This window comes from Symphalangus syndactylus, chromosome 14 (genome assembly GCF_028878055.3).
Source record: "Symphalangus syndactylus isolate Jambi chromosome 14, NHGRI_mSymSyn1-v2.1_pri, whole genome shotgun sequence".
Taxonomy (NCBI): Eukaryota; Metazoa; Chordata; class Mammalia; order Primates; family Hylobatidae; genus Symphalangus; species Symphalangus syndactylus.
In genome coordinates this window covers 4,195,126-4,267,214 of record NC_072436.2, presented here as the reverse complement: position 1 = coordinate 4,267,214, position 72,089 = coordinate 4,195,126, and positions in this window count along the sequence as shown.

The following is a 72,089-nucleotide window of genomic DNA, read 5'->3' as shown; positions in this document are numbered from 1 at the left end:
TACACAGAATCATTCGGTGAAACTTCTTTCTGATCTGAGCATTCAGCTAACAGAGTTAAACCATACTTTTGATTGAGCAGTTTTGAAACACTCTGTCTGTAGAAAATGCAACTAGACATTCGTAGCGCTAAGTGGGTAATAGATGAAAAAAGAATATGTTCAAATATAAACTACACAGAAGCATTGTATTAAACTTCTTTCTGTTCTGTGCATTCAACTAACAGAGTTGAAGCTTACATTTGATTGAGCCGTTCTGAAACACTCTTTCTGTAGAAACTGCAATTGGACATTCTGAGCGCTAAGAGGCCTATATTGGGAAAAATAATATCTTCAAATAAAAACTACACTGAAGCATTGTGTGAAACTTATTTCTGATATGTTCATTAAGCTAACAGAGTTAAACCATACTTTTGATTGCGCAGTTCTGAACACTCTTTCTGTAGAAAATGCAAGTGGACATTCGGAGCGCTAAGAGGGTAATAGTGGAAAAAGGAATATATTCAAATATAAACTACACAGTAGCATTCTGTGAAAATTCTTTCTGTTCTGTGCATTCAACTAACAGAGTTGAACCTTACTTTGGATTGAGCCGTTCTGAAACACTCTTTCTGTAGAAACTGCAATTGGACATGCTAAGCGCTAAGAGGCCTACATTGGGAAAAAGAATATCTTCAAATAAAAACTACACAGATGCATTCTGTGAAACTTATTTCTGATCTGTAAATTCAGTTAACAGAGATAAAACATATTTTTGATTGAGCAGTTATGAAACACTCTTTTTGTAGAAAATGCAAGTGGAGATTCGGAGCGCTAAGAGGGTAATAGTGGAAAAAGGAATGTCTTCAAATATAAACTACACAGAATCATTCGGTGAAACTTCTCTCTGATCTGTGCATTCAGCTAACAGAGTTAAACCATATTTTGATTGAGCAGATCTGAACACTCTTTCTGTATAAAATGCAACTGGACATTTGGAGCGCTAAGAGCGTAGTAGTGGAAAAAGGAATATATTCAAATATAAACTACACAGAAGCATTCTGTGAAACTTCTTTCTGATCTGAGCATTCAGCTAACAGAGTTAAACCATACTTTTGATTGAGCAGTTTTGAAACACTCTGTCTGTAGAAAATGCAACTGGACATTCGTAGCGCTAAGTGGGTAATAGTGGACAAAAGAATATATTCAAATAGAAACTACACAGAAGCATTGTATGAAACTTCTTTCTGTTCTGTGCATTCAACTAACAGAGTTGAACCTTACTTTTGATTGAGCCTTTCTGAAACACTCTTTCTGTAGAAACTGCAATTGGACATTCTGAGCGCTAAGAGGCCTATATTGGGAAAAATAATATCTTCAAATAAAAACTACACAGAAGCATTGTGTGAAACTTATTACTGATATGTTCATTAAGCTAACAGAGTTAAACCATACTTTTGATTGCGCAGTTCTGAACACTCTTTCTGTAGAAAATGCAAGTGGACATTCGGAGCGCTAAGAGGGTAATAGTGGAAAAAGGAATATATTCAAATATAAACTACACAGTAGCATTCTGTGAAAATTCTTTCTGTTCTGTGCGTTCAACTAACAGAGTTGAACCTTACTTTTGATTGAGCCGTTCTGAAACACTCTTTCTGTAGAAACTGCAATTGGACATGCTAAGCGCTAAGAGGCCTACATTGGGAAAAATAATATCTTCAAATAAAAACTACACAGATGCATTCTGTGAAACGTATTTCTGATCTGTAAATTCAGTTAACAGAGATAAAACATATTTTTGATTGAGCAATTATGAAACACTCTTTTTGTAGAAAATGCAAGTGGAGATTCGGAGCGCTAAGAGGGTAATAGTGGAAAAAGGAATGTCTTCAAATATAAACTACACAGAATCATTCGGTGAAGCTTCTTTCTGATCTGTGCATTCAGCTAACAGAGTTAAACCATACTTTTGATTGAGCAGATCTGTACACTCTTTGTGTAGAATATGCAACTGGACATTTGGAGCGCTAAGAGCGTAGTAGTTGAAAAAGGAATATATTCAAATATAAACTACACAGAAGCATTCTGTGAAACTTCTTTCTGATCTGAGCATTCAGCTAACAGAGTTAAACCATACTTTTGATTGAGCAGTTTTGAAACACTCTGTCTGTAGAAAATGCAACTGGACATTCGTAGCGCTAAGTGGGTAATAGTGGAAAAAGAATATGTTCAAATATAAACTACACAGAAGCATTGTATGAAACTTCTTTCTGTTCTGTGCATTCAACTAACAGAGTTGAATCTTACTTTTGATTGAGCCATTCTGAAACACTCTTTCTGTAGAAACTGCAATTGGACATTCTGAGCGCTAAGAGGCCTTTATTGGGAAAAAGAATGTCTACAAATAAAAACTACACAGAAGAATTGTGTGAAACTTCTTTCTGTTCTGTTTGTTCAACTGAAAGAGTTGAACCTTAGTTTTGATTGAGCCGTTCTGAAACACTCTTTCTGTAGAAAATGCAAGTGGAGATTCGGAGCGCTAAGAGGGTAATAGTGGAAAAAGGAATGTCTCCAAATATAAACTACACAGAATCATTCTGTGAAACTTCTTTCTGATCTGTGCATTCAGCTAACAGAGTTAAACCATACTTTTGATTGAGCAGATCTGAACACTCTTTCTGTAGAAAATGCAAGTGGACATTCGGAGCGCTAAGAGGGTAATAGTGGAAAAAGGAATATATTCAAATATAAACTACACAGTAGCATTCTGTGAAAATTCTTTCTGTTCTGTGCATTCAACTAAAAGAGTTGAACCTTACTTTTGATTGAGCCGTTCTGAAACACTCTTTCTGTAGAAACTGCAATTGGACATGCTAAGCGCTAAGAGGCCTACATTGGGAAAAAGAATATCTTCAAATAAAAACTACACAGATGCATTCTGTGAAACTTATTTCTGATCTGTAAATTCAGTTAACAGAGATAAAACATATTTTTGATTGAGCAGTTATGAAACACTCTTTTTGTAGAAAATGCAAGTGCAGATTCGGAGCGCTAAGAGGGTAATAGTGGAAAAAGGAATGTCTTCAAATATAAACTACACAGAATCATTCGGTCAAACTTCTTTCTGATCTGTGCATTCAGCTAACAGAGTTAAACCATACTTTTGATTGAGCAGATCTGAACACTCTTTCTGTAGAAAATGCAACTGGACATTTGGAGCGCTAAGAGCGTAGTAGTGGAAAAAGTAATATATTCAATTATAAACTACACAGAAGCATTCTGTGAAACTTCTTTCTGATCTGAGCATTCAGCTAACAGAGTTAAACCATACTTTTGATTGAGAAGTTTTGAAACACTCTGTCTGTAGAAAATGCAACTGGACATTCGTAGCGCTAAGTGGGTAATAGTGGAAAAATGTATATGTTCAAATATAAACTACACAGAAGCATTGTATGAAACTTCTTTCTCTTCTGTGCATTCAACTAACAGAGTTGAACCTTACTTTTGATTGAGCCTTTCTGAAACACTCTTTCTGTAGAAACTGCAATTGGACATTCTGAGCGCTAAGAGGCCTCTATTGGGAAAAATAATATCTTCAAATAAAAACTACACAGAAGCATTGTGTGAAACTTATTTCTGATATGTTCATTAAGTTAACAGAGTTAAACCATACTTTTGATTGCGCAGTTCTGAACACTCTTTCTGTAGAAAATGCAAGTGGACATTCTGAGCGCTAAGAGGGTAATAGTGGAAAAAGGAATATATTCAAATATAAACTACACAGTAGCATTCTGTGAAAATTCTTTCTGTTCTGTGCATTCAACTAACAGCGTTGAACCTTACTTTTGATTGAGCCGTTCTGAAACACTCTTTCTGTAGAAACTGCAATTGGACATTCTGAGCGCTAAGAGGCCTATATTGGGAAAAAGAATGTCTACAAATGAAAATTACACAGAAGAATTGTGTGAAACTTCTTTCTGTTCTGTTTGTTCAACTAAAAGAGTTGAACCTTAGTTTTGATTGAGCCGTTCTGAAACACTCTTTCTGTAGAAAATGCAAGTGGAGATTCGGAGCGCTAAGAGGGTAATAGTGGAAAAAGGAATGTCTCCAAATATAAACTACACAGAATCATTCCGTGAAACTTCTTTCTGATCTGTGCATTCAGCTAACAGAGTTAAACCATACTTTTGATTGAGCAGATCTGAACACTCTTTCTGTAGAAAATGCAACTGGACATTTGGAGCGCTAAGAGAGTAGTAGTGGAAAAAGGAATATATTCAAATATAAACTACACAGAAGCATTCTGTGAAACTTCTTTCTGATCTGAGCCTTCAGCTAACAGAGTTAAACCATACTTTTCATTGAGCAGTTTTGAAACACTCTGTCTGTAGAAAATGCAACTGGACATTCGTAGCGCTAAGTGGGTAATAGTGGAAAAAAGAATATGTTAAATATAAACTACACAGAAGCATTGTATGAAACTTCTTTCTGTTCTGTGCATTCAACTAACAGAGTTGAACCTTACTTTTGATTGAGCCTTTCTGAAACACTCTTTCTGTAGAAACTGCAATTGGACATTCTGAGCGCTAAGAGGCCTCTATTGGGAAAAATAATATCTTCAAATAAAAACTACACAGAAGCATTGTGTGAAACTTATTTCTGATATATTCATTAAGCTAACAGGGTTAAACCATACTTTTGATTGCGCAGTTCTGAACACTCTGTCTGTAGAAAATGCAAGTGGACATTCGGAGCGCTAAGAGGGTAATAGTGGAAAAAGGAATATATTCAAATAAAAACTACACAGAAGAATTGTGTGAAACTTCTTTCTGTTCTGTTTGTTCAACTGAAAGAGTTGTACCTTAGTTTTGATTGAGCCGTTCTGAAACACTCTTTCTGTAGAAACTGCAATTGGACATGCTAAGCGCTAAGAGGCCTACATTGGGAAAAATAATATCTTCAAATAAAAACTACACAGATGCATTCTGTGAAAATTATTTCTGATCTGTAAATTCAGTTAACAGAGATAAAACATATTTTTGATTGAGCAGTTATGAAACACTCTTTTTGTAGAAAATGCAAGTGGAGATTCGGAGCGCTAAGAGGGTAATAGTGGAAAAAGGAATGTCTTCAAATATAAACTACACAGAATCATTCGGTGAAACTTCTCTCTGATCTGTGCATTCAGCTAACAGAGTTAAACCATACTTTTGATTGAGCAGATCTGAACACTCTTTCTGTATAAAATGCAACTGGACATTTGGAGCGCTAAGAGCGTAGTAGTGGAAAAAGGAATATATTCAAATATAAACTACACAGAAGCATTCTGTGAAACTTCTTTCTGATCTGAGGATTCAGCTAACAGAGTTAAACCATACTTTTGATAGAGCAGTTTTGAAACACTCTGTCTGTAGAAAATGCAACTGGACATTCGTAGCGCTAAGTGGGTAATAGTGGAAAAAAGAATATGTTCAAATAGAAACTACACAGAAGCATTGTATGAAACTTCTTTCTGTTCTGTGCATTCAACTAACAGAGTTGAACCTTACTTTTGATTGAGCCGTTCTGAAACACTCTTTCTGTAGAAACTGCAATTGGACATTCTGAGCGCTAAGAGTCCTATATTGGGAAAAAGAATGTCTACAAATAAAAACTACACAGAAGAACTGTGTGAAACTTCTTTCTGTTCTGTTGGTTCAACTAAAAGAGTTGAACCTTAGTTTTGATTGAGCCGTTCTGAAACACTCTTTCTGTAGAAAATGCAAGTGGAGATTCGGAGCGCTAAGAGGGTAATAGTGGAAAAAGGAATGTCTCCAAATATAAACTACACAGAATCATTCTGTGAAACATCTTTCTGATCTGTGCATTCAGCTAACAGAGTTAAACAATACTTTTGATTGAGCATATCTGAACACTCTTTCTGTAGAAAATGCAACTGGACATTTGGAGCGCTAAGAGATTAGTAGTGGAAAAAGGAATATATTCAAATATAAACTACACAGAAGCATTTTGTGAAACTTCTTTCTGATCTGAGCATTCAGCTAACAGAGTTAAACCATACTTTTGATTGAGCAGTTTTGAAACACTCTGTCTGTAGAAAATGCAACTGGACATTCGTAGCGCTAAGTGGGTAATAGTGGAAAAAAGAATATGTTCAAATATAAACTACACAGAAGCATTTTATGAAACTTCTTTCTGTTCTGTGCATTCAACTAACAGAGTTGAACCTTACTTTTGATTGAGCCTTTCTGAAACACTCTTTCTGTAGAAACTGCAATTGGACATTCTGAGCGCTAAGAGGCCTATATTGGGAAAAATAATATCTTCAAATAAAAACTACACAGAAGCATTGTGTGAAACTTATTTCTGATATGTTCATTAAGCTAACAGAGTTAAACCATACTTTTGATTGCGCAGTTCTGAACACTCTTTCTGTAGAAAATGCAAGTGGACATTCGTAGCGCTAAGAGGGTAATAGTGGAAAAAGGAATATATTCAAATATAAACTACACAGTAGCATTCTGTGAAAATTCTTTCTGTTCTGTGCATTCAACTAACAGAGTTGAACCTTACTTTTGATTGAGCCGTTCTGAAACACTCTTTCTGTAGAAACTGCAATTGGACATGCTAAGCGCTAAGAGGCCTACATTGGGAAAAAGAATATCTTCAAATAAAAACTACACAGATGCATTCTGTGAAACTTATTTCTGATCTGTAAATTCAGTTGACAGAGATAAAACATATTTTTGATTGAGCAGTTATGAAACACTCTTTTTGTAGAAAATGCAAGTGGAGATTCGGAGCGCTAAGAGGGTAATAGTGGAAAAAGGAATGTCTTCAAATATAAACTACACAGAATCATTCGGTGAAACTTCTTTCTGATCTGAGCATTCAGCTAACAGAGTTAAACCATACTTTTGATTGAGCAGTTTTGAAACACTCTGTCTGTAGAAAATGCAACTAGACATTCGTAGCGCTAAGTGGGTAATAGATGAAAAAAGAATATGTTCAAATATAAACTACACAGAAGCATTGTATTAAACTTCTTTCTGTTCTGTGCATTCAACTAACAGAGTTGAAGCTTACATTTGATTGAGCCGTTCTGAAACACTCTTTCTGTAGAAACTGCAATTGGACATTCTGAGCGCTAAGAGGCCTATATTGGGAAAAATAATATCTTCAAATAAAAACTACACTGAAGCATTGTGTGAAACTTATTTCTGATATGTTCATTAAGCTAACAGAGTTAAACCATACTTTTGATTGCGCAGTTCTGAACACTCTTTCTGTAGAAAATGCAAGTGGACATTCGGAGCGCTAAGAGGGTAATAGTGGAAAAAGGAATATATTCAAATATAAACTACACAGTAGCATTCTGTGAAAATTCTTTCTGTTCTGTGCATTCAACTAACAGAGTTGAACCTTACTTTTGATTGAGCCGTTCTGAAACACTCTTTCTGTAGAAACTGCAATTGGACATGCTAAGCGCTAAGAGGCCTACATTGGGAAAAAGAATATCTTCAAATAAAAACTACACAGATGCATTCTGTGAAACTTATTTCTGATCTGTAAATTCAGTTAACAGAGATAAAACATATTTTTGATTGAGCAGTTATGAAACACTCTTTTTGTAGAAAATGCAAGTGGAGATTCGGAGCGCTAAGAGGGTAATAGTGGAAAAAGGAATGTCTTCAAATATAAACTACACAGAATCATTCGGTGAAACTTCTCTCTGATCTGTGCATTCAGCTAACAGAGTTAAACCATATTTTGATTGAGCAGATCTGAACACTCTTTCTGTATAAAATGCAACTGGACATTTGGAGCGCTAAGAGCGTAGTAGTGGAAAAAGGAATATATTCAAATATAAACTACACAGAAGCATTCTGTGAAACTTCTTTCTGATCTGAGCATTCAGCTAACAGAGTTAAACCATACTTTTGATTGAGCAGTTTTGAAACACTCTGTCTGTAGAAAATGCAACTGGACATTCGTAGCGCTAAGTGGGTAATAGTGGACAAAAGAATATATTCAAATAGAAACTACACAGAAGCATTGTATGAAACTTCTTTCTGTTCTGTGCATTCAACTAACAGAGTTGAACCTTACTTTTGATTGAGCCTTTCTGAAACACTCTTTCTGTAGAAACTGCAATTGGACATTCTGAGCGCTAAGAGGCCTATATTGGGAAAAATAATATCTTCAAATAAAAACTACACAGAAGCATTGTGTGAAACTTATTACTGATATGTTCATTAAGCTAACAGAGTTAAACCATACTTTTGATTGCGCAGTTCTGAACACTCTTTCTGTAGAAAATGCAAGTGGACATTCGGAGCGCTAAGAGGGTAATAGTGGAAAAAGGAATATATTCAAATATAAACTACACAGTAGCATTCTGTGAAAATTCTTTCTGTTCTGTGCGTTCAACTAACAGAGTTGAAACTTACTTTTGATTGAGCCGTTCTGAAACACTCTTTCTGTAGAAACTGCAATTGGACATGCTAAGCGCTAAGAGGCCTACATTGGGAAAAATAATATCTTCAAATAAAAACTACACAGATGCATTCTGTGAAACGTATTTCTGATCTGTAAATTCAGTTAACAGAGATAAAACATATTTTTGATTGAGCAATTATGAAACACTCTTTTTGTAGAAAATGCAAGTGGAGATTCGGAGCGCTAAGAGGGTAATAGTGGAAAAAGGAATGTCTTCAAATATAAACTACACAGAATCATTCGGTGAAGCTTCTTTCTGATCTGTGCATTCAGCTAACAGAGTTAAACCATACTTTTGATTGAGCAGATCTGTACACTCTTTGTGTAGAATATGCAACTGGACATTTGGAGCGCTAAGAGCGTAGTAGTTGAAAAAGGAATATATTCAAATATAAACTACACAGAAGCATTCTGTGAAACTTCTTTCTGATCTGAGCATTCAGCTAACAGAGTTAAACCATACTTTTGATTGAGCAGTTTTGAAACACTCTGTCTGTAGAAAATGCAACTGGACATTCGTAGCGCTAAGTGGGTAATAGTGGAAAAAGAATATGTTCAAATATAAACTACACAGAAGCATTGTATGAAACTTCTTTCTGTTCTGTGCATTCAACTAACAGAGTTGAATCTTACTTTTGATTGAGCCATTCTGAAACACTCTTTCTGTAGAAACTGCAATTGGACATTCTGAGCGCTAAGAGGCCTTTATTGGGAAAAAGAATGTCTACAAATAAAAACTACACAGAAGAATTGTGTGAAACTTCTTTCTGTTCTGTTTGTTCAACTGAAAGAGTTGAACCTTAGTTTTGATTGAGCCGTTCTGAAACACTCTTTCTGTAGAAAATGCAAGTGGAGATTCGGAGCGCTAAGAGGGTAATAGTGGAAAAAGGAATGTCTCCAAATATAAACTACACAGAATCATTCTGTGAAACTTCTTTCTGATCTGTGCATTCAGCTAACAGAGTTAAACCATACTTTTGATTGAGCAGATCTGAACACTCTTTCTGTAGAAAATGCAAGTGGACATTCGGAGCGCTAAGAGGGTAATAGTGGAAAAAGGAATATATTCAAATATAAACTACACAGTAGCATTCTGTGAAAATTCTTTCTGTTCTGTGCATTCAACTAACAGAGTTGAACCTTACTTTTGATTGAGCCGTTCTGAAACACTCTTTCTGTAGAAACTGCAATTGGACATGCTAAGCGCTAAGAGGCCTACATTGGGAAAAAGAATATCTTCAAATAAAAACTACACAGATGCATTCTGTGAAACTTATTTCTGATCTGTAAATTCAGTTAACAGAGATAAAACATATTTTTGATTGAGCAGTTATGAAACACTCTTTTTGTAGAAAATGCAAGTGCAGATTCGGAGCGCTAAGAGGGTAATAGTGGAAAAAGGAATGTCTTCAAATATAAACTACACAGAATCATTCGGTCAAACTTCTTTCTGATCTGTGCATTCAGCTAACAGAGTTAAACCATACTTTTGATTGAGCAGATCTGAACACTCTTTCTGTAGAAAATGCAACTGGACATTTGGAGCGCTAAGAGCGTAGTAGTGGAAAAAGTAATATATTCAATTATAAACTACACAGAAGCATTCTGTGAAACTTCTTTCTGATCTGAGCATTCAGCTAACAGAGTTAAACCATACTTTTGATTGAGCAGTTTTGAAAAACTCTGTCTGTAGAAAATGCAACTGGACATTCGTAGCGATAAGTGGGTAATAGTGGAAAAAAAATATGTTCAAATATAAACTACACAGAAGCATTGTATGAAACTTCTTTCTGTTCTGTGCATTCAACTAACAGAGTTGAACCTTACTTTTGATTGAGCCGTTCTGAAACACTCTTTCTGTAGAAACTGCAATTGGACATTCTGAGCGCTAAGAGGCCTATATTGGGAAAAGGAATATCTACAAATAAAAACTACACAGAAGAATTGTGTGAAACATCTTTCTGTTCTGTTTTTTCAACTGAAAGAGTTGTACCTTAGTTTTGATTGAGCCGTTCTGAAACACTCTTTCTGTAGAAACTGCAATTGGACATGCTAAGCGCTAAGAGGCCTACATTGGGAAAAAGAATATCTTCAAATAAAAACTACACAGATGCATTCTGTGAAACTTATTTCTGATCTGTAAATTCAGTTAACAGAGATAAAACATATTTTTGATTGAGCAGTTATGAAACACTCTTTTTGTACAAAATGCAAGTGGAGATTCGGAGCGCTAAGAGGGTAATAGTGGAAAAAGGAATGTCTTCAAATATAAACTACACAGAATCATTCGGTGAAACTTCTCTCTGATCTGTGCATTCAGCTAACAGAGTTAAACCATACTTTTGATTGAGCAGATCTGAACACTCTTTCTGTATAAAATGCAACTGGACATTTGGAGCGCTAAGAGCGTAGTAGTGGAAAAAGGAATATATTCAAATATAAACTACACAGAAGCATTTTGTGAAACTTCTTTCTGATCTGAGCATTCAGCTAACAGAGTTAAACCATACTTTTGATTGAGCAGTTTTGAAACACTCTGTCTGTAGAAAATGCAACTGGACATTCGTAGCGCTAAGTGGGTAATAGTGGAAAAAAGAATATGTTCAAATATAAACTACACAGAAGCATTTTATGAAACTTCTTTCTGTTCTGTGCATTCAACTAACAGAGTTGAACCTTACTTTTGATTGAGCCTTTCTGAAACACTCTTTCTGTAGAAACTGCAATTGGACATTCTGAGCGCTAAGAGGCCTATATTGGGAAAAATAATATCTTCAAATAAAAACTACACAGAAGCATTGTGTGAAACTTATTTCTGATATGTTCATTAAGCTAACAGAGTTAAACCATACTTTTGATTGCGCAGTTCTGAACACTCTTTCTGTAGAAAATGCAAGTGGACATTCGTAGCGCTAAGAGGGTAATAGTGGAAAAAGGAATATATTCAAATATAAACTACACAGTAGCATTCTGTGAAAATTCTTTCTGTTCTGTGCATTCAACTAACAGAGTTGAACCTTACTTTTGATTGAGCCGTTCTGAAACACTCTTTCTGTAGAAACTGCAATTGGACATGCTAAGCGCTAAGAGGCCTACATTGGGAAAAAGAATATCTTCAAATAAAAACTACACAGATGCATTCTGTGAAACTTATTTCTGATCTGTAAATTCAGTTGACAGAGATAAAACATATTTTTGATTGAGCAGTTATGAAACACTCTTTTTGTAGAAAATGCAAGTGGAGATTCGGAGCGCTAAGAGGGTAATAGTGGAAAAAGGAATGTCTTCAAATATAAACTACACAGAATCATTCGGTGAAACTTCTCTCTGATCTGTGCATTCAGCTAACAGAGTTAAACCATATTTTGATTGAGCAGATCTGAACACTCTTTCTGTATAAAATGCAACTGGACATTTGGAGCGCTAAGAGCGTAGTAGTGGAAAAAGGAATATATTCAAATATAAACTACACAGAAGCATTCTGTGAAACTTCTTTCTGATCTGAGCATTCAGCTAACAGAGTTAAACCATACTTTTGATTGAGCAGTTTTGAAACACTCTGTCTGTAGAAAATGCAACTGGACATTCGTAGCGCTAAGTGGGTAATAGTGGACAAAAGAATATATTCAAATAGAAACTACACAGAAGCATTGTATGAAACTTCTTTCTGTTCTGTGCATTCAACTAACAGAGTTGAACCTTACTTTTGATTGAGCCTTTCTGAAACACTCTTTCTGTAGAAACTGCAATTGGACATTCTGAGCGCTAAGAGGCCTATATTGGGAAAAATAATATCTTCAAATAAAAACTACACAGAAGCATTGTGTGAATCTTATTACTGATATGTTCATTAAGCTAACAGAGTTAAACCATACTTTTGATTGCGCAGTTCTGAACACTCTTTCTGTAGAAAATGCAAGTGGACATTCGGAGCGCTAAGAGGGTAATAGTGGAAAAAGGAATATATTCAAATATAAACTACACAGTAGCATTCTGTGAAAATTCTTTCTGTTCTGTGCGTTCAACTAACAGAGTTGAACCTTACTTTTGATTGAGCCGTTCTGAAACACTCTTTCTGTAGAAACTGCAATTGGACATGCTAAGCGCTAAGAGGCCTACATTGGGAAAAATAATATCTTCAAATAAAAACTACACAGATGCATTCTGTGAAACGTATTTCTGATCTGTAAATTCAGTTAACAGAGATAAAACATATTTTTGATTGAGCAATTATGAAACACTCTTTTTGTAGAAAATGCAAGTGGAGATTCGGAGCGCTAAGAGGGTAATAGTGGAAAAAGGAATGTCTTCAAATATAAACTACACAGAATCATTCGGTGAAGCTTCTTTCTGATCTGTGCATTCAGCTAACAGAGTTAAACCATACTTTTGATTGAGCAGATCTGTACACTCTTTCTGTAGAATATGCAACTGGACATTTGGAGCGCTAAGAGCGTAGTAGTTGAAAAAGGAATATATTCAAATATAAACTACACAGAAGCATTCTGTGAAACTTCTTTCTGATCTGAGCATTCAGCTAACAGAGTTAAACCATACTTTTGATTGAGCAGTTTTGAAACACTCTGTCTGTAGAAAATGCAACTGGACATTCGTAGCGCTAAGTGGGTAATAGTGGAAAAAGAATATGTTCAAATATAAACTACACAGAAGCATTGTATGAAACTTCTTTCTGTTCTGTGCATTCAACTAACAGAGTTGAATCTTACTTTTGATTGAGCCATTCTGAAACACTCTTTCTGTAGAAACTGCAATTGGACATTCTGAGCGCTAAGAGGCCTTTATTGGGAAAAAGAATGTCTACAAATAAAAACTACACAGAAGAATTGTGTGAAACTTCTTTCTGTTCTGTTTGTTCAACTGAAAGAGTTGAACCTTAGTTTTGATTGAGCCGTTCTGAAACACTCTTTCTGTAGAAAATGCAAGTGGAGATTCGGAGCGCTAAGAGGGTAATAGTGGAAAAAGGAATGTCTCCAAATATAAACTACACAGAATCATTCTGTGAAACTTCTTTCTGATCTGTGCATTCAGCTAACAGAGTTAAACCATACTTTTGATTGAGCAGATCTGAACACTCTTTCTGTAGAAAATGCAAGTGGACATTCGGAGCGCTAAGAGGGTAATAGTGGAAAAAGGAATATATTCAAATATAAACTACACAGTAGCATTCTGTGAAAATTCTTTCTGTTCTGTGCATTCAACTAACAGAGTTGAACCTTACTTTTGATTGAGCCGTTCTGAAACACTCTTTCTGTAGAAACTGCAATTGGACATGCTAAGCGCTAAGAGGCCTACATTGGGAAAAAGAATATCTTCAAATAAAAACTACACAGATGCATTCTGTGAAACTTATTTCTGATCTGTAAATTCAGTTAACAGAGATAAAACATATTTTTGATTGAGCAGTTATGAAACACTCTTTTTGTAGAAAATGCAAGTGCAGGTTCGGAGCGCTAAGAGGGTAATAGTGGAAAAAGGAATGTCTTCAAATATAAACTACACAGAATCATTCGGTCAAACTTCTTTCTGATCTGTGCATTCAGCTAACAGAGTTAAACCATACTTTTGATTGAGCAGATCTGAACACTCTTTCTGTAGAAAATGCAACTGGACATTTGGAGCGCTAAGAGCGTAGTAGTGGAAAAAGTAATATATTCAATTATAAACTACACAGAAGCATTCTGTGAAACTTCTTTCTGATCTGAGCATTCAGCTAACAGAGTTAAACCATACTTTTGATTGAGCAGTTTTGAAAAACTCTGTCTGTAGAAAATGCAACTGGACATTCGTAGCGATAAGTGGGTAATAGTGGAAAAAAAATATGTTCAAATATAAACTACACAGAAGCATTGTATGAAACTTCTTTCTGTTCTGTGCATTCAACTAACAGAGTTGAACCTTACTTTTGATTGAGCCGTTCTGAAACACTCTTTCTGTAGAAACTGCAATTGGACATTCTGAGCGCTAAGAGGCCTATATTGGGAAAAGGAATATCTACAAATAAAAACTACACAGAAGAATTGTGTGAAACATCTTTCTGTTCTGTTTTTTCAACTGAAAGAGTTGTACCTTAGTTTTGATTGAGCCGTTCTGAAACACTCTTTCTGTAGAAACTGCAATTGGACATGCTAAGCGCTAAGAGGCCTACATTGGGAAAAAGAATATCTTCAAATAAAAACTACACAGATGCATTCTGTGAAACTTATTTCTGATCTGTAAATTCAGTTAACAGAGATAAAACATATTTTTGATTGAGCAGTTATGAAACACTCTTTTTGTAGAAAATGCAAGTGGAGATTCGGAGCGCTAAGAGGGTAATAGTGGAAAAAGGAATGTCTTCAAATATAAACTACACAGAATCATTCGGTGAAACTTCTCTCTGATCTGTGCATTCAGCTAACAGAGTTAAACCATACTTTTGATTGAGCAGATCTGAACACTCTTTCTGTATAAAATGCAACTGGACATTTGGAGCGCTAAGAGCGTAGTAGTGGAAAAAGGAATATATTCAAATATAAACCACACAGAAGCATTCTGTGAAACTTCTTTCTGATCTGAGCATTCAGCTAACAGAGTTAAACCATACTTTTGATAGAGCAGTTTTGAAACACTCTGTCTGTAGAAAATGCAACTGGACATTCGTAGCGCTAAGTGGGTAATAGTGGAAAAAAGAATATGTTCAAATAGAAACTACACAGAAGCATTGTATGAAACTTCTTTCTGTTCTGTGCATTCAACTAACAGAGTTGAACCTTACTTTTGATTGAGCCGTTCTGAAACACTCTTTCTGTAGAAACTGCAATTGGACATTCTGAGCGCTAAGAGGCCTATATTGGGAAAAAGAATGTCTACAAATAAAAACTACACAGAAGAACTGTGTGAAACTTCTTTCTGTTCTGTTTGTTCAACTAAAAGAGTTGAACCTTAGTTTTGATTGAGCCGTTCTGAAACACTCTTTCTGTAGAAAATGCAAGTGGAGATTCGGAGCGCTAAGAGGGTAATAGTGGAAAAAGGAATGTCTCCAAATATAAACTACACAGAATCATTCTGTGAAACTTCTTTCTGATCTGTGCATTCAGCTAACAGAGTTAAACAATACTTTTGATTGAGCAGATCTGAACACTCTTTCTGTAGAAAATGCAACTGGACATTTGGAGCGCTAAGAGAGTAGTAGTGGAAAAAGGAATATATTCAAATATAAACTACACAGAAGCATTTTGAGAAACTTCTTTCTGATCTGAGCATTCAGCTAACAGAGTTAAACCATACTTTTGATTGAGCAGTTTTGAAACACTCTGTCTGTAGAAAATGCAACTGGACATTCGTAGCGCTAAGTGGGTAATAGTGGAAAAAAGAATATGTTCAAATATAAACTACACAGAAGCATTGTATGAAACTTCTTTCTGTTCTGTGCATTCAACTAACAGAGTTGAACCTGACTTTTGATTGAGCCTTTCTGAAACACTCTTTCTGTAGAAACTGCAATTGGACATTCTGAGCGCTAAGAGGCCTATATTGGGAAAAAGAATATCTTCAAATAAAAACTACACAGATGCATTCTGTGAAACTTATTTCTGATCTGTAAATTCAGTTAACAGAGATAAAACATATTTTTGATTGAGCAGTTATGAAACACTCTTTTTGTAGAAAATGCAAGTGCAGGTTCGGAGCGCTAAGAGGGTAATAGTGGAAAAAGGAATGTCTTCAAATATAAACTACACAGAATCATTCGGTCAAACTTCTTTCTGATCTGTGCATTCAGCTAACAGAGTTAAACCATACTTTTGATTGCGCAGTTCTGAACACTCTTTCTGTAGAAAATGCAAGTGGACATTCGGAGCGCTAAGAGGGTAATAGTGGAAAAAGGAATATATTCAAATATAAACTACACAGTAGCATTCTGTGAAAATTCTTTCTGTTCTGTGCATTCAACTAACAGAGTTGAACCTTACTTTTGATTGAGCCGTTCTGAAACACTCTTTCTGTAGAAACTGCAATTGGACATGCTAAGCGCTATGAGGCCTACATTGGGAAAAAGAATATCTTCAAATAAATACTACACAGATGCATTCTGTGAAACTTATTTCTGATCTGTAAATTCAGTTGACAGAGATAAAACATATTTTTGATTGAGCAGTTATGAAACACTCTTTTTGTAGAAAATGCAAGTGGAGATTCGGAGCGCTAAGAGGGTAATAGTGGAAAAAGGAATGTCTTCAAATATAAACTACACAGAATCATTCGGTGAAGCTTCTTTCTGATCTGAGCATTCAGCTAACAGAGTTAAACCATACTTTTGATTGAGCAGTTTTGAAACACTCTGTCTGTAGAAAATGCAACTAGACATTCGTAGCGCTAAGTGGGTAATAGTTGAAAAAAGAATATGTTCAAATATAAACTACACAGAAGCATTGTATTAAACTTCTTTCTGTTCTGTGCATTCAACTAACAGAGTTGAAGCTTACATTTGATTGAGCCGTTCTGAAACACTCTTTCTTTAGAAACTGCAATTGGACATTCTGAGCGCTAAGAGGCCTATATTGGGAAAAATAATATCTTCAAATAAATACTACACTGAAGCATTGTGTGAAACTTATTTCTGATATGTTCATTAAGCTAACAGAGTTAAACCATACTTTTGATTGCGCAGTTCTGAACACTCTTTCTGTAGAAAATGCAAGTGGACATTCGGAGCGCTAAGAGGGTAATAGTGGAAAAAGGAATATATTCAAATATAAACTACACAGTAGCATTCTGTGAAAATTCTTTCTGTTCTGTGCATTCAACTAACAGAGTTGAACCTTACTTTTGATTGAGCCGTTCTGAAACACTCTTTCTGTAGAAACTGCAATTGGACATGCTAAGCGCTAAGAGGCCTACATTGGGAAAAAAATATCTTCAAATAAAAACTACACAGATGCATTCTGTGAAACTTATTTCTGATCTGTAAATTCAGTTAACAGAGATAAAACATATTTTTGATTGAGCAGTTATGAAACACTCTTTTTGTAGAAAATGCAAGTGGAGATTCGGAGCGCCAGGAGGGTAATAGTGGAAAAAGGAATGTCTTCAAATATAAACTACACAGAATCATTCGGTGAAACTTCTCTCTGATCTGTGCATTCAGCTAACAGAGTTAAACCATACTTTTGATTGAGCAGATCTGAACACTCTTTCTGTAGAAAATGCAACTGGACATTTGGAGCGCTAAGAGCGTAGTAGTGGAAAAAGGAATATATTCAAATATAAACTACACAGAAGCATTCTGTGAAACTTCTTTCTGATCTGAGCATTCAGCTAACAGAGTTAAACCATACTTTTGATAGAGCAGTTTTGAAACACTCTGTCTGTAGAAAATGCAACTGGACATTCGTAGCGCTAAGTGGGTAATAGTGGAAAAAAGAATATGTTCAAATAGAAACTACACAGAAGCATTGTATGAAACTTCTTTCTGTTCTGTGCATTCAACTAACAGAGTTGAACCTTACTTTTGATTGAGCCGTTCTGAAACACTCTTTCTGTAGAAACTGCAATTGGACATTCTGAGCGCTAAGAGGCCTATATTGGGAAAAAGAATGTCTACAAATAAAAACTACACAGAAGAACTGTGTGAAACTTCTTTCTGTTCTGTTTGTTCAACTAAAAGAGTTGAACCTTAGTTTTGATTGAGCCGTTCTGAAACACTCTTTCTGTAGAAAATGCAAGTGGAGATTCGGAGCGCTAAGAGGGTAATAGTGGAAAAAGGAATGTCTCCAAATATAAACTACACAGAATCATTCTGTGAAACTTCTTTCTGATCTGTGCATTCAGCTAACAGAGTTAAACAATACTTTTGATTGAGCAGATCTGAACACTCTTTCTGTAGAAAATGCAACTGGACATTTGGAGCGCTAAGAGAGTAGTAGTAGAAAAAGGAATATATTCAAATATAAACTACACAGAAGCATTTTGTGAAACTTCTTTCTGATCTGAGCATTCAGCTAACAGAGTTAAACCATACTATTGATTGAGCAGTTTTGAAACACTCTGTCTGTAGAAAATGCAACTGGACATTCGTAGCGCTAAGTGGGTACTAGTGGAAAAAAGAATATGTTCAAATATAAACTACACAGAAGCATTGTATGAAACTTCTTTCTGTTCTGTTCATTCAACTAACAGAGTTGAACCTGACTTTTGATTGAGCCTTTCTGAAACACTCTTTCTGTAGAAACTGCAATTGGACATTCTGAGCGCTAAGAGGCCTATATTGGGAAAAATAATATCTTCAAATAAAAACTACACAGAAGCATTGTGTGAAACTTATTTCTGATATGTTCATTAAGCTAACAGAGTTAAACCATACTTTTGATTGCGCAGTTCTGAACACTCTTTCTGTAGAAAATGCAAGTGGACATTCGGAGCGCTAAGAGGTTAATAGTGGAAAAAGGAATATATTCAAATATAAACTACACAGTAGCATTCTGTGAAAATTCTTTCTGTTCTGTGCATTCAACTAACAGAGTTGAACCTTACTTTTGATTGAGCCGTTCTGAAACACTCTTTCTCTAGAAATTGCAATTGGACATGCTAAGCGCTAAGAGGCCTACATTGGGAAAAAGAATATCTTCAAATAAAAACTACACAGATGCATTCTGTGAAACTTATTTCTGATCTGTAAATTCAGTTAACAGAGATAAAACATATTTTTGATTGAGCAGTTATGAAACACTCTTTTTGTAGAAAATGCAAGTGGAGATTCGGAGCGCTAAGAAGGTAATAGTGGAAAAAGGAATGTCTTCAAATATAAACTACACAGAATCATTCGGTGAAACTTCTTTCTGATCTGTGCATTCAGCTAACAGAGTTAAACCATACTTTTGATTGAGCAGATCTGAACACTCTTTCTGTAGAAAATGCAACTGGACATTTGGAGCGCTAAGAGCGTAGTAGTGGAAAAAGTAATATATTCAAATATAAACTACACAGAAGCATTCTGTGAAACTTCTTTCTGATCTGAGCATTCAGCTAACAGAGTTAAACAATACTTTTGATTGAGCAGTTTTGAAACACTCTGTCTGTAGAAAATGCAACTGGACATTCGTAGCGCTAAGTGGGTAATAGTGGAAAAAAGAATATGTTCAAATATAAACTACACAGAAGCATTGTATGAAACTTCTTTCTGTTCTGTGCATTCAACTAACAGAGTTGAACCTTACTTTTGATTGAGCCGTTCTGAAACACTCTTTCTGTAGATACTGCAATTGGACATTCTGAGCGCTAAGAGGCCTATATCAGGAAAAAGAATGTTTACAAATAAAAACTACACAGAAGAATTGTGTGATACTTCTTTCTGTTCTGTTTGTTCAACTAAAAGAGTTGAACCTTAGTTTTGATTGAGCCGTTCTGAAACACTCCTTCTGTAGAAAATGCAAGTGGAGATTCGGAGCGCTAAGAGGTTAATAGTGGAAAAAGGAATGTCTCCAAATATAAACTACACAGAATCATTCTGTGAAACGTCTTTCTGATCTGTGCATTCAGCTAACAGAGTTAAACCATACTTTTGATTGAGCAGATCTGAACACTCTTTCTGTAGAAAATGCAACTGGACATTTGGAGCGCTAAGAGAGTAGTAGTGGAAAAAGGAATGTATTCAAATATAAACTACACAGAAGCATTCTGTGAAACTTCTTTCTGATCTGAGCATTCAGCTAACAGAATTAAACCATACTTTTGATTGAGCAGTTTTGAAACACTCTGTCTGTAGAAAATGCAACTGGACATTCGTAGCGCTAAGTGGGTAATAGTGGAAAAAAGAATATGTTCAAATAGAAACTACACAGAAGCATTGTATGAAACTTCTTTCTGTTCTGTGCATTCAACTAACAGAGTTGAACCTTACTTTTGATTGAGCCGTTCTGAAACAATCTTTTTGTAGAAACTGCAATTGGACATTCTGAGCGCTAAGAGGCCTATATTGGGAAAAAGAATGTCTACAAATAAAAACTACACAGAAGAATTGTGTGAAACTTCTTTCTGTTTTATTTGTTCAACTAAAAGAGTTGAACCTTAGTTTGGATTGAGCCGTTCTGAAACACTCTTTCTGTAGAAAATGCAAGTGGAGTTTCAGAGCGCTAAGAGGGTAATAGTGGAAAAAGGAATGTCTCCAAATATAAACTACACAGAATCATTCTGTGAAACTTCTTTCTGATCTGTGCATTCAGCTAACAGAGTTAAACCATACTTTTGATTGAGCAGATCGGAACACTCTTTCTGTAGAAAATGCAACTGGACATTTGGAGCGCTAAGAGAGTAGTAGTGGAAAAAGGAATATAATCAAATATAAACTACACAGAAGCATTTTGTGAAACTTCTTTCTGATCTGAGCATTCAGCTAACAGAGTTAAACCATACTTTTGATTGTGCAGTTTTGAAACACTCTGTCTGTAGAAAATGCAACTGGACATTCGTAGCGCTAAGTGGGTAATAGTGGAAAAAAGAATATGTTCAAATATAAACTACACAGAAGCATTGTATGAAACCTCTTTCTGTTCTGTGCATTCAACTAACAGAGTTGAACCTGACTTTTGATTGAGCCTTTCTGAAACACTCTTTCTGTAGAAACTGCAATTGGACATTCTGAGCGCTAAGAGGCCTATATTGGGAAAAATAATATCTTCAAATAAAAACTACACAGAAGCATTGTGTGAAACTTATTTCTGATATGTTCATTAAGCTAACAGAGTTAATACATACTTTTGATTGCGCAGTTCTGAACACTCTTTCTGTAGAAAATGCATGTGGACATTCGGAGCGCTAAGAGGGTAATAGTGGAAAAAGGAATATATTCAAATATAAACTACACAGTAGCATTCTGTGAAAATTCTTTCTGTTCTGTGCATTCAACTAACAGAGTTGAACCTTACTTATGATTGAGCCGTTCTGAAACACTCTTTCTGTAGTAACTGCAATTGGACATGCTAAGCGCTAAGAGTCCTACATTGGGAAAAAGAATATCTTCAAATAAATACTACACAGATGCATTCTGTGAAACTTATTTCTGATCTGTAAATTCAGTTAACAGAGATAAAACATATTTTTGATTGAGCAGTTATGAAACACTCTTTTTGTAGAAAATGCAAGTGGAGATTCGGAGCGCTAAGAGGGTAATAGTGGAAAAAGGAATGTCTTCAAATATAAACTACACAGAATCATTCGGTGAAACTTCTTTCTGATCTGTGCATTCAGCTAACAGAGTTAAAACATACTTTTGATTGAGCAGATCTGAACACTCTTTCTGTAGAAAATGCAACTGGACATTTGGAGGGCTAAGAGCGTAGTAGTGGAAAAAGGAATATATTCAAATATAAACTACACAGAAGCATTCTGTGAAACTTCTTTCTGATCTGAGCATTCAGCTAACAGAGTTAAACCATACTTTTGATTGAGCAGTTTTGAAACACTCTGTCTGTAGAAAATGCAACTGGACATTCGTAGCGCTAAGTGGGTAATAGTGGAAAAAAGAATATGTTCAAATATAAACTACAAAGAAGCATTGTATGAAACTACTTTCTGTTCTTTGAATTCAACTAACAGAGTTGAACCTGACTTTTGATTGAGCCTTTCTGAAACACTCTTTCTGTAGAAACTGCAATTGGACATTCTGAGCGCTAAGAGGCCTATATTGGGAAAAATAATATCTTCAAATAAAAACTACACAGAAGCATTGTGTGAAACTTATTTCTGATATGTTCATTAAGCTAACAGAGTTAAACCATACTTTTGATTGCGCAGTTCTGAACACTCTTTCTGTAGAAAATGCAAGTGGACTTTCGGAGCGCTAAGAGGCCTATATTGGGAAAAAGAATGTCTACAAATAAAAACTACACAGAAGAACTGTGTGAAACTTCTTTCTGTTCTGTTTGTTCAACTAAAAGAGTTGAACCTTAGTTTTGATTGAGCCGTTCTGAAACACTCTTTCTGTAGAAATTGCAATTGGACATGCTAAGCGCTAAGAGGCCTACATTGGGAAAAAGAATATCTTCAAATAAAAACTACACAGATGCATTCTGTGAAACTTATTTCTGATCTGTAAATTCAGTTAACAGAGATAAAACATATTTTTGATTGAGCAGTTATGAAACACTCTTTTTGTAGAAAATGCAAGTGGAGATTCGGAGCGCTAAGAAGGTAATAGTGGAAAAAGGAATGTCTTCAAATATAAACTACACAGAATCATTCGGTGAAACTTCTTTCTGATCTGTGCATTCAGCTAACAGAGTTAAACCATACTTTTGATTGAGCAGATCTGAACACTCTTTCTGTAGAAAATGCAACTGGACATTTGGAGCGCTAAGAGCGTAGTAGTGGAAAAAGTAATATATTCAAATATAAACTACACAGAAGCATTCTGTGAAACTTCTTTCTGATCTGAGCATTCAGCTAACAGAGTTAAACAATACTTTTGATTGAGCAGTTTTGAAACACTCTGTCTGTAGAAAATGCAACTGGACATTCGTAGCGCTAAGTGGGTAATAGTGGAAAAAAGAATATGTTCAAATATAAACTACACAGAAGCATTGTATGAAACTTCTTTCTGTTCTGTGCATTCAACTAACAGAGTTGAACCTTACTTTTGATTGAGCCGTTCTGAAACACTCTTTCTGTAGATACTGCAATTGGACATTCTGAGCGCTAAGAGGCCTATATCAGGAAAAAGAATGTTTACAAATAAAAACTACACAGAAGAATTGTGTGAAACTTCTTTCTGTTCTGTTTGTTCAACTAAAAGAGTTGAACCTTAGTTTTGATTGAGCCGTTCTGAAACACTCCTTCTGTAGAAAATGCAAGTGGAGGTTCGGAGCGCTAAGAGGTTAATAGTGGAAAAAGGAATGTCTCCAAATATAAACTACACAGAATCATTCTGTGAAACGTCTTTCTGATCTGTGCATTCAGCTAACAGAGTTAAACCATACTTTTGATTGAGCAGATCTGAACACTCTTTCTGTAGAAAATGCAACTGGACATTTGGAGCGCTAAGAGAGTAGTAGTGGAAAAAGGAATGTATTCAAATATAAACTACACAGAAGCCTTCTGTGAAACTTCTTTCTGATCTGAGCATTCAGCTAACAGAGTTAAACCATACTTTTGATTGAGCAGTTTTGAAACACTCTGTCTGTAGAAAATGCAACTGGACATTCGTAGCGCTAAGTGGGTAATAGTGGAAAAAAGAATATGTTCAAATAGAAACTACACAGAAGCATTGTATGAAAATTCTTTCTGTTCTGTGCATTCAACTAACAGAGTTGAACCTTACTTTTGATTGAGCCGTTCTGAAACAATCTTTTTGTAGAAACTGCAATTGGACATTCTGAGCGCTAAGAGGCCTATATCGGGAAAAAGAATGTCTACAAACAAAAACTACACAGAAGAATTGTGTGAAACTTCTTTCTGTTTTATTTGTTCAACTAAAAGAGTTGAACCTTAGTTTGGATTGAGCCGTTCTGAAACACTCTTTCTGTAGAAAATGCAAGTGGAGTTTCGGAGCGCTAAGAGGGTAATAGTGGAAAAAGGAATGTCTCCAAATATAAACTACACAGAATCATTCTGTGAAACTTCTTTCTGATCTGTGCATTCAGCTAACAGAGTTAAACCATACTTTTGATTGAGCAGATCGGAACACTCTTTCTGTAGAAAATGCAACTGGACATTTGGAGCGCTAAGAGAGTAGTAGTGGAAAAAGGAATATAATCAAATATAAACTACACAGAAGCATTTTGTTAAACTTCTTTCTGATCTGAGCATTCAGCTAACAGAGTTAAACCATACTTTTGATTGTGCAGTTTTGAAACACTCTGTCTGTAGAAAATGCAACTGGACATTCGTAGCGCTAAGTGGGTAATAGTGGAAAAAAGAATATGTTCAAATATAAAGTACACAGAAGCATTGTATGAAACCTCTTTCTGTTCTGTGCATTCAACTAACAGAGTTGAACCTGACTTTTGATTGAGCCTTTCTGAAACACTCTTTCTGTAGAAACTGCAATTGGACATTCTGAGCGCTAAGAGGCCTATATTGGGAAAAATAATATCTTCAAATAAAAACTACACAGAAGCATTGTGTGAAACTTATTTCTGATATGTTCATTAAGCTAACAGAGTTAAACCATACTTTTGATTGCGCAGTTCTGAACACTCTTTCTGTAGAAAATGCAAGTGGACATTCGGAGCGCTAAGAGGGTAATAGTGGAAAAAGGAATATATTCAAATATAAACTACACAGTAGCATTCTGTGAAAATTCTTTCTGTTCTGTGCATTCAACTAACAGAGTTGAACCTTACTTTTGATTGAGCCGTTCTGAAACACTCTTTCTGTAGAAACTGCAATTGGACATGCTAAGCGCTAAGAGTCCTACATTGGGAAAAAGAATATCTTCAAATAAAAACTACACAGATGCATTCTGTGAAACTTATTTCTGATCTGTAAATTCAGTTAACAGAGATAAAACATATTTTTGATTGAGCAGTTATGAAACACTCTTTTTGTAGAAAATGCAAGTGGAGATTCGGAGCGCTAAGTGGGTAATAGTGGAAAAAGGAATGTCTTCAAATATAAACTACACAGAATCATTCGGTGAAACTTCTTTCTGATCTGTGCATTCAGCTAACAGAGTTAAAACATACTTTTGATTGAGCAGATCTGAACACTCTTTCTGTAGAAAATGCAACTGGACATTTGGAGGGCTAAGAGCGTAGTAGTGGAAAAAGGAATATATTCAAATATAAACTACACAGAAGCATTCTGTGAAACTTCTTTCTGATCTGAGCATTCAGCTAACAGAGTTAAACCATACTTTTGATTGTGCAGTTTTGAAACACTCTGTCTGTAGAAAATGCAACTGGACATTCGTAGCGCTAAGTGGGTAATAGTGGAAAAAAGAATATGTTCAAATATAAACTACACAGAAGCATTGTATGAAACCTCTTTCTGTTCTGTGCATTCAACTAACAGAGTTGAACCTGACTTTTGATTGAGCCTTTCTGAAACACTCTTTCTGTAGAAACTGCAATTGGACATTCTGAGCGCTAAGAGGCCTATATTGGGAAAAATAATATCTTCAAATAAAAACTACACAGAAGCATTGTGTGAAACTTATTTCTGATATGTTCATTAAGCTAACAGAGTTAATACATACTTTTGATTGCGCAGTTCTGAACACTCTTTCTGTAGAAAATGCATGTGGACATTCGGAGCGCTAAGAGGGTAATAGTGGAAAAAGGAATATATTCAAATATAAACTACACAGTAGCATTCTGTGAAAATTCTTTCTGTTCTGTGCATTCAACTAACAGAGTTGAACCTTACTTATGATTGAGCCGTTCTGAAACACTCTTTCTGTAGTAACTGCAATTGGACATGCTAAGCGCTAAGAGTCCTACATTGGGAAAAAGAATATCTTCAAATAAATACTACACAGATGCATTCTGTGAAACTTATTTCTGATCTGTAAATTCAGTTAACAGAGATAAAACATATTTTTGATTGAGCAGTTATGAAACACTCTTTTTGTAGAAAATGCAAGTGGAGATTCGGAGCGCTAAGAGGGTAATAGTGGAAAAAGGAATGTCTTCAAATATAAACTACACAGAATCATTCGGTGAAACTTCTTTCTGATCTGTGCATTCAGCTAACAGAGTTAAAACATACTTTTGATTGAGCAGATCTGAACACTCTTTCTGTAGAAAATGCAACTGGACATTTGGAGGGCTAAGAGCGTAGTAGTGGAAAAAGGAATATATTCAAATATAAACTACACAGAAGCATTCTGTGAAACTTCTTTCTGATCTGAGCATTCAGCTAACAGAGTTAAACCATACTTTTGATTGAGCAGTTTTGAAACACTCTGTCTGTAGAAAATGCAACTGGACATTCGTAGCGCTAAGTGGGTAATAGTGGAAAAAAGAATATGTTCAAATATAAACTACAAAGAAGCATTGTATGAAACTACTTTCTGTTCTTTGAATTCAACTAACAGAGTTGAACCTGACTTTTGATTGAGCCTTTCTGAAACACTCTTTCTGTAGAAACTGCAATTGGACATTCTGAGCGCTAAGAGGCCTATATTGGGAAAAATAATATCTTCAAATAAAAACTACACAGAAGCATTGTGTGAAACTTATTTCTGATATGTTCATTAAGCTAACAGAGTTAAACCATACTTTTGATTGCGCAGTTCTGAACACTCTTTCTGTAGAAAATGCAAGTGGACTTTCGGAGCGCTAAGAGGCCTATATTGGGAAAAAGAATGTCTACAAATAAAAACTACACAGAAGAACTGTGTGAAACTTCTTTCTGTTCTGTTTGTTCAACTAAAAGAGTTGAACCTTAGTTTTGATTGAGCCGTTCTGAAACACTCTTTCTGTAGAAATTGCAATTGGACATGCTAAGCGCTAAGAGGCCTACATTGGGAAAAAGAATATCTTCAAATAAAAACTACACAGATGCATTCTGTGAAACTTATTTCTGATCTGTAAATTCAGTTAACAGAGATAAAACATATTTTTGATTGAGCAGTTATGAAACACTCTTTTTGTAGAAAATGCAAGTGGAGATTCGGAGCGCTAAGAAGGTAATAGTGGAAAAAGGAATGTCTTCAAATATAAACTACACAGAATCATTCGGTGAAACTTCTTTCTGATCTGTGCATTCAGCTAACAGAGTTAAACCATACTTTTGATTGAGCAGATCTGAACACTCTTTCTGTAGAAAATGCAACTGGACATTTGGAGCGCTAAGAGCGTAGTAGTGGAAAAAGTAATATATTCAAATATAAACTACACAGAAGCATTCTGTGAAACTTCTTTCTGATCTGAGCATTCAGCTAACAGAGTTAAACAATACTTTTGATTGAGCAGTTTTGAAACACTCTGTCTGTAGAAAATGCAACTGGACATTCGTAGCGCTAAGTGGGTAATAGTGGAAAAAAGAATATGTTCAAATATAAACTACACAGAAGCATTGTATGAAACTTCTTTCTGTTCTGTGCATTCAACTAACAGAGTTGAACCTTACTTTTGATTGAGCCGTTCTGAAACACTCTTTCTGTAGATACTGCAATTGGACATTCTGAGCGCTAAGAGGCCTATATCAGGAAAAAGAATGTTTACAAATAAAAACTACACAGAAGAATTGTGTGAAACTTCTTTCTGTTCTGTTTGTTCAACTAAAAGAGTTGAACCTTAGTTTTGATTGAGCCGTTCTGAAACACTCCTTCTGTAGAAAATGCAAGTGGAGGTTCGGAGCGCTAAGAGGTTAATAGTGGAAAAAGGAATGTCTCCAAATATAAACTACACAGAATCATTCTGTGAAACGTCTTTCTGATCTGTGCATTCAGCTAACAGAGTTAAACCATACTTTTGATTGAGCAGATCTGAACACTCTTTCTGTAGAAAATGCAACTGGACATTTGGAGCGCTAAGAGAGTAGTAGTGGAAAAAGGAATGTATTCAAATATAAACTACACAGAAGCCTTCTGTGAAACTTCTTTCTGATCTGAGCATTCAGCTAACAGAGTTAAACCATACTTTTGATTGAGCAGTTTTGAAACACTCTGTCTGTAGAAAATGCAACTGGACATTCGTAGCGCTAAGTGGGTAATAGTGGAAAAAAGAATATGTTCAAATAGAAACTACACAGAAGCATTGTATGAAAATTCTTTCTGTTCTGTGCATTCAACTAACAGAGTTGAACCTTACTTTTGATTGAGCCGTTCTGAAACAATCTTTTTGTAGAAACTGCAATTGGACATTCTGAGCGCTAAGAGGCCTATATCGGGAAAAAGAATGTCTACAAACAAAAACTACACAGAAGAATTGTGTGAAACTTCTTTCTGTTTTATTTGTTCAACTAAAAGAGTTGAACCTTAGTTTGGATTGAGCCGTTCTGAAACACTCTTTCTGTAGAAAATGCAAGTGGAGTTTCGGAGCGCTAAGAGGGTAATAGTGGAAAAAGGAATGTCTCCAAATATAAACTACACAGAATCATTCTGTGAAACTTCTTTCTGATCTGTGCATTCAGCTAACAGAGTTAAACCATACTTTTGATTGAGCAGATCGGAACACTCTTTCTGTAGAAAATGCAACTGGACATTTGGAGCGCTAAGAGAGTAGTAGTGGAAAAAGGAATATAATCAAATATAAACTACACAGAAGCATTTTGTTAAACTTCTTTCTGATCTGAGCATTCAGCTAACAGAGTTAAACCATACTTTTGATTGTGCAGTTTTGAAACACTCTGTCTGTAGAAAATGCAACTGGACATTCGTAGCGCTAAGTGGGTAATAGTGGAAAAAAGAATATGTTCAAATATAAAGTACACAGAAGCATTGTATGAAACCTCTTTCTGTTCTGTGCATTCAACTAACAGAGTTGAACCTGACTTTTGATTGAGCCTTTCTGAAACACTCTTTCTGTAGAAACTGCAATTGGACATTCTGAGCGCTAAGAGGCCTATATTGGGAAAAATAATATCTTCAAATAAAAACTACACAGAAGCATTGTGTGAAACTTATTTCTGATATGTTCATTAAGCTAACAGAGTTAAACCATACTTTTGATTGCGCAGTTCTGAACACTCTTTCTGTAGAAAATGCAAGTGGACATTCGGAGCGCTAAGAGGGTAATAGTGGAAAAAGGAATATATTCAAATATAAACTACACAGTAGCATTCTGTGAAAATTCTTTCTGTTCTGTGCATTCAACTAACAGAGTTGAACCTTACTTATGATTGAGCCGTTCTGAAACACTCTTTCTGTAGAAACTGCAATTGGACATGCTAAGCGCTAAGAGTCCTACATTGGGAAAAAGAATATCTTCAAATAAAAACTACACAGATGCATTCTGTGAAACTTATTTCTGATCTGTAAATTCAGTTAACAGAGATAAAACATATTTTTGATTGAGCAGTTATGAAACACTCTTTTTGTAGAAAATGCAAGTGGAGATTCGGAGCGCTAAGTGGGTAATAGTGGAAAAAGGAATGTCTTCAAATATAAACTACACAGAATCATTCGGTGAAACTTCTTTCTGATCTGTGCATTCAGCTAACAGAGTTAAAACATACTTTTGATTGAGCAGATCTGAACACTCTTTCTGTAGAAAATGCAACTGGACATTTGGAGGGCTAAGAGCGTAGTAGTGGAAAAAGGAATATATTCAAATATAAACTACACAGAAGCATTCTGTGAAACTTCTTTCTGATCTGAGCATTCAGCTAACAGAGTTAAACCATACTTTTGATTGAGCAGTTTTGAAACACTCTGTCTGTAGAAAATGCAACTGGACATTCGTAGCGCTAAGTGGGTAATAGTGGAAAAAAGAATATGTTCAAATATAAACTACAAAGAAGCATTGTATGAAACTACTTTCTGTTCTTTGAATTCAACTAACAGAGTTGAACCTGACTTTTGATTGAGCCTTTCTGTAACACTCTTTCTGTAGAAACTGCAATTGGACATTCTGAGCGCTAAGAGGCCTATATTGGGAAAAATAATATCTTCAAATAAAAACTACACAGAAGCATTGTGTGAAACTTATTTCTGATATGTTCATTAAGCTAACAGAGTTAAACCATACTTTTGATTGCGCAGTTCTGAACACTCTTTCTGTAGAAAATGCAAGTGGACTTTCGGAGCGCTAAGAGGCCTATATTGGGAAAAAGAATGTCTACAAATAAAAACTACACAGAAGAACTGTGTGAAACTTCTTTCTGTTCTGTTTGTTCAACTAAAAGAGTTGAACCTTAGTTTTGATTGAGCCGTTCTGAAACACTCTTTCTGTAGAAATTGCAATTGGACATGCTAAGCGCTAAGAGGCCTACATTGGGAAAAAGAATATCTTCAAATAAAAACTACACAGATGCATTCTGTGAAACATATTTCTGATCTGTAAATTCAGTTAACAGAGATAAAACATATTTTTGATTGAGCAGTTATGAAACACTCTTTTTGTAGAAAATGCAAGTGGAGATTCGGAGCGCTAAGAAGGTAATAGTGGAAAAAGGAATGTCTTCAAATATAAACTACACAGAATCATTCGGTGAAACTTCTTTCTGATCTGTGCATTCAGCTAACAGAGTTAAACCATACTTTTGATTGAGCAGATCTGAACACTCTTTCTGTAGAAAATGCAACTGGACATTTGGAGCGCTAAGAGCGTAGTAGTGGAAAAAGTAATATATTCAAATATAAACTACACAGAAGCATTCTGTGAAACTTCTTTCTGATCTGAGCATTCAGCTAACAGAGTTAAACAATACTTTTGATTGAGCAGTTTTGAAACACTCTGTCTGTAGAAAATGCAACTGGACATTCGTAGCGCTAAGTGGGTAATAGTGGAAAAAAGAATATGTTCAAATATAAACTACACAGAAGCATTGTATGAAACTTCTTTCTGTTCTGTGCATTCAACTAACAGAGTTGAACCTTACTTATGATTGAGCCGTTCTGAAACACTCTTTCTGTAGATACTGCAATTGGACATTCTGAGCGCTAAGAGGCCTATATCAGGAAAAAGAATGTTTACAAATAAAAACTACACAGAAGAATTGTGTGAAACTTCTTTCTGTTCTGTTTGTTCAACTAAAAGAGTTGAACCTTAGTTTTGATTGAGCCGTTCTGAAACACTCCTTCTGTAGAAAATGCAAGTGGAGATTCGGAGCGCTAAGAGGTTAATAGTGGAAAAAGGAATGTCTCCAAATATAAACTACACAGAATCATTCTGTGAAACGTCTTTCTGATCTGTGCATTCAGCTAACAGAGTTAAACCATACTTTTGATTGAGCAGATCTGAACACTCTTTCTGTAGAAAATGCAACTGGACATTTGGAGCGCTAAGAGAGTAGTAGTGGAAAAAGGAATGTATTCAAATATAAACTACACAGAAGCCTTCTGTGAAACTTCTTTCTGATCTGAGCATTCAGCTAACAGAGTTAAACCATACTTTTGATTGAGCAGTTTTGAAACACTCTGTCTGTAGAAAATGCAACTGGACATTCGTAGCGCTAAGTGGGTAATAGTGGAAAAAAGAATATGTTCAAATAGAAACTACACAGAAGCATTGTATGAAAATTCTTTCTGTTCTGTGCATTCAACTAACAGAGTTGAACCTTACTTTTGATTGAGCCGTTCTGAAACAATCTTTTTGTAGAAACTGCAATTGGACATTCTGAGCGCTAAGAGGCCTATATCGGGAAAAAGAATGTCTACAAACAAAAACTACACAGAAGAATTGTGTGAAACTTCTTTCTGTTTTATTTGTTCAACTAAAAGAGTTGAACCTTAGTTTGGATTGAGCCGTTCTGAAACACTCTTTCTGTAGAAAATGCAAGTGGAGTTTCGGAGCGCTAAGAGGGTAATAGTGGAAAAAGGAATGTCTCCAAATATAAACTACACAGAATCATTCTGTGAAACTTCTTTCTGATCTGTGCATTCAGCTAACAGAGTTAAACCATACTTTTGATTGAGCAGATCGGAACACTCTTTCTGTAGAAAATGCAACTGGACATTTGGAGCGCTAAGAGAGTAGTAGTGGAAAAAGGAATATAATCAAATATAAACTACACAGAAGCATTTTGTTAAACTTCTTTCTGATCTGAGCATTCAGCTAACAGAGTTAAACCATACTTTTGATTGTGCAGTTTTGAAACACTCTGTCTGTAGAAAATGCAACTGGACATTCGTAGCGCTAAGTGGGTAATAGTGGAAAAAAGAATATGTTCAAATATAAACTACACAGAAGCATTGTATGAAACCTCTTTCTGTTCTGTGCATTCAACTAACAGAGTTGAACCTGACTTTTGATTGAGCCTTTCTGAAACACTCTTTCTGTAGAAACTGCAATTGGACATTCTGAGCGCTAAGAGGCCTATATTGGGAAAAATAATATCTTCAAATAAAAACTACACAGAAGCATTGTGTGAAACTTATTTCTGATATGTTCATTAAGCTAACAGAGTTAATACATACTTTTGATTGCGCAGTTCTGAACACTCTTTCTGTAGAAAATGCAAGTGGACATTCGGAGCGCTAAGAGGGTAATAGTGGAAAAAGGAATATATTCAAATATAAACTACACAGTAGCATTCTGTGAAAATTCTTTCTGTTCTGTGCATTCAACTAACAGAGTTGAACCTTACTTATGATTGAGCCGTTCTGAAACACTCTTTCTGTAGAAACTGCAATTGGACATGCTAAGCGCTAAGAGTCCTACATTGGGAAAAAGAATATCTTCAAATAAAAACTACACAGATGCATTCTGTGAAACTTATTTCTGATCTGTAAATTCAGTTAACAGAGATAAAACATATTTTTGATTGAGCAGTTATGAAACACTCTTTTTGTAGAAAATGCAAGTGGAGATTCGGAGCGCTAAGTGGGTAATAGTGGAAAAAGGAATGTCTTCAAATATAAACTACACAGAATCATTCGGTGAAACTTCTTTCTGATCTGTGCATTCAGCTAACAGAGTTAAACCATACTTTTGATTGAGCAGATCTGAACACTCTTTCTGTAGAAAATGCAACTGGACATTTGGAGCGCTAAGAGCGTAGTAGTGGAAAAAGGAATATATTCAAATATAAACTACACAGAAGCATTCTGTGAAACTTCTTTCTGATCTGAGCATTCAGCTAACAGAGTTAAACCATACTTTTGATTGAGCAGTTTTGAAACACTCTGTCTGTAGAAAATGCAACTGGACATTCGTAGCGCTAAGTGGGTAATAGTGGAAAAAAGAATATGTTCAAATATAAACTACAAAGAAGCATTGTATGAAACTACTTTCTGTTCTTTGAATTCAACTAACAGAGTTGAACCTGACTTTTGATTGAGCCTTTCTGAAACACTCTTTCTGTAGAAACTGCAATTGGACATTCTGAGCGCTAAGAGGCCTATATTGGGAAAAATAATATCTTCAAATAAAAACTACACAGAAGCATTGTGTGAAACTTATTTCTGATATGTTCATTAAGCTAACAGAGTTAAACCATACTTTTGATTGCGCAGTTCTGAACACTCTTTCTGTAGAAAATGCAAGTGGACTTTCGGAGCGCTAAGAGGCCTATATTGGGAAAAAGAATGTCTACAAATAAAAACTACACAGAAGAACTGTGTGAAACTTCTTTCTGTTCTGTTTGTTCAACTAAAAGAGTTGAACTTTAGTTTTGATTGAGCCGTTATGAAACACTCTTTGTGTAGAAAATGCAAGTGGAGATTCGGAGCGCTAAGAGGGTATTAGTGGAAAAAGTAATGTCTCCAAATATAAACTACACAGAATCATTCTGTGAAACTTCTTTCTGATCTGTGCGTTCAGCTAACAGATTTAAACAATACTTTTGATTGAGCAGATCTGAACACTCTTTCGGTTGAAAATGCAACTGGACATTTGGAGCGCTAAGAGAGTAGTAGTGGAAAAAGGAATATATTCAAATATAAACTACACAGAAGCATTCTGTGAAACTTCTTTCTGATCTGAGCATTCAGCTAACAGAGTTAAACCATACTTTTGATTGAGCAGTTTTGAAACACTCTGTCTGTAGAAAATGCAAATGGACATTCGTAGCGCTAAGAGGGTAATAGTGGAAAAAAGAATATGTTCAAATATAAACTACACAGAAGCATTGTATGAAACTTCTTTCTGTTCTGTGCATTCAACTAACAGAGTTGAACCTGACTTTTGATTGAGCCTTTCTGAAACACTCTTTCTGTAGAAACTGCAATTGGACATTCTGAGCGCTAAGAGGCCTATATTGGGAAAAATAATATCTTCAAATAAAAACTACACAGAAGCATTGTGTGAAACTTATTTCTGATATGTTCATTAAGCTAACAGAGTTAAACCATACTTTTGATTGCGCAGTTCTGAACACTCTTTCTGTAGAAAATGCAAGTGGACATTCGGAGCGCTAAGAGGGTAATAGTGGAAAAAGGAATATATTCAAATATAAACTACACAGTAGCATTCTGTGAAAATTCTTTCTGTTCTGTGCATTCAACTAACAGAGTTGAACCTTACTTATGATTGAGCCGTTCTGAAACACTCTTTCTGTAGAAACTGCAATTGGACATGCTAAGCGCTAAGAGTCCTACATTGGGAAAAAGAATATCTTCAAATAAAAACTACACAGATGCATTCTGTGACACTTATTTCTGATCTGTAAATTCAGTTAACAGAGATAAAACATATTTTTGATTGAGCAGTTATGAAACACTCTTTTTGTAGAAAATGCAAGTGGAGATTCGGAGCGCTAAGTGGGTAATAGTGGAAAAAGGAATGTCTTCAAATATAAACTACACAGAATCATTCGGTGAAACTTCTTTCTGATCTGTGCATTCAGCTAACAGAGTTAAACCATACTTTTGATTGAGCAGATCTGAACACTCTTTCTGTAGAAAATGCAACTGGACATTTGGAGCGCTAAGAGCGTAGTAGTGGAAAAAGGAATATATTCAAATATAAACTACACAGAAGCATTCTGTGAAACTTCTTTCTGATCTGAGCATTCAGCTAACAGAGTTAAACCATACTTTTGATTGAGCAGTTTTGAAACACTCTGTCTGTAGAAAATGCAACTGGACGTTCGTAGCGCTAAGAGGGTAATAGTGGAAAAAAGAATATGTTCAAATATAAACTACACAGAAGCATTGTATGAAACTTCTTTCTGTTCTGTGCATTCAACTAACAGAGTTGAACCTTACTTTTGATTGAGCCTTTCTGAAACACTCTTTCTGTAGAAACTGCAATTGGACATTCTGAGCGCTAAGAGGCCTATATTGGGAAAAATAATATCTTCAAATAAAAACTACACAGAAGCATTGTGTGAAACTTATTTCTGATATGTTCATTAAGCTAACAGAGTTAAACCATACTTTTGATTGCGCAGTTCTGAACACTCTTTCTGTAGAAAATGCAAGTGGACTTTCGGAGCGCTAAGAGGCCTATATTGGGAAAAAGAATGTCTACAATTAAAAACTACACAGAAGAACTGTGTGAAACTTCTTTCTGTTCTGTTTGTTCAACTAAAAGAGTTGAACTTTAGTTTTGATTGAGCCGTTATGAAACACTCTTTGTGTAGAAAATGCAAGTGGAGATTCGGAGCGCTAAGAGGGTATTAGTGGAAAAAGGATTGTCTCCAAATATAAACTACACAGAATCATTCTGTGAAACTTCTTTCTGATCTGTGCGTTCAGCTAACAGATTTAAACAATACTTTTGATTGAGCAGATCTGAACACTCTTTCGGTTGAAAATGCAACTGGACATTTGGAGCGCTAAGAGAGTAGTAGTGGAAAAAGGAATATATTCAAATATAAACTACACAGAAGCATTCTGTGAAACTTCTTTCTGATCTGAGCATTCAGCTAACAGAGTTAAACCATACTTTTGATTGAGCAGTTTTGAAACACTCTGTCTGTAGAAAATGCAAATGGACATTCGTAGCGCTAAGAGGGTAATAGTGGAAAAAAGAATATGTTCAAATATAAACTACACAGAAGCATTGTATGAAACTTCTTTCTGTTCTGTGCATTCAACTAACAGAGTTGAACCTGACTTTTGATTGAGCCTTTCTGAAACACTCTTTCTGTAGAAACTGCAATTGGACATTCTGAGCGCTAAGAGGCCTATATTGGGAAAAATAATATCTTCAAATAAAAACTACACAGAAGCATTGTGTGAAACTTATTTCTGATATGTTCATTAAGCTAACAGAGTTAAACCATACTTTTGATTGCGCAGTTCTGAACACTCTTTCTGTAGAAAATGCAAGTGGACATTCGGAGCGCTAAGAGGGTAATAGTGGAAAAAGGAATATATTCAAATATAAACTACACAGTAGCATTCTGTGAAAATTCTTTCTGTTCTGTGCATTCAACTAACAGAGTTGAACCTTACTTTTGATTGAGCCGTTCTGAAACACTCTTTCTGTAGAAACTGCAATTGGACATGCTAAGCGCTAAGAGGCCTACATTGGGAAAAAGTATATCTTCAAATAAAAACTACACAGATGCATTCTGTGAAACTTAATTCTGATCTGTAAATTCAGTTAACAGAGATAAAACATATTTTTGATTGAGCAGTTATGAAACACTCTTTTTGTAAAAAATGCAAGTGGAGATTCGGAGCGCTAAGAGGGTAATAGTGGAAAAAGGAATGTCTTCAAATATAAACTACACAGAATCATTCGGTGAAACTTCTTTCTGATCTGTGCATTCAGCTAACAGAGTTAAACCATACTTTTGATTGAGCAGATCTGAACACTCTTTCTGTAGAAAATGCAACTGGACATTTGGAGCGCTAAGAGCGTAGTAGTGGAAAAAGGAATATATTCAAATATAAACTACACAGAAGCATTCTGTGAAACTTCTTTCTGATCTGAGCATTCAGCTAACAGAGTTAAACCATACTTTTGATTGAGCAGTTTTGAAACACTCTGTCTGTAGAAAATGCAACTGGACATTCGTAGCGCTAAGTGGGTAATAGTGGAAAAAAGAATATGTTCAAATATAAACTACAAAGAAGCATTGTATGAAACTACTTTCTGTTCTTTGAATTCAACTAACAGAGTTGAACCTGACTTTTGATTGAGCCTTTCTGAAACACTCTTTCTGTAGAAACTGCAATTGGACATTCTGAGCGCTAAGAGGCCTATATTGGGAAAAATAATATCTTCAAATAAAAACTACACAGAAGCATTGTGTGAAACTTATTTCTGATATGTTCATTAAGCTAACAGAGTTAAACCATACTTTTGATTGCGCAGTTCTGAACACTCTTTCTGTAGAAAATGCAAGTGGACTTTCGGAGCGCTAAGAGGCCTATATTGTGAAAAAGAATGTCTACAAATAAAAACTACACAGAAGAACTGTGTGAAACTTCTTTCTGTTCTGTTTGTTCAACTAAAAGAGTTGAACTTTAGTTTTGATTGAGCCGTTATGAAACACTCTTTGTGTAGAAAATGCAAGTGGAGATTCGGAGCGCTAAGAGGGTATTAGTGGAAAAAGGAATGTCTCCAAATATAAACTACACAGAATCATTCTGTGAAACTTCTTTCTGATCTGTGCGTTCAGCTAACAGATTTAAACAATACTTTTGATTGAGCAGATCTGAACACTCTTTCGGTTGAAAATGCAACTGGACATTTGGAGCGCTAAGAGAGTAGTAGTGGAAAAAGGAATATATTCAAATATAAACTACACAGAAGCATTCTGTGAAACTTCTTTCTGATCTGAGCATTCAGCTAACAGAGTTAAACCATACTTTTGATTGAGCAGTTTTGAAACACTCTGTCTGTAGAAAATGCAAATGGACATTCGTAGCGCTAAGAGGGTAATAGTGGAAAAAAGAATATGTTCAAATATAAACTACACAGAAGCATTGTATGAAACTTCTTTCTGTTCTGTGCATTCAACTAACAGAGTTGAACCTGACTTTTGATTGAGCCTTTCTGAAACACTCTTTCTGTAGAAACTGCAATTGGACATTCTGAGCGCTAAGAGGCCTATATTGGGAAAAATAATATCTTCAAATAAAAACTACACAGAAGCATTGTGTGAAACTTATTTCTGATATGTTCATTAAGCTAACAGAGTTAAACCATACTTTTGATTGCGCAGTTCTGAACACTCTTTCTGTAGAAAATGCAAGTGGACATTCGGAGCGCTAAGAGGGTAATAGTGGAAAAAGGAATATATTCAAATATAAACTACACAGTAGCATTCTGTGAAAATTCTTTCTGTTCTGTGCATTCAACTAACAGAGTTGAACCTTACTTTTGATTGAGCCGTTCTGAAACACTCTTTCTGTAGAAACTGCAATTGGACATGCTAAGCGCTAAGAGGCCTACATTGGGAAAAAGTATATCTTCAAATAAAAACTACACAGATGCATTCTGTGAAACTTAATTCTGATCTGTAAATTCAGTTAACAGAGATAAAACATATTTTTGATTGAGCAGTTATGAAACACTCTTTTTGTAAAAAATGCAAGTGGAGATTCGGAGCGCTAAGAGGGTAATAGTGGAAAAAGGAATGTCTTCAAATATAAACTACACAGAATCATTCGGTGAAACTTCTTTCTGATCTGTGCATTCAGCTAACAGAGTTAAACCATACTTTTGATTGAGCAGATCTGAACACTCTTTCTGTAGAAAATGCAACTGGACATTTGGAGCGCTAAGAGCGTAGTAGTGGAAAAAGGAATATATTCAAATATAAACTACACAGAAGCATTCTGTGAAACTTCTTTCTGATCTGAGCATTCAGCTAACAGAGTTAAACCATACTTTTGATTGAGCAGTTTTGAAACACTCTGTCTGTAGAAAATGCAACTGGACGTTCGTAGCGCTAAGAGGGTAATAGTGGAAAAAAGAATATGTTCAAATATAAACTACACAGAAGCATTGTATGAAACTTCTTTCTGTTCTGTGCATTCAACTAACAGAGTTGAACCTTACTTTTGATTGAGCCTTTCTGAAACACTCTTTCTGTAGAAACTGCAATTGGACATTCTGAGCGCTAAGAGGCCTATATTGGGAAAAATTATATCTTCAAATAAAAACTACACAGAAGCATTGTGTGAAATTTATTTCTGATATGTTCATTAAGCTAACAGAGTTAAACCATACTTTTGATTGCGCAGTTCTGAACACTCTTTCTGTAGAAAATTCAAGTGGACATTCGGAGCGCTAAGAGGGTAATAGTGGAAAAAGGAATATATTCAAATATAAACTACACAGTAGCATTCTGTGAAAATTCTTTCTGTTTTGTGCATTCAACTAACAGAGTTGAACCTTACTTTTGATTGAGCCGTTCTGAAACACTCTTTCTGTAGAAACTGCAATTGGACATGCTAAGCGCTAAGAGCCCTACATTGGGAAAAAGAATATCTTCAAATAAAAACTACACAGATGCATTCTGTGAAACTTATTTCTGATCTGTAAATTCAGTTAACAGAGATAAAACATATTTTTGATTGAGCCGTTCTGAAACACTCTTTCTGTAGAAAATGCAAGTGGAGATTCGGAGCGCTAAGAGGGTAATAGTGGAAAAAGGAATGTCTCCAAATATAAACTACACAGAATCATTCTGTGAAACTTCTTTCTGATCTGTGCATTCAGCTAACAGAGTTAAACCATACTTTTGATTGAGCAGATCTGAACACTCTTTCTGTAGAAAATGCAACTGAACATTTGGAGCGCTAAGAGAGTAGCAGTGGAAAAAGGAATATATTCAAATATAAACTACACAGAAGCATTCTGTGAAACTTCTTTCTGATCTGAGCATTCAGATAACAGAGTTAAACCATACTTTTGATTGAGCAGTTTTGAAACACTCTGTCTGTAGAAAATGAAACTGGACATTCGTAGCGCTAAGTGGGTAATAGTGGAAAAAAGAATATGTTCAAATATAAACTACACAGAAGCATTGTATGAAACTTCTTTCTGTTCTGTGCATTCAACTAACAGAGTTGAACCTTACTTTTGATTGAGCCATTCTGAAACACTCTTTCTGTAGAAACTGCAATTGGACATGCTAAGCGCTAAGAGTCCTACATTGGGAAAAAGAATATCTTCAAATAAAAACTACACAGATGCATTCTGTGAAACTTTTTTCTGATCTGTAAATTCAGTTAACAGAGATAAAACATATTTTTGATTGAGCAGTTATGAAACACTCTTTTTGTAGAAAATGCAAGTGGAGATTCGGAGCGCTAAGAGGGTAATAGTGGAAAAAGGAATGTGTTCAAATATAAACTACACAGAATCATTCGGTGAAACTTCTTTCTGATCTGTGCATTCAGCTAACAGAATTAAACCATACTTTTGATTGAGGAGATCTGAACACTCTTTCTGTAGAAAATGCAACTGGCCATTTGGAGCGCTAAGAGCGTAGTAGTGGAAAAAGGAATATATTCAAATATAAACTACACAGAAGCATTGTATGAAACTTCTTTCTGTTCTGTGCATTCAACTAACAGAGTTGAACCTTACTTTTGATTGAGCCTTTCTGAAACACTCTTTCTGTAGAAACTGCAATTGGACATTCTGAGCGCTAAGAGGCCTATATTGGGAAAAATAATATCTTCAAATAAAAACTACACAGAAGCATTGTGTGAAACTTATTTCTGATATGTTCATTAAGCTAACAGAGTTAAACCATACTTTTGATTGCGCAGTTCTGAACACTCTTTCTGTAGAAAATACAAGTGGACATTCGGAGCGCTAAGAGGGTAATAGTGGAAAAAGGAATATATTCAAATATAAACTACACAGTAGCATTCTGTGAAAATTCTTTCTGTTCTGTGATTTCAACTAACAGAGTTGAACCTTACTTTTGATTGAGCCGTTCTGAAACACTCTTTCTGTAGAAACTGCAATTGGACATGCTAAGCGCTAAGAGGCCTACATTGGGAAAAAGTATATCTTCAAATAAAAACTACACAGATGCATTCTGTGAAACTTATTTCTGATCTGTAAATTCAGTTAACAGAGATAAAACATATTTTTGATTGAGCAGTTATGAAACACTCTTTTTGTAAAAAATGCAAGTGGAGATTCGGAGCGCTAAGAGGGTAATAGTGGAAAAAGGAATGTCTTCAAATATAAACTACACAGAATCATTCGGTGAAACTTCTTTCTGATCTGTGCATTCAGCTAACAGAGTTAAACAATACTTTTGATTGAGCAGATCTGAACACTCTTTCTGTAGAAAATGCAACTGGACATTTGCAGCGCTAAGAGCGTAGTAGTGGAAAAAGGAATATATTCAAATATAAACTACACAGAAGCATTCTGTGAAACTTCTTTCTGATCTGAGCATTCAGCTAACAGAGTTAAACCATACTTTTGATTGAGCAGTTTTGAAACACTCTGTCTGTAGAAAATGCAACTGGACATTCGTAGCGCTAAGTGGGTAATAGTGGAAAAAAGAATATGTTCAAATATAAACTACACAGAAGCATTGTATGAAACTTCTTTCTGTTCTGTGCATTCAACTAACAGAGTTGAACCTTACTTTTGATTGAGCCGTTCTGAAACACTCTTTCTGTAGAAACTGCAATTGGACATTCTGAGCGCTAAGAGGCCTATATTGGGAAAATCAATGTCTACAAATAAAAACTACACAGAAGAATTGTGTGAAACTACTTTCTGTTCTGTTTGTTCAACTAAAAGAGTTGAACCTTAGTTTTGATTGAGCCGTTCAGAAACACTCTTTCTGTAGAAAATCCAAGTGGAGATTCGGAGCGCTAAGAGGGTAATAGTGGAAAAAGGAATGTCTCCAAATATAAACTACACAGAATCATTCTGTGAAACTTCTTTCTGATCTGTGCATTCAGCTAACAGAGTTAAACCATACTTTTGATTGAGCAGATCTGAACACTCTTTCTGTAGAAAATGCAACTGGACATTTGGAGCGCTAAGAGAGTAGTAGTGGAAAAAGGAATATATTCAAATATAAACTACACAGAAGCATTCTGTGAAACTTCTTTCTGATCTGAGCATTCAGCTAACAGAGTTAAACCATACTTTTGATTGAGCAGTTTTGAAACACTCTGTCTGTAGAAAATGAAACTGGACATTCTTAGCGCTAAGTGGGTAATAGTGGAAAAAAGAATATGTTCAAATATAAACTACACAGAAGCATTGTATGAAACTTCTTTCTGTTCTGTGCATTCAACTAACAGAGATGAACCTGACTTTTGATTGAGCCTTTCTGAAACACTCTTTCTGTAGAAACTGCAATTGGACATTCTGAGTGCTAAGAGGCCTATATTGGGAAAAATAATATCTTCAAATAAAAACTACACAGAAGCATTGTGTGAAACTTATTTCTGATATGTTCATTAAGCTAACAGAGTTAAACCATACTTTTGATTGCGCAGTTCTGAACACTCTTTCTGTAGAAAATGCAAGTGGACATTCGGAGCGCTAAGAGGGTAATAGTGGAAAAAGGAATATATTCAAATATAAACTACACAGTAGCATTCTGTGAAAATTCTTTCTGTTCTGTGCATTCAACTAACAGAGTTGAACCTTACTTTTGATTGAGCCGTTCTGAAACACTCTTTCTGTAGAAACTGCAATTGGACATGCTAAGCGCTAAGAGGCCTACATTGGGAAAAAGAATATCTTCAAATAAAAACTACACAGATGCATTCTGTGAAACTTATTTCTGATCTGTAAATTCAGTTAACAGAGATAAAACATATTTTTGGTTGAGCAGTTATGAAACACTCTTTTTGTAGAAAATGCAAGTGGAGATTCGGAGCGCTAAGGGGGTAATAGTGGAAAAAGGAATGTCTCCAAATATAAACTACACAGAATCATTCTGTGAAACTTCTTTCTGATCTGTGCATTCAGCTAACAGAGTTAAACCATACTTTTGATTGAGCAGATCTGAACACTCTTTCTGTAGAAAATGCAACTGGACATTTGGAGCGCTAAGAGAGTAGTAGTGGAAAAAGGAATATATTCAAATATAAACTACACAGAAGCATTCTGTGAAACTTCTTTCTGATCTGAGCATTCAGCTAACAGAGTTAAACCATACTTTTGATTGAGCAGTTTTGAAACACTCTGTCTGTAGAAAATGCAACTGGACATTCGTAGCGCTAAGTGGGTAATAGTGGAAAAAAGAATATGTTCAAATATAAACTACAAAGAAGCATTGTATGAAACTACTTTCTGTTCTTTGAATTCAACTAACAGAGTTGAACCTGACTTTTGATTGAGCCTTTCTGAAACACTCTTTCTGTAGAAACTGCAATTGGACATTCTGAGCGCTAAGAGGCCTATATTGGGAAAAATAATATCTTCAAATAAAAACTACACAGAAGCATTGTGTGAAACTTATTTCTGATATGTTCATTAAGCTAACAGAGTTAAACCATACTTTTGATTGCGCAGTTCTGAACACTCTTTCTGTAGAAAATGCAAGTGGACTTTCGGAGCGCTAAGAGGCCTATATTGGGAAAAAGAATGTCTACAAATAAAAACTACACAGAAGAACTGTGTGAAACTTCTTTCTGTTCTGTTTGTTCAACTAAAAGAGTTGAACTTTAGTTTTGATTGAGCCGTTATGAAACACTCTTTGTGTAGAAAATGCAAGTGGAGATTCGGAGCGCTAAGAGGGTATTAGTGGAAAAAGGAATGTCTCCAAATATAAACTACACAGAATCATTCTGTGAAACTTCTTTCTGATCTGTGCGTTCAGCTAACAGATTTAAACAATACTTTTGATTGAGCAGATCTGAACACTCTTTCGGTTGAAAATGCAACTGGACATTTGGAGCGCTAAGAGAGTAGTAGTGGAAAAAGGAATATATTCAAATATAAACTACACAGAAGCATTCTGTGAAACTTCTTTCTGATCTGAGCATTCAGCTAACAGAGTTAAACCATACTTTTGATTGAGCAGTTTTGAAACACTCTGTCTGTAGGAAATGCAAATGGACATTCGTAGCGCTAAGAGGGTAATAGTGGAAAAAAGAATATGTTCAAATATAAACTACACAGAAGCATTGTATGAAACTTCTTTCTGTTCTGTGCATTCAACTAACAGAGTTGAACCTGACTTTTGATTGAGCCTTTCTGAAACACTCTTTCTGTAGAAACTGCAATTGGACATTCTGAGCGCTAAGAGGCCTATATTGGGAAAAATAATATCTTCAAATAAAAACTACACAGAAGCATTGTGTGAAACTTATTTCTGATATGTTCATTAAGCTAACAGAGTTAAACCATACTTTTGATTGCGCAGTTCTGAACACTCTTTCTGTAGAAAATGCAAGTGGACATTCGGAGCGCTAAGAGGGTAATAGTGGAAAAAGGAATATATTCAAATATAAACTACACAGTAGCATTCTGTGAAAATTCTTTCTGTTCTGTGCATTCAACTAACAGAGTTGAACCTTACTTTTGATTGAGCCGTTCTGAAACACTCTTTCTGTAGAAACTGCAATTGGACATGCTAAGCGCTAAGAGGCCTACATTGGGAAAAAGTATATCTTCAAATAAAAACTACACAGATGCATTCTGTGAAACTTAATTCTGATCTGTAAATTCAGTTAACAGAGATAAAACATATTTTTGATTGAGCAGTTATGAAACACTCTTTTTGTAAAAAATGCAAGTGGAGATTCGGAGCGCTAAGAGGGTAATAGTGGAAAAAGGAATGTCTTCAAATATAAACTACACAGAATCATTCGGTGAAACTTCTTTCTGATCTGTGCATTCAGCTAACAGAGTTAAACCATACTTTTGATTGAGCAGATCTGAACACTCTTTCTGTAGAAAATGCAACTGGACATTTGGAGCGCTAAGAGCGTAGTAGTGGAAAAAGGAATATATTCAAATATAAACTACACAGAAGCATTCTGTGAAACTTCTTTCTGATCTGAGCATTCAGCTAACAGAGTTAAACCATACTTTTGATTGAGCAGTTTTGAAACACTCTGTCTGTAGAAAATGCAACTGGACGTTCGTAGCGCTAAGAGGGTAATAGTGGAAAAAAGAATATGTTCAAATATAAACTACACAGAAGCATTGTATGAAACTTCTTTCTGTTCTGTGCATTCAACTAACAGAGTTGAACCTTACTTTTGATTGAGCCTTTCTGAAACACTCTTTCTGTAGAAACTGCAATTGGACATTCTGAGCGCTAAGAGGCCTATATTGGGAAAAATTATATCTTCAAATAAAAACTACACAGAAGCATTGTGTGAAATTTATTTCTGATATGTTCATTAAGCTAACAGAGTTAAACCATACTTTTGATTGCGCAGTTCTGAACACTCTTTCTGTAGAAAATTCAAGTGGACATTCGGAGCGCTAAGAGGGTAATAGTGGAAAAAGGAATATATTCAAATATAAACTACACAGTAGCATTCTGTGAAAATTCTTTCTGTTTTGTGCATTCAACTAACAGAGTTGAACCTTACTTTTGATTGAGCCGTTCTGAAACACTCTTTCTGTAGAAACTGCAATTGGACATGCTAAGCGCTAAGAGCCCAACATTGGGAAAAAGAATATCTTCAAATAAAAACTACACAGATGCATTCTGTGAAACTTATTTCTGATCTGTAAATTCAGTTAACAGAGATAAAACATATTTTTGATTGAGCCGTTCTGAAACACTCTTTCTGTAGAAAATGCAAGTGGAGATTCGGAGCGCTAAGAGGGTAATAGTGGAAAAAGGAATGTCTCCAAATATAAACTACACAGAATCATTCTGTGAAACTTCTTTCTGATCTGTGCATTCAGCTAACAGAGTTAAACCAGACTTTTGATTGAGCAGATCTGAACACTCTTTCTGTAGAAAATGCAACTGAACATTTGGAGCGCTAAGAGAGTAGCAGTGGAAAAAGGAATATATTCAAATATAAACTACACAGAAGCATTCTGTGAAACTTCTTTCTGATCTGAGCATTCAGATAACAGAGTTAAACCATACTTTTGATTGAGCAGTTTTGAAACACTCTGTCTGTAGAAAATGAAACTGGACATTCGTAGCGCTAAGTGGGTAATAGTGGAAAAAAGAATATGTTCAAATATAAACTACACAGAAGCATTGTATGAAACTTCTTTCTGTTCTGTGCATTCAACTAACAGAGTTGAACCTTACTTTTGATTGAGCCATTCTGAAACACTCTTTCTGTAGAAACTGCAATTGGACATGCTAAGCGCTAAGAGTCCTACATTGGGAAAAAGAATATCTTCAAATAAAAACTACACAGATGCATTCTGTGAAACTTTTTTCTGATCTGTAAATTCAGTTAACAGAGATAAAACATATTTTTGATTGAGCAGTTATGAAACACTCTTTTTGTAGAAAATGCAAGTGGAGATTCGGAGCGCTAAGAGGGTAATAGTGGAAAAAGGAATGTGTTCAAATATAAACTACACAGAATCATTCGGTGAAACTTCTTTCTGATCTGTGCATTCAGCTAACAGAATTAAACCATACTTTTGATTGAGGAGATCTGAACACTCTTTCTGTAGAAAATGCAACTGGCCATTTGGAGCGCTAAGAGCGTAGTAGTGGAAAAAGGAATATATTCAAATATAAACTACACAGAAGCATTGTATGAAACTTCTTTCTGTTCTGTGCATTCAACTAACAGAGTTGAACCTTACTTTTGATTGAGCCTTTCTGAAACACTCTTTCTGTAGAAACTGCAATTGGACATTCTGAGCGCTAAGAGGCCTATATTGGGAAAAATAATATCTTCAAATAAAAACTACACAGAAGCATTGTGTGAAACTTATTTCTGATATGTTCATTAAGCTAACAGAGTTAAACCATACTTTTGATTGCGCAGTTCTGAACACTCTTTCTGTAGAAAATACAAGTGGACATTCGGAGCGCTAAGAGGGTAATAGTGGAAAAAGGAATATATTCAAATATAAACTACACAGTAGCATTCTGTGAAAATTCTTTCTGTTCTGTGATTTCAACTAACAGAGTTGAACCTTACTTTTGATTGAGCCGTTCTGAAACACTCTTTCTGTAGAAACTGCAATTGGACATGCTAAGCGCTAAGAGGCCTACATTGGGAAAAAGTATATCTTCAAATAAAAACTACACAGATGCATTCTGTGAAACTTATTTCTGATCTGTAAATTCAGTTAACAGAGATAAAACATATTTTTGATTGAGCAGTTATGAAACACTCTTTTTGTAAAAAATGCAAGTGGAGATTCGGAGCGCTAAGAGGGTAATAGTGGAAAAAGGAATGTCTTCAAATATAAACTACACAGAATCATTCGGTGAAACTTCTTTCTGATCTGTGCATTCAGCTAACAGAGTTAAACAATACTTTTGATTGAGCAGATCTGAACACTCTTTCTGTAGAAAATGCAACTGGACATTTGCAGCGCTAAGAGCGTAGTAGTGGAAAAAGGAATATATTCAAATATAAACTACACAGAAGCATTCTGTGAAACTTCTTTCTGATCTGAGCATTCAGCTAACAGAGTTAAACCATACTTTTGATTGAGCAGTTTTGAAACACTCTGTCTGTAGAAAATGCAACTGGACATTCGTAGCGCTAAGTGGGTAATAGTGGAAAAAAGAATATGTTCAAATATAAACTACACAGAAGCATTGTATGAAACTTCTTTCTGTTCTGTGCATTCAACTAACAGAGTTGAACCTTACTTTTGATTGAGCCGTTCTGAAACACTCTTTCTGTAGAAACTGCAATTGGACATTCTGAGCGCTAAGAGGCCTATATTGGGAAAATCAATGTCTACAAATAAAAACTACACAGAAGAATTGTGTGAAACTACTTTCTGTTCTGTTTGTTCAACTAAAAGAGTTGAACCTTAGTTTTGATTGAGCCGTTCAGAAACACTCTTTCTGTAGAAAATCCAAGTGGAGATTCGGAGCGCTAAGAGGGTAATAGTGGAAAAAGGAATGTCTCCAAATATAAACTACACAGAATCATTCTGTGAAACTTCTTTCTGATCTGTGCATTCAGCTAACAGAGTTAAACCATACTTTTGATTGAGCAGATCTGAACACTCTTTCTGTAGAAAATGCAACTGGACATTTGGAGCGCTAAGAGAGTAGTAGTGGAAAAAGGAATATATTCAAATATAAACTACACAGAAGCATTCTGTGAAACTTCTTTCTGATCTGAGCATTCAGCTAACAGAGTTAAACCATACTTTTGATTGAGCAGTTTTGAAACACTCTGTCTGTAGAAAATGAAACTGGACATTCTTAGCGCTAAGTGGGTAATAGTGGAAAAAAGAATATGTTCAAATATAAACTACACAGAAGCATTGTATGAAACTTCTTTCTGTTCTGTGCATTCAACTAACAGAGATGAACCTGACTTTTGATTGAGCCTTTCTGAAACACTCTTTCTGTAGAAACTGCAATTGGACATTCTGAGTGCTAAGAGGCCTATATTGGGAAAAATAATATCTTCAAATAAAAACTACACAGAAGCATTGTGTGAAACTTATTTCTGATATGTTCATTAAGCTAACAGAGTTAAACCATACTTTTGATTGCGCAGTTCTGAACACTCTTTCTGTAGAAAATGCAAGTGGACATTCGGAGCGCTAAGAGGGTAATAGTGGAAAAAGGAATATATTCAAATATAAACTACACAGTAGCATTCTGTGAAAATTCTTTCTGTTCTGTGCATTCAACTAACAGAGTTGAACCTTACTTTTGATTGAGCCGTTCTGAAACACTCTTTCTGTAGAAACTGCAATTGGACATGCTAAGCGCTAAGAGGCCTACATTGGGAAAAAGAATATCTTCAAATAAAAACTACACAGATGCATTCTGTGAAACTTATTTCTGATCTGTAAATTCAGTTAACAGAGATAAAACATATTTTTGGTTGAGCAGTTATGAAACACTCTTTTTGTAGAAAATGCAAGTGGAGATTCGGAGCGCTAAGGGGGTAATAGTGGAAAAAGGAATGTCTTCAAATATAAACTACGCAGAATCATTCGGTGAAACTTCTTTCTGATCTGTGCATTCAGCTAACAGAGTTAAACCATACTTTTGATTGAGCAGATCTGAACACTCTTTCTGTAGAAAATGCAACTGGACATTTGGAGCGCTAAGAGCGTAGTAGTGGAAAAAGGAATATATTCAAATATAAACTACACAGAAGCATTCTGTGAAACTTCTTTCTGATCTGAGCATTCAGCTAACAGAGTTAAACCATACTTTTGATTGAGCAGTTTTGAAACACTCTGTCTGTAGAAAATGCAACTGGACGTTCGTAGCGCTAAGAGGGTAATAGTGGAAAAAAGAATATGTTCAAATATAAACTACACAGAAGCATTGTATGAAACTTCTTTCTGTTCTGTGCATTCAACTAACAGAGTTGAACCTTACTTTTGATTGAGCCTTTCTGAAACACTCTTTCTGTAGAAACTGCAATTGGACATTCTGAGCGCTAAGAGGCCTATATTGGGAAAAATTATATCTTCAAATAAAAACTACACAGAAGCATTGTGTGAAATTTATTTCTGATATGTTCATTAAGCTAACAGAGTTAAACCATACTTTTGATTGCGCAGTTCTGAACACTCTTTCTGTAGAAAATTCAAGTGGACATTCGGAGCGCTAAGAGGGTAATAGTGGAAAAAGGAATATATTCAAATATAAACTACACAGTAGCATTCTGTGAAAATTCTTTCTGTTTTGTGCATTCAACTAACAGAGTTGAACCTTACTTTTGATTGAGCCGTTCTGAAACACTCTTTCTGTAGAAACTGCAATTGGACATGCTAAGCGCTAAGAGCCCTACATTGGGAAAAAGAATATCTTCAAATAAAAACTACACAGATGCATTCTGTGAAACTTATTTCTGATCTGTAAATTCAGTTAACAGAGATAAAACATATTTTTGATTGAGCCGTTCTGAAACACTCTTTCTGTAGAAAATGCAAGTGGAGATTCGGAGCGCTAAGTGGGTAATAGTGGAAAAAGGAATGTCTCCAAATATAAACTACACAGAATCATTCTGTGAAACTTCTTTCTGATCTGTGCATTCAGCTAACAGAGTTAAACCATACTTTTGATTGAGCAGATCTGAACACTCTTTCTGTAGAAAATGCAACTGAACATTTGGAGCGCTAAGAGAGTAGCAGTGGAAAAAGGAATATATTCAAATATAAACTACACAGAAGCATTCTGTGAAACTTCTTTCTGATCTGAGCATTCAGATAACAGAGTTAAACCATACTTTTGATTGAGCAGTTTTGAAACACTCTGTCTGTAGAAAATGCAACTGGACATTCGTAGCGCTAAGTGGGTAATAGTGGAAAAAAGAATATGTTCAAATATAAACTACACAGAAGCATTGTATGAAACTTCTTTCTGTTCTGTGCATTCAACTAACAGAGTTGAACCTTACTTTTGATTGAGCCATTCTGAAACACTCTTTCTGTAGAAACTGCAATTGGACATGCTAAGCGCTAAGAGTCCTACATTGGGAAAAAGAATATCTTCAAATAAAAACTACACAGATGCATTCTGTGAAACTTTTTTCTGATCTGTAAATTCAGTTAACAGAGATAAAACATATTTTTGATTGAGCAGTTATGAAACACTCTTTTTGTAGAAAATGCAAGTGGAGATTCGGAGCGCTAAGAGGGTAATAGTGGAAAAAGGAATGTGTTCAAATATAAACTACACAGAATCATTCGGTGAAACTTCTTTCTGATCTGTGCATTCAGCTAACAGAATTAAACCATACTTTTGATTGAGGAGATCTGAACACTCTTTCTGTAGAAAATGCAACTGGCCATTTGGAGCGCTAAGAGCGTAGTAGTGGAAAAAGGAATATATTCAAATATAAACTACACAGAAGCATTGTATGAAACTTCTTTCTGTTCTGTGCATTCAACTAACAGAGTTGAACCTTACTTTTGATTGAGCCTTTCTGAAACACTCTTTCTGTAGAAACTGCAATTGGACATTCTGAGCGCTAAGAGGCCTATATTGGGAAAAATAATATCTTCAAATAAAAACTACACAGAAGCATTGTGTGAAACTTATTTCTGATATGTTCATTAAGCTAACAGAGTTAAACCATACTTTTGATTGCGCAGTTCTGAACACTCTTTCTGTAGAAAATGCAAGTGGACATTCGGAGCGCTAAGAGGGTAATAGTGGAAAAAGGAATATATTCAAATATAAACTACACAGTAGCATTCTGTGAAAATTCTTTCTGTTCTGTGCATTCAACTAACAGAGTTGAACCTTACTTTTGATTGAGCCGTTCTGAAACACTCTTTCTGTAGAAACTGCAATTGGACATGCTAAGCGCTAAGAGGCCTACATTGGGAAAAAGTATATCTTCAAATAAAAACTACACAGATGCATTCTGTGAAACTTATTTCTGATCTGTAAATTCAGTTAACAGAGATAAAACATATTTTTGATTGAGCAGTTATGAAACACTCTTTTTGTAAAAAATGCAAGTGGAGATTCGGAGCGCTAAGAGGGTAATAGTGGAAAAAGGAATGTCTTCAAATATAAACTACACAGAATCATTCGGTGAAACTTCTTTCTGATCTGTGCATTCAGCTAACAGATTTAAACAATACTTTTGATTGAGCAGATCTGAACACTCTTTCTGTAGAAAATGCAACTGGACATTTGCAGCGCTAAGAGCGTAGTAGTGGAAAAAGGAATATATTCAAATATAAACTACACAGAAGCATTCTGTGAAACTTCTTTCTGATCTGAGCATTCAGCTAACAGAGTTAAACCATACTTTTGATTGAGCAGTTTTGAAACACTCTGTCTGTAGAAAATGCAACTGGACATTCGTAGCGCTAAGTGGGTAATAGTGGAAAAAAGAATATGTTCAAATATAAACTACACAGAAGCATTGTATGAAACTTCTTTCTGTTCTGTGCATTCAACTAACAGAGTTGAACCTTACTTTTCATTGAGCCGTTCTGAAACACTCTTTCTGTAGAAACTGCAATTGGACATTCTGAGCGCTAAGAGGCCTATATTGGGAAAATCAATGTCTACAAATAAAAACTACACAGAAGAATTGTGTGAAACTACTTTCTGTTCTGTTTGTTCAACTAAAAGAGTTGAACCTTAGTTTTGATTGAGCCGTTCAGAAACACTCTTTCTGTAGAAAATCCAAGTGGAGATTCGGAGCGCTAAGAGGGTAATAGTGGAAAAAGGAATGTCTCCAAATATAAACTACACAGAATCATTCTGTGAAACTTCTTTCTGATCTGTGCATTCAGCTAACAGAGTTAAACCATACTTTTGATTGAGCAGATCTGAACACTCTTTCTGTAGAAAATGCAACTGGACATTTGGAGCGCTAAGAGAGTAGTAGTGGAAAAAGGAATATATTCAAATATAAACTACACAGAAGCATTCTGTGAAACTTCTTTCTGATCTGAGCATTCAGCTAACAGAGTTAAACCATACTTTTGATTGAGCAGTTTTGAAACACTCTGTCTGTGGAAAATGAAACTGGACATTCTTAGCGCTAAGTGGGTAATAGTGGAAAAAAGAATATGTTCAAATATAAACTACACAGAAGCATTGTATGAAACTTCTTTCTGTTCTGTGCATTCAACTAACAGAGATGAACCTGACTTTTGATTGAGCCTTTCTGAAACACTCTTTCTGTAGAAACTGCAATTGGACATTCTGAGCGCTAAGAGGCCTATATTGGGAAAAATAATATCTTCAAATAAAAACTACACAGAAGCATTGTGTGAAACTTATTTCTGATATGTTCATTAAGCTAACAGAGTTAAACCATACTTTTGATTGCGCAGTTCTGAACACTCTTTCTGTAGAAAATGCAAGTGGACATTCGGAGCGCTAAGAGGGTAATAGTGGAAAAAGGAATATATTCAAATATAAACTACACAGTAGCATTCTGTGAAAATTCTTTCTGTTCTGTGCATTCAACTAACAGAGTTGAACCTTACTTTTGATTGAGCCGTTCTGAAACACTCTTTCTGTAGAAACTGCAATTGGACATGCTAAGCGCTAAGAGGCCTACATTGGGAAAAAGAATATCTTCAAATAAAAACTACACAGATGCATTCTGTGAAACTAATTTCTGATCTGTAAATTCAGTTAACAGAGATAAAACATATTTTTGGTTGAGCAGTTATGAAACACTCTTTTTGTAGAAAATGCAAGTGGAGATTCGGAGCGCTAAGGGGGTAATAGTGGAAAAAGGAATGTCTTCAAATATAAACTACACAGAATCATTCGGTGAAACTTCTTTCTGATCTGTGCATTCAGCTAACAGAGTTAAACCATACTTTTGATTGAGCAGATCTGAACACTCTTTCTGTAGAAAATGCAACTGGACATTTGGAGCGCTAAGAGCGTAGTAGTGGAAAAAGGAATATATTCAAATATAAACTACACAGAAGCATTCTGTGAAACTTCTTTCTGATCTGAGCATTCAGCTAACAGAGTTAAACCATACTTTTCATTGAGCAGTTTTGAAACACTCTGTCTGTAGAAAATGCAACTGGACGTTCGTAGCGCTAAGAGGGTAATAGTGGAAAAAAGAATATATTCAAATATAAACTACACAGAAGCATTGTATGAAACTTCTTTCTGTTCTGTGCATTCAACTAACAGAGTTGAACCTTACTTTTGATTGAGCCTTTCTGAAACACTCTTTCTGTAGAAACTGCAATTGGACATTCTGAGCGCTAAGAGGCCTATATTGGGAAAAATTATATCTTCAAATAAAAACTACACAGAAGCATTGTGTGAAATTTATTTCTGATATGTTCATTAAGCTAACAGAGTTAAACCATACTTTTGATTGCGCAGTTCTGAACACTCTTTCTGTAGAAAATTCAAGTGGACATTCGGAGCGCTAAGAGGGTAATAGTGGAAAAAGGAATATATTCAAATATAAACTACACAGTAGCATTCTGTGAAAATTCTTTCTGTTTTGTGCATTCAACTAACAGAGTTGAACCTTACTTTTGATTGAGCCGTTCTGAAACACTCTTTCTGTAGAAACTGCAATTGGACATGCTAAGCGCTAAGAGCCCTACATTGGGAAAAAGAATATCTTCAAATAAAAACTACACAGATGCATTCTGTGAAACTTATTTCTGATCTGTAAATTCAGTTAACAGAGATAAAACATATTTTTGATTGAGCCGTTCTGAAACACTCTTTCTGTAGAAAATGCAAGTGGAGATTCGGAGCGCTAAGTGGGTAATAGTGGAAAAAGGAATGTCTCCAAATATAAACTACACAGAATCATTCTGTGAAACTTCTTTCTGATCTGTGCATTCAGCTAACAGAGTTAAACCATACTTTTGATTGAGCAGATCTGAACACTCTTTCTGTAGAAAATGCAACTGAACATTTGGAGCGCTAAGAGAGTAGCAGTGGAAAAAGGAATATATTCAAATATAAACTACACAGAAGCATTCTGTGAAACTTCTTTCTGATCTGAGCATTCAGATAACAGAGTTAAACCATACTTTTGATTGAGCAGTTTTGAAACACTCTGTCTGTAGAAAATGCAACTGGACATTCGTAGCGCTAAGTGGGTAATAGTGGAAAAAAGAATATGTTCAAATATAAACTACACAGAAGCATTGTATGAAACTTCTTTCTGTTCTGTGCATTCAACTAACAGAGTTGAACCTTACTTTTGATTGAGCCATTCTGAAACACTCTTTCTGTAGAAACTGCAATTGGACATGCTAAGCGCTAAGAGTCCTACATTGGGAAAAAGAATATCTTCAAATAAAAACTACACAGATGCATTCTGTGAAACTTTTTTCTGATCTGTAAATTCAGTTAACAGAGATAAAACATATTTTTGATTGAGCAGTTATGAAACACTCTTTTTGTAGAAAATGCAAGTGGAGATTCGGAGCGCTAAGAGGGTAATAGTGGAAAAAGGAATGTGTTCAAATATAAACTACACAGAATCATTCGGTGAAACTTATTTCTGATCTGTGCATTCAGCTAACAGAATTAAACCATACTTTTGATTGAGGAGATCTGAACACTCTTTCTGTAGAAAATGCAACTGGCCATTTGGAGCGCTAAGAGCGTAGTAGTGGAAAAAGGAATATATTCAAATATAAACTACACAGAAGTATTGTATGAAACTTCTTTCTGTTCTGTGCATTCAACTAACAGAGTTGAACCTTACTTTTGATTGAGCCTTTCTGAAACACTCTTTCTGTAGAAACTGCAATTGGACATTCTGAGCGCTAAGAGGCCTATATTGGGAAAAATAATATCTTCAAATAAAAACTACACAGAAGCATTGTGTGAAACTTATTTCTGATATGTTCATTAAGCTAACAGAGTTAAACCATACTTTTGATTGCGCAGTTCTGAACACTCTTTCTGTAGAAAATGCAAGTGGACATTCGGAGCGCTAAGAGGGTAATAGTGGAAAAAGGAATATATTCAAATATAAACTACACAGTAGCATTCTGTGAAAATTCTTTCTGTTCTGTGCATTCAACTAACAGAGTTGAACCTTACTTTTGATTGAGCCGTTCTGAAACACTCTTTCTGTAGAAACTGCAATTGGACATGCTAAGCGCTAAGAGGCCTACATTGGGAGAAAGAATATCTTCAAATAAAAACTACACAGATGCATTCTGTGAAACTTATTTCTGATCTGTAAATTCAGTTAACAGAGATAAAACATATTTTTGGTTGAGCAGTTATGAAACACTCTTTTTGTAGAAAATGCAAGTGGAGATTCGGAGCGCTAAGGGGGTAATAGTGGAAAAAGGAATGTCTTCAAATATAAACTACACAGAATCATTCGGTGAAACTTCTTTCTGATCTGTGCATTCAGCTAACAGAGTTAAACCATACTTTTGATTGAGCAGATCTGAACACTCTTTCTGTAGAAAATGCAACTGGACATTTGGAGCGCTAAGAGCGTAGTAGTGGAAAAAGGAATATATTCAAATATAAACTACACAGAAGCATTCTGTGAAACTTCTTTCTGATCTGAGCATTCAGCTAACAGAGTTAAACCATACTTTTGATTGAGCAGTTTTGAAACACGCTGTCTGTAGAAAATGCAACTGGACGTTCGTAGCGCTAAGAGGGTAATAGTGGAAAAAAGAATATATTCAAATATAAACTACACAGAAGCATTGTATGAAACTTCTTTCTGTTCTGTGCATTCAACTAACAGAGTTGAACCTTACTTTTGATTGAGCCTTTCTGAAACACTCTTTCTGTAGAAACTGCAATTGGACATTCTGAGCGCTAAGAGGCCTATATTGGGAAAAATTATATCTTCAAATAAAAACTACACAGAAGCATTGTGTGAAATTTATTTCTGATATGTTCATTAAGCTAACAGAGTTAAACCATACTTTTGATTGCGCAGTTCTGAACACTCTTTCTGTAGAAAATTCAAGTGGACATTCGGAGCGCTAAGAGGGTAATAGTGGAAAAAGGAATATATTCAAATATAAACTACACAGTAGCATTCTGTGAAAATTCTTTCTGTTTTGTGCATTCAACTAACAGAGTTGAACCTTACTTTTGATTGAGCCGTTCTGAAACACTCTTTCTGTAGAAACTGCAATTGGACATGCTAAGCGCTAAGAGCCCTACATTGGGAAAAAGAATATCTTCAAATAAAAACTACACAGATGCATTCTGTGAAACTTATTTCTGATCTGTAAATTCAGTTAACAGAGATAAAACATATTTTTGATTGAGCCGTTCTGAAACACTCTTTCTGTAGAAAATGCAAGTGGAGATTCGGAGCGCTAAGTGGGTAATAGTGGAAAAAGGAATGTCTCCAAATATAAACTACACAGAATCATTCTGTGAAACTTCTTTCTGATCTGTGCATTCAGCTAACAGAGTTAAACCATACTTTTGATTGAGCAGATCTGAACACTCTTTCTGTAGAAAATGCAACTGAACATTTGGAGCGCTAAGAGAGTAGCAGTGGAAAAAGGAATATATTCAAATATAAACTACACAGAAGCATTCTGTGAAACTTCTTTCTGATCTGAGCATTCAGATAACAGAGTTAAACCATACTTTTGATTGAGCAGTTTTGAAACACTCTGTCTGTAGAAAATGCAACTGGACATTCGTAGCGCTAAGTGGGTAATAGTGGAAAAAAGAATATGTTCAAATATAAACTACACAGAAGCATTGTATGAAACTTCTTTCTGTTCTGTGCATTCAACTAACAGAGTTGAACCTTACTTTTGATTGAGCCATTCTGAAACACTCTTTCTGTAGAAACTGCAATTGGACATGCTAAGCGCTAAGAGTCCTACATTGGGAAAAAGAATATCTTCAAATAAAAACTACACAGATGCATTCTGTGAAACTTTTTTCTGATCTGTAAATTCAGTTAACAGAGATAAAACATATTTTTGATTGAGCAGTTATGAAACACTCTTTTTGTAGAAAATGCAAGTGGAGATTCGGAGCGCTAAGAGGGTAATAGTGGAAAAAGGAATGTGTTCAAATATAAACTACACAGAATCATTCGGTGAAACTTCTTTCTGATCTGTGCATTCAGCTAACAGAATTAAACCATACTTTTGATTGAGCAGATCTGAACACTCTTTCTGTAGAAAATGCAACTGGACATTTGGAGCGCTAAGAGCGTAGTAGTGGAAAAAGGAATATATTCAAATATAAACTACACAGAAGCATTGTATGAAACTTCTTTCTGTTCTGTGCATTCAACTAACAGAGTTGAACCTTACTTTTGATTGAGCATTTCTGAAACACTCTTTCTGTAGAAACTGCAATTGGACATTCTGAGCGCTAAGAGGCCTATATTGGGAAAAATAATATCTTCAAATAAAAACTACACAGAAGCATTGTGTGAAACTTATTTCTGATATGTTCATTAAGCTAACAGAGTTAAACCATACTTTTGATTGCGCAGTTCTGAACACTCTTTCTGTAGAAAATGCAAGTGGACATTCGGAGCGCTAAGAGGGTAATAGTGGAAAAAGGAATATATTCAAATATAAACTACACAGTAGCATTCTGTGAAAATTCTTTCTGTTCTGTGCATTCAACTAACAGAGTTGAACCTTACTTTTGATTGAGCCGTTCTGAAACACTCTTTCTGTAGAAACTGCAATTGGACATGCTGAGCGCTAAGAGGCCTACATTGGGAAAAACTATATCTTCAAATAAAAACTACACAGATGCATTCTGTGAAACTTATTTCTGATCTGTAAATTCAGTTAACAGAGATAAAACATATTTTTGATTGAGCAGTTATGAAACACTCTTTTTGTAAAAAATGCAAGTGGAGATTCGGAGCGCTAAGAGGGTAATAGTGGAAAAAGGAATGTCTTCAAATATAAACTACACAGAATCATTCGGTGAAACTTCTTTCTGATCTGTGCATTCAGCTAACAGAGTTAAACAATACTTTTGATTGAGCAGATCTGAACACTCTTTCTGTAGAAAATGCAACTGGACATTTGCAGCGCTAAGAGCGTAGTAGTGGAAAAAGGAATATATTCAAATATAAACTACACAGAAGCATTCTGTGAAACTTCTTTCTGATCTGAGCATTCAGCTAACAGAGTTAAACCATACTTTTGATTGAGCAGTTTTGAAACACTCTGTCTGTAGAAAATGCAACTGGACATTCGTAGCGCTAAGTGGGTAATAGTGGAAAAAAGAATATGTTCAAATATAAACTACACAGAAGCATTGTATGAAACTTCTTTCTGTTCTGTGCATTCAACTAACAGAGTTGAACCTTACTTTTGATTGAGCCGTTCTGAAACACTCTTTCTGTAGAAACTGCAATTGGACATTCTGAGCGCTAAGAGGCCTATATTGGGAAAATCAATGTCTACAAATAAAAACTACACAGAAGAATTGTGTGAAACTACTTTCTGTTCTGTTTGTTCAACTAAAAGAGTTGAACCTTAGTTTTGATTGAGCCGTTCTGAAACACTCTTTCTGTAGAAAATGCAATTGGAGATTCGGAGCGCTAAGAGGCTAATAGTGGAAAAAGGAATGTCTCCAAATATAAACTACACAGAATCATTCTGTGAAACTTCTTTCTGATCTGTGCATTCAGCTAACAGAGTTAAACCATACTTTTGATTGAGCAGATCTGAACACTCTTTCTGTAGAAAATGCAACTGGACATTTGGAGCGCTAAGAGCCCTACATTGGGAAAAAGAATATCTTCAAATAAAAACTACACAGATGCATTCTGTGAAACTTATTTCTGATCTGTAAATTCAGTTAACAGAGATAAAACATATTTTTGATTGAGCAGTTATGAAACACTCTTTTTGTAGAAAATGCAAGTGGAGATTCGGAGCGCTAAGAGGTTAATAGTGGAAAAAGGAATGTCTTCAAATATAAACTACACAGAATCATTCGGTGAAACTTCTTTCTGCTCTGTGCATTCAGCTAACAGAGTTAAACCATACTTTTGATTGAACAGATCTGAACACTCTTTCTGTAGAAAATGCAACTGGACATTTGGAGCGCTAAGAGAGTAGCAGTGGAAAAAGGAATATATTCAAATAAAAACTACACAGAAGCATTCTGTGAAACTTCTTTCTGATCTGAGCATTCAGCTAACAGAGTTAAACCATACTTTTGATTGAGCAGTTTTGAAACACTCTGTCTGTAGAAAATGAAACTGGACATTCTTAGCGCTAAGTGGGTAATAGTGGAAAAAAGAATATGTTCAAATATAAACTACACAGAAGCATTGTATGAAACTTCTTTCTGTTCTGTGCATTCAACTAACAGAGATGAACCTGACTTTTGATTGAGCCTTTCTGAAACACTCTTTCTGTAGAAACTGCAATTGGACATTCTGAGCGCTAAGAGGCCTATATTGGGAAAAATAATATCTTCAAATAAAAACTACACAGAAGCATTGTGTGAAACTTATTTCTGATATGTTCATTAAGCTAACAGAGTTAAACCATACTTTTGATTGCGCAGTTCTGAACACTCTTTCTGTAGAAAATGCAAGTGGACATTCGGAGCGCTAAGAGGGTAATAGTGGAAAAAGGAATATATTCAAATATAAACTACACAGTAGCATTCTGTGAAAATTCTTTCTGTTCTGTGCATTCAACTAACAGAGTTGAACCTTACTTTTGATTGAGCCGTTCTGAAACACTCTTTCTGTAGAAACTGCAATTGGACATGCTAAGCGCTAAGAGGCCTACATTGGGAAAAAGAATATCTTCAAATAAAAACTACACAGATGCATTCTGTGAAACTAATTTCTGATCTGTAAATTCAGTTAACAGAGATAAAACATATTTTTGGTTGAGCAGTTATGAAACACTCTTTTTGTAGAAAATGCAAGTGGAGATTCGGAGCGCTAAGGGGGTAATAGTGGAAAAAGGAATGTCTTCAAATATAAACTACACAGAATCATTCGGTGAAACTTCTTTCTGATCTGTGCATTCAGCTAACAGAGTTAAACCATACTTTTGATTGAGCAGATCTGAACACTCTTTCTGTAGAAAATGCAACTGGACATTTGGAGCGCTAAGAGCGTAGTAGTGGAAAAAGGAATATATTCAAATATAAACTACACAGAAGCATTCTGTGAAACTTCTTTCTGATCTGAGCATTCAGCTAACAGAGTTAAACCATACTTTTGATTGAGCAGTTTTGAAACACTCTGTCTGTAGAAAATGCAACTGGACGTTCGTAGCGCTAAGAGGGTAATAGTGGAAAAAAGAATATATTCAAATATAAACTACACAGAAGCATTGTATGAAACTTCTTTCTGTTCTGTGCATTCAACTAACAGAGTTGAACCTTACTTTTGATTGAGCCTTTCTGAAACACTCTTTCTGTAGAAACTGCAATTGGACATTCTGAGCGCTAAGAGGCCTATATTGGGAAAAATTATATCTTCAAATAATAACTACACAGAAGCATTGTGTGAAATTTATTTCTGATATGTTCATTAAGCTAACAGAGTTAAACCATACTTTTGATTGCGCAGTTCTGAACACTCTTTCTGTAGAAAATTCAAGTGTACATTCGGAGCGCTAAGAGGGTAATAGTGGAAAAAGGAATATATTCAAATATAAACTACACAGTAGCATTCTGTGAAAATTCTTTCTGTTTTGTGCATTCAACTGACAGAGTTGAACCTTACTTTTGATTGAGCCGTTCTGAAACACTCTTTCTGTAGAAACTGCAATTGGACATGCTAAGCGCTAAGAGCCCTACATTGGGAAAAAGAATATCTTCAAATAAAAACTACACAGATGCATTCTGTGAAACTTATTTCTGATCTGTAAATTCAGTTAACAGAGATAAAACATATTTTTGATTGAGCCGTTCTGAAACACTCTTTCTGTAGAAAATGCAAGTGGAGATTCGGAGCGCTAAGTGGGTAATAGTGGAAAAAGGAATGTCTCCAAATATAAACTACACAGAATCATTCTGTGAAACTTCTTTCTGATCTGTGCATTCAGCTAACAGAGTTAAACCATACTTTTGATTGAGCAGATCTGAACACTCTTTCTGTAGAAAATGCAACTGAACATTTGGAGCGCTAAGAGAGTAGCAGTGGAAAAAGGAATATATTCAAATATAAACTACACAGAAGCATTCTGTGAAACTTCTTTCTGATCTGAGCATTCAGATAACAGAGTTAAACCATACTTTTGATTGAGCAGTTTTGAAACACTCTGTCTGTAGAAAATGCAACTGGACATTCGTAGCGCTAAGTGGGTAATAGTGGAAAAAAGAATATGTTCAAATATAAACTACACAGAAGCATTGTATGAAACTTCTTTCTGTTCTGTGCATTCAACTAACAGAGTTGAACCTTACTTTTGATTGAGCCATTCTGAAACACTCTTTCTGTAGAAACTGCAATTGGACATGCTAAGCGCTAAGAGTCCTACATTGGGAAAAAGAATATCTTCAAATAAAAACTACACAGATGCATTCTGTGAAACTTTTTTCTGATCTGTAAATTCAGTTAACAGAGATAAAACATATTTTTGATTGAGCAGTTATGAAACACTCTTTTTGTAGAAAATGCAAGTGGAGATTCGGAGCGCTAAGAGGGTAATAGTGGAAAAAGGAATGTGTTCAAATATAAACTACACAGAATCATTCGGTGAAACTTCTTTCTGATCTGTGCATTCAGCTAACAGAATTAAACCATACTTTTGATTGAGCAGATCTGAACACTCTTTCTGTAGAAAATGCAACTGGACATTTGGAGCGCTAAGAGCGTAGTAGTGGAAAAAGGAATATATTCAAATATAAACTACACAGAAGCATTGTATGAAACTTCTTTCTGTTCTGTGCATTCAACTAACAGAGTTGAACCTTACTTTTGATTGAGCATTTCTGAAACACTCTTTCTGTAGAAACTGCAATTGGACATTCTGAGCGCTAAGAGGCCTATATTGGGAAAAATAATATCTTCAAATAAAAACTACACAGAAGCATTGTGTGAAACTTATTTCTGATATGTTCATTAAGCTAACAGAGTTAAACCATACTTTTGATTGCGCAGTTCTGAACACTCTTTCTGTAGAAAATGCAAGTGGACATTCGGAGCGCTAAGAGGGTAATAGTGGAAAAAGGAATATATTCAAATATAAACTACACAGTAGCATTCTGTGAAAATTCTTTCTGTTCTGTGCATTCAACTAACAGAGTTGAACCTTACTTTTGATTGAGCCGTTCTGAAACACTCTTTCTGTAGAAACTGCAATTGGACATGCTGAGCGCTAAGAGGCCTACATTGGGAAAAAGTATATCTTCAAATAAAAACTACACAGATGCATTCTGTGAAACTTATTTCTGATCTGTAAATTCAGTTAACAGAGATAAAACATATTTTTGATTGAGCAGTTATGAAACACTCTTTTTGTAAAAAATGCAAGTGGAGATTCGGAGCGCTAAGAGGGTAATAGTGGAAAAAGGAATGTCTTCAAATATAAACTACACAGAATCATTCGGTGAAACTTCTTTCTGATCTGTGCATTCAGCTAACAGAGTTAAACAATACTTTTGATTGAGCAGATCTGAACACTCTTTCTGTAGAAAATGCAACTGGACATTTGCAGCGCTAAGAGCGTAGTAGTGGAAAAAGGAATATATTCAAATATAAACTACACAGAAGCATTCTGTGAAACTTCTTTCTGATCTGAGCATTCAGCTAACAGAGTTAAACCATACTTTTGATTGAGCAGTTTTGAAACACTCTGTCTGTAGAAAATGCAACTGGACATTCGTAGCGCTAAGTGGGTAATAGTGGAAAAAAGAATATGTTCAAATATAAACTACACAGAAGCATTGTATGAAACTTCTTTCTGTTCTGTGCATTCAACTAACAGAGTTGAACCTTACTTTTGATTGAGCCGTTCTGAAACACTCTTTCTGTAGAAACTGCAATTGGACATTCTGAGCGCTAAGAGGCCTATATTGGGAAAATCAATGTCTACAAATAAAAACTACACAGAAGAATTGTGTGAAACTACTTTCTGTTCTGTTTGTTCAACTAAAAGAGTTGAACCTTAGTTTTGATTGAGCCGTTCTGAAACACTCTTTCTGTAGAAAATGCAATTGGAGATTCGGAGCGCTAAGAGGCTAATAGTGGAAAAAGGAATGTCTCCAAATATAAACTACACAGAATCATTCTGTGAAACTTCTTTCTGATCTGTGCATTCAGCTAACAGAGTTAAACCATACTTTTGATTGAGCAGATCTGAACACTCTTTCTGTAGAAAATGCAACTGGACATTTGGAGCGCTAAGAGCCCTACATTGGGAAAAAGAATATCTTCAAATAAAAACTACACAGATGCATTCTGTGAAACTTATTTCTGATCTGTAAATTCAGTTAACAGAGATAAAACATATTTTTGATTGAGCAGTTATGAAACACACTTTTTGTAGAAAATGCAAGTGGAGATTCGGAGCGCTAAGAGGTTAATAGTGGAAAAAGGAATGTCTTCAAATATAAACTACACAGAATCATTCGGTGAAACTTCTTTCTGCTCTGTGCATTCAGCTAACAGAGTTAAACCATACTTTTGATTGAGCAGATCTGAACACTCTTTCTGTAGAAAATGCAACTGGACATTTGGAGCGCTAAGAGAGTAGCAGTGGAAAAAGGAATATATTCAAATAAAAACTACACAGAAGCATTCTGTGAAACTTCTTTCTGATCTGAGCATTCAGCTAACAGAGTTAAACCATACTTTTGATTGAGCAGTTTTGAAACACTCTGTCTGTAGAAAATGCAACTGGACATTCTTAGCGCTAAGTGGGTAATAGTGGAAAAAAGAATATGTTCAAATATAAACTACACAGAAGCATTGTATGAAACTTCTTTCTGTTCTGTGCATTCAACTAACAGAGTTGAACCTTACTTTTGATTGAGCCGTTCTGAAACACTCTTTCTGTAGAAACTGCAATTGGACATTCTGAGCGCTAAGAGGCCTATATTGGGAAAATCAATGTCTACAAATAAATACTACACAGAAGAATTGTGTGAAACTTCTTTCTGTTCTATTTGTTCAACTAAAAGAGTTGAACCTTAGTTTGGATTGAGCCGTTCTGAAACACTCTTTCTGTAGAAAATGCAAGTGGAGATTCGGAGCGCTAAGAGGGTAATAGTGGAAAAAGGAATGTCTCCAAATATAAACTACACAGAATCATTCTGTGAAAATTCTTTCTGATCTGTGCATTCAGCTAACAGAGTTAAACCATACTTTTGATTGAGCAGATCGGAACACTCTTTCTGTAGAAAATGCAACTGGACATTTGGAGCTCTAAGAGAGTAGTAGTGGAAAAAGGAATATATTCAAATATAAACTACACAGAAGCATTCTGTGAAACTTCTTTCTGATCTGAGCATTCAGCTAACAGAGTTAAACCATACTTTTGATTGAGCAGTTTTGAAACACTCTGTCTGTAGAAAATGCAAATGGACATTCGTAGCGCTAAGTGGGTAATAGTGGAAAAAAGAATATGTTCAAATATAAACTACACAGAAGCATTGTATGAAACTTCTTTCTGTTCTGTGCATTCAACTAACAGAGTTGAACCTGACTTTTGATTGAGCCTTTCTGAAACACTCTTTCTGTAGAAACTGCAATTGGACATTCTGAGCGCTAAGAGGCCTATATTGGGAAAAATAATATCTTCAAATAAAAACTACACAGAAGCATTGTGTGAAACTTATTTCTGATATGTTCATTAAGCTAACAGAGTTAAACCATACTTTTGATTGCGCAGTTCTGAACACTCTTTCTGTAGAAAATGCAAGTGGACATTCGGAGCGCTAACAGGGTAATAGTGGAAAAAGGAATATATTCAAATATAAACTACACAGTAGCATTCTGTGAAAATTCTTTCTGTTCTGTGCATTCAACTAACAGAGTTGAACCTTACTTATGATTGAGCCGTTCTGAAACACTCTTTCTGTAGAAACTGCAATTGGACATGCTAAGCGCTAAGAGTCCTACATTGGGAAAAAGAATATCTTCAAATAAAAACTACACAGATGCATTCTGTGAAACTTATTTCTGATCTGTAAATTCAGTTAACAGAGATAAAACATATTTTTGATTGAGCAGTTATGAAACACTCTTTTTGTAGAAAATGCAAGTGGAGATTCGGAGCGCTCAGAGGGTAATAGTGGAAAATGGAATGTCTTCAAATATAAACTACACAGAATCATTCGGTGAAACTTCTTTCTGATCTGTGCATTCAGCTAACAGAGTTAAACCATACTTTTGATTGAGCAGATCTGAACACTCTTTCTGTAGAAAATGCAACTGGACATTTGGAGCGCTAAGTGCGTAGTAGTGAAAAAGGAATATATTCAAATATAAACTACACAGAAGCATTCTGTGAAACTTCTTTCTGATCTGAGCATTCAGCTAACAGAGTTAAACCATACTTTTGATTGAGCAGTTTTGAAACACTCTGTCTGTAGAAAATGCAACTGGACATTCGTAGCGCTAAGTGGGTAATAGTGGAAAAAAGAATATGTTCAAATATAAACTACACAGAAGCATTGTATGAAACTTTTTTCTGTTCTTTGCATTCAACTAACAGAGTTGAACCTGACTTTTGATTGAGCCTTTCTGAAACACTCTTTCTGTAGAAACTGCAATTGGACATTCTGAGCGCTAAGAGGCCTATATTGGGAAAAATAATATCTTCAAATAAAAACTACACAGAATCATTGTGTGAAACTTATTTCTGATATGTTCATTAAGCTAACAGAGTTAAACCATACTTTTGATTGCGCAGTTCTGAACACTCTTTCTGTAGAAAATGCTAGTGGACTTTCGGAGCGCTAAGAGGCCTATATTGGGAAAAAGAATGTCTACAAATAAAAAATACACAGAAGAACTGTGTGAAACTTCTTTCTGTTCTGTTTGTTCAACTAAAAGAGTTGAACCTTAGTTTTGATTGAGCCGTTCTCAAACACTCTTTCTGTAGAAAATGCAAGTGGAGATTCGGAGCGCTAAGAGGGTAATAGTGGAAAAAGGAATGTCTCCAGATATAAACTACACAGAATCATTCTGTGAAACTTCTTTCTGATCTGTGCATTCAGCTAACAGAGTTAAACAATACTTTTGATTGAGCAGATCTGAACACTCTTTCGGTAGAAAATGCAACTGGACATTTGGAGCGCTAAGAGAGTAGTAGTGGAAAAAGGAATATATTCAAATATAAACTACACAGAAGCATTCTGTGAAACTTCTTTCTGATCTGAGCATTCAGCTAACAGAGTTAAACCATACTTTTGATTGAGCAGTTTTGAAACACTCTGTCTGTAGAAAATGCAACTGGACATTCGTAGCGCTAAGTGGGTAATAGTGGAAAAAAGAATATGTTCAAATATAAACTACACAGAAGCATTGTATGAAACTCCTTTCTGTTCTGTGCATTCAACTAACAGAGTTGAACCTTACTTTTGATTGAGCCGTTCTGAAACACTCTTTCTGTAGAAACTGCAATTGGACATTCTGAGCGCTAAGAGGCCTATATTGGGAAAATCAATGTCTACAAATAAAAACTACACAGAAGAATTGTGTGAAACTACTTTCTGTTCTGTTTGTTCAACTAAAAGAGTTGAACCTTAGTTTTGATTGAGCCGTTCAGAAACACTCTTTCTGTAGAAAATCCAAGTGGAGATTCGGAGCGCTAAGAGGGTAATAGTGGAAAAAGGAATGTCTCCAAATATAAACTACACAGAATCATTCTGTGAAACTTCTTTCTGATCTGTGCATTCAGCTAACAGAGTTAAACCATACTTTTGATTGAGCAGATCTGAACACTCTTTCTGTAGAAAATGCAACTGGACATTTGGAGCGCTAAGAGAGTAGTAGTGGAAAAAGGAATATATTCAAATATAAACTACACAGAAGCATTCTGTGAAACTTCTTTCTGATCTGAGCATTCAGCTAACAGAGTTAAACCATACTTTTGATTGAGCAGTTTTGAAACACTCTGTCTGTAGAAAATGAAACTGGACATTCTTAGCGCTAAGTGGGTAATAGTGGAAAAAAGAATATGTTCAAATATAAACTACACAGAAGCATTGTATGAAACTTCTTTCTGTTCTGTGCATTCAACTAACAGAGATGAACCTGACTTTTGATTGAGCCTTTCTGAAACACTCTTTCTGTAGAAACTGCAATTGGACATTCTGAGCGCTAAGAGGCCTATATTGGGAAAAATAATATCTTCAAATAAAAACTACACAGAAGCATTGTGTGAAACTTATTTCTGATATGTTCATTAAGCTAACAGAGTTAAACCATACTTTTGATTGCGCAGTTCTGAACACTCTTTCTGTAGAAAATGCAAGTGGACATTCGGAGCGCTAAGAGGGTAATAGTGGAAAAAGGAATATATTCAAATATAAACTACACAGTAGCATTCTGTGAAAATTCTTTCTGTTCTGTGCATTCAACTAACAGAGTTGAACCTTACTTTTGATTGAGCCGTTCTGAAACACTCTTTCTGTAGAAACTGCAATTGGACATGCTAAGCGCTAAGAGGCCTACATTGGGAAAAAGAATATCTTCAAATAAAAACTACACAGATGCATTCTGTGAAACTTATTTCTGATCTGTAAATTCAGTTAACAGAGATAAAACATATTTTTGGTTGAGCAGTTATGAAACACTCTTTTTGTAGAAAATGCAAGTGGAGATTCGGAGCGCTAAGGGGGTAATAGTGGAAAAAGGAATGTCTTCAAATATAAACTACACAGAATCATTCGGTGAAACTTCTTTCTGATCTGTGCATTCAGCTAACAGAGTTAAACCATACTTTTGATTGAGCAGATCTGAACACTCTTTCTGTAGAAAATGCAACTGGACATTCGTAGCGCTAAGTGGGTAATAGTGGAAAAAAGAATATGTTCAAATATAAACTACACAGAAGCATTGTATGAAACTCCTTTCTGTTCTGTGCATTCAACTAACAGAGTTGAACCTTACTTTTGATTGAGCCGTTCTGAAACACTCTTTCTGTAGAAACTGCAATTGGACATTCTGAGCGCTAAGAGGCCTATATTGGGAAAATCAATGTCTACAAATAAAAACTACACAGAAGAATTGTGTGAAACTACTTTCTGTTCTGTTTGTTCAACTAAAAGAGTTGAACCTTAGTTTTGATTGAGCCGTTCAGAAACACTCTTTCTGTAGAAAATCCAAGTGGAGATTCGGAGCGCTAAGAGGGTAATAGTGGAAAAAGGAATGTCTCCAAATATAAACTACACAGAATCATTCTGTGAAACTTCTTTCTGATCTGTGCATTCAGCTAACAGAGTTAAACCATACTTTTGATTGAGCAGATCTGAACACTCTTTCTGTAGAAAATGCAACTGGACATTTGGAGCGCTAAGAGAGTAGTAGTGGAAAAAGGAATATATTCAAATATAAACTACACAGAAGCATTCTGTGAAACTTCTTTCTGATCTGAGCATTCAGCTAACAGAGTTAAACCATACTTTTGATTGAGCAGTTTTGAAACACTCTGTCTGTAGAAAATGAAACTGGACATTCTTAGCGCTAAGTGGGTAATAGTGGAAAAAAGAATATGTTCAAATATAAACTACACAGAAGCATTGTATGAAACTTCTTTCTGTTCTGTGCATTCAACTAACAGAGATGAACCTGACTTTTGATTGAGCCTTTCTGAAACACTCTTTCTGTAGAAACTGCAATTGGACATTCTGAGCGCTAAGAGGCCTATATTGGGAAAAATAATATCTTCAAATAAAAACTACACAGAAGCATTGTGTGAAACTTATTTCTGATATGTTCATTAAGCTAACAGAGTTAAACCATACTTTTGATTGCGCAGTTCTGAACACTCTTTCTGTAGAAAATGCAAGTGGACATTCGGAGCGCTAAGAGGGTAATAGTGGAAAAAGGAATATATTCAAATATAAACTACACAGTAGCATTCTGTGAAAATTCTTTCTGTTCTGTGCATTCAACTAACAGAGTTGAACCTTACTTTTGATTGAGCCGTTCTGAAACACTCTTTCTGTAGAAACTGCAATTGGACATGCTAAGCGCTAAGAGGCCTACATTGGGAAAAAGAATATCTTCAAATAAAAACTACACAGATGCATTCTGTGAAACTTATTTCTGATCTGTAAATTCAGTTAACAGAGATAAAACATATTTTTGGTTGAGCAGTTATGAAACACTCTTTTTGTAGAAAATGCAAGTGGAGATTCAGAGCGCTAAGGGGGTAATAGTGGAAAAAGGAATGTCTTCAAATATAAACTACACAGAATCATTCGGTGAAACTTCTTTCTGATCTGTGCATTCAGCTAACAGAGTTAAACCATACTTTTGATTGAGCAGATCTGAACACTCTTTCTGTAGAAAATGCAACTGGACATTCGTAGCGCTAAGTGGGTAATAGTGGAAAAAAGAATATGTTCAAATATACACTACACAGAAGCATTGTATGAAACTCCTTTCTGTTCTGTGCATTCAACTAACAGAGTTGAACCTTACTTTTGATTGAGCCGTTCTGAAACACTCTTTCTGTAGAAACTGCAATTGGACATTCTGAGCGCTAAGAGGCCTATATTGGGAAAATCAATGTCTACAAATAAAAACTACACAGAAGAATTGTGTGAAACTACTTTCTGTTCTGTTTGTTCAACTAAAAGAGTTGAACCTTAGTTTTGATTGAGCCGTTCAGAAACACTCTTTCTGTAGAAAATCCAAGTGGAGATTCGGAGCGCTAAGAGGGTAATAGTGGAAAAAGGAATGTCTCCAAATATAAACTACACAGAATCATTCTGTGAAACTTCTTTCTGATCTGTGCATTCAGCTAACAGAGTTAAACCATACTTTTGATTGAGCAGATCTGAACACTCTTTCTGTAGAAAATGCAACTGGACATTTGGAGCGCTAAGAGAGTAGTAGTGGAAAAAGAAATATATTCAAATATAAACTACACAGAAGCATTCTGTGAAACTTCTTTCTGATCTGAGCATTCAGCTAACAGAGTTAAACCATACTTTTGATTGAGCAGTTTTGAAACACTCTGTCTGTAGAAAATGCAACTGGACGTTCGTAGAGCTAAGAGGGTAATAGTGGAAAAAAGAATATGTTCAAATATAAACTACACAGAAGCATTGTATGAAACTTCTTTCTGTTCTGTGCATTCAACTAACAGAGTTGAACCTTACTTTTGATTGAGCCTTTCTGAAACACTCTTTCTGTAGAAACTGCAATTGGACATTCTGAGCGCTAAGAGGCCTATATTGGGAAAAATTATATCTTCAAATAAAAACTACACAGAAGCATTGTGTGAAATTTATTTCTGATATGTTCATTAAGCTAACAGAGTTAAACCATACTTTTGATTGCGCAGTTCTGAACACTCTTTCTGTAGAAAATTCAAGTGGACATTCGGAGCGCTAAGAGGGTAATAGTGGAAAAAGGAATATATTCAAATATAAACTACACAGTAGCATTCTGTGAAAATTCTTTCTGTTTTGTGCATTCAACTAACAGAGTTGAACCTTACTTTTGATTGAGCCGTTCTGAAACACTCTTTCTGTAGAAACTGCAATTGGACATGCTAAGCGCTAAGAGCCCTACATTGGGAAAAAGAATATCTTCAAATAAAAACTACACAGATGCATTCTGTGAAACTTATTTCTGATCTGTAAATTCAGTTAACAGAGATAAAACATATTTTTGATTGAGCCGTTCTGAAACACTCTTTCTGTAGAAAATGCAAGTGGAGATTCGGAGCGCTAAGTGGGTAATAGTGGAAAAAGGAATGTCTCCAAATATAAACTACACAGAATCATTCTGTGAAACTTCTTTCTGATCTGTGCATTCAGCTAACAGAGTTAAACCATACTTTTGATTGAGCAGATCTGAACACTCTTTCTGTAGAAAATGCAACTGAACATTTGGAGCGCTAAGAGAGTAGCAGTGGAAAAAGGAATATATTCAAATATAAACTACACAGAAGCATTCTGTGAAACTTCTTTCTGATCTGAGCATTCAGATAACAGAGTTAAACCATACTTTTGATTGAGCAGTTTTGAAACACTCTGTCTGTAGAAAATGCAACTGGACATTCGTAGCGCTAAGTGGGTAATAGTGGAAAAAAGAATATGTTCAATTATAAACTACACAGAAGCATTGTATGAAACTTCTTTCTGTTCTGTGCATTCAACTAACAGAGTTGAACCTTACTTTTGATTGAGCCATTCTGAAACACTCTTTCTGTAGAAACTGCAATTGGACATGCTAAGCGCTAAGAGGCCTACATTGGGAAAAAGAATATCTTCAAATAAAAACTACACAGATGCATTCTGTGAAACTTTTTTCTGATCTGTAAATTCAGTTAACAGAGATAAAACATATTTTTGATTGAGCAGTTATGAAACACTCTTTTTGTAGAAAATGCAAGTGGAGATTCGGAGCGCTAAGAGGGTAATAGTGGAAAAAGGAATGTGTTCAAATATAAACTACACAGAATCATTCGGTGAAACTTCTTTCTGATCTGTGCATTCAGCTAACAGAATTAAACCATACTTTT